At 41.5% G+C, this 72,089-nt stretch overlaps 5 protein-coding genes across 6 annotated transcripts; 2 read left to right on the top strand and 3 right to left on the bottom strand.

Moving 5' to 3' along the window:
• Positions 1 to 19,130: 19,130 nt before the first annotated feature.
• LOC147576709 (olfactory receptor 51I2-like) lies at positions 19,131 to 20,069 on the top strand. Its single transcript, XM_086679424.1, has one exon. It carries the CDS (start codon positions 19,131 to 19,133, stop codon positions 20,067 to 20,069), a length of 939 nt encoding a protein of 312 aa, XP_086535550.1.
• Positions 20,070 to 34,876: 14,807 nt separating this feature from the next.
• LOC112865692 (olfactory receptor 51I2) lies at positions 34,877 to 44,474 on the top strand. Of its 2 annotated transcripts, XM_086679423.1 has the most exons (2): positions 34,877 to 35,789; positions 44,449 to 44,474. In XM_086679423.1, the coding sequence occupies exons 1-2, from the start codon at positions 34,877 to 34,879 to the stop codon at positions 44,472 to 44,474; spliced, it is 939 nt and encodes a 312-aa protein (XP_086535549.1). The 2 variants fall into 2 exon arrangements, with proteins under 2 accessions (XP_086535549.1, XP_086535548.1); XM_086679422.1 differs by lacking the exon at positions 44,449 to 44,474 and having other exon boundaries at positions 34,877 to 35,815.
• Positions 43,344 to 44,288, bottom strand: LOC112865062 (olfactory receptor 51I2-like). Its single transcript, XM_025928098.1, has one exon. It carries the CDS (start codon positions 44,286 to 44,288, stop codon positions 43,344 to 43,346), a length of 945 nt encoding a protein of 314 aa, XP_025783883.1.
• Positions 44,475 to 57,804: 13,330 nt separating the features above from the next.
• LOC112865280 (olfactory receptor 51I2-like) lies at positions 57,805 to 58,749 on the bottom strand. The gene has a single exon (XM_025928327.1). It carries the CDS (start codon positions 58,747 to 58,749, stop codon positions 57,805 to 57,807), a length of 945 nt encoding a protein of 314 aa, XP_025784112.1.
• Positions 58,750 to 68,122: 9,373 nt separating this feature from the next.
• LOC112865281 (olfactory receptor 51I2-like) lies at positions 68,123 to 69,070 on the bottom strand. Its single transcript, XM_025928328.1, is given in 1 exon segment — positions 68,123 to 69,070. A coding segment is annotated over 1 exon segment (948 nt).
• Positions 69,071 to 72,089: the final 3,019 nt, after the last annotated feature.

Here is a 72,089-nt window from a genome sequence, read left to right as displayed (position 1 = left end):
AGGGATGGGGTGGTGAGGGAAATAGGGTGATGTTAGTCAATAGGTATAAGCTTCCAGCTCTAAGATGAATAAATTCTGTGGATCTAATTGCAGCTTGGTGACTCTAACTCATACTGCTATAATATATACTTGAAACTTGTCAAAAGAGTGTGTCTTAAATGTTATCATCTCACACAAAAACAAAATGGAAATTACACAAGGGAACGGAGGTGTGAACAAATCTTATTGTAGTGATCATTTTGCAATATAGATGTGTAGCAAATCATCGCCTCATAGGTCCTAAACTGACACATGTTATATGTCAATATCACAATAAAACTGGAAAAATCTAGGCTGAAGCCAAAGGACTTTGAACCCGAGAGTCTGGGAGGAAAAGAGACTGAATCTACCAGGAAGAAAATGGGAAAACTGGAGAAAAGATAGGGCTACTCCAAGGAACAAATCAAAGCACACCTGGTAGAGGGTCCAAAATATCACTATGACTAATAAAATAACCAAAGTCACAACAACAGAGAACAAGTAACAATCTCCAAAAAAACACCTCCTGAGGGGCCAGGCCCTGGACAGTGTATGACCCCTCCCCCCTTTAATATAGCAGTGTTCACAGGTGCAGAGAACACAACAAATTTTAAAAGACATAAGGGACGGAAAACTAGCCACAATGATGAAACAGAAGAATTCTCCTCAAAAGATATTCCAGGAAGTAGCGACAGCTAACACATTGATCAAAACCGACTTAAGCAATACAACTGAACAAGAATTTAGAATAATTGTTATAAAATTAATGGCTGGGCTTGAAAAAAAGCATAGAGGACAGCATAGAATCTATTGCTACAGATATCAAAGGACTAAAAAATAGTCATGAGGAGCTACAAAATGCTATAAATGAGGTGCAAAATAAAATGGAGGTGGCCACAAGGAAGATTGGAGAGGCAGAGGGGAGATTAGGTGAATTAGAAGGTAAAATTATGGAAAAAAGGAAGCTTAGACAAAAAGAGATTTAAAAAAATCTAGGAGTCCGAGGGGAGAATTAAGGAACTAAGTGATGCAATGAAACAGAACAATATCTGTATCATAGGAATTCCAAAAGAAGAAGAGAGAGAAAGGGGCTGAAGGTGTACTTGAACAAATCATAACTGAGAACTTCCCGATCTGGGGAAAGAAACAGGCACTGAAATCCAAGAGGCACAGAGAACTCCCTTCAGACAAAACTTGAATCAATCTTCTGCATGACATATCAGTGAAACTGGCAAAATATAAGGATAAAGAGAAAATTCTGAAAGCCCCTAGAGACAAATGGCCCTTAACATACAAAGGTAGACACATAAGGGTCATAGCAGACCTATCTACTGAAACTTGGCAGGCGAGAAAGGAATGGCAGGAAATCTTCAATGTGATGAGCAGGAAAAATATGCAACCAAGAATCCTTTATCCAGCAAGTCTGTCATGCAGAAAAGGAGAGATAAAGGTTTTCCCAAACAAACAAAAACTGAAGGAATTCATCACCACTAAGCCAGCCCCTAAGGGGGATTCTGTGAGTGAAATGTTGCAAGGACCACAAAGTACCAGAAACAGCACTGCAAACATGAAACCTACAGATAACACAATGACTCTAAACCCGTATCTTTCAATAATAACATTGAATGTAAATGGACTAAATGCTCCAATCAAAAGACACAGGATATCAGAATGGATACAAAAACAAGACCCATCTATTTGCTACCTACAAGAGACTCATTTTAGACCTGAGGACACCTTCATATTGAAAGTGAGGGGATGGAGAACTATCTATCAAGCTACTGGAAGTCAAAAGAAAGCTGGAGTAGCCATACTCAGATCAGACAAACTAGACTTTAAATTAAAGGCTGTAACAAGAGATGAAGAAGGGGATTAGGGGCGCCTGGGTGGCGCAGTCGGTTAAGCGTCCGACTTCAGCCAGGTCACGCTCTCGCGGTCCGTGAGTTCGAGCCCCGCGTCGGGCTCTGGGCTGATGGCTCAGAGCCTGGAGCCTGTTTCCGATTCTGTGTCTCCCTCTCTCTCTCTGCCCCTCTCCCGTTCATGCTCTGTCTCTCTCTGTCCCAAAAATAAATAAACATTGAAAAAAAAATTAAGAAGGGGATTATATAATAATTACAGGGTCTATCCATCAGGAAGAGCTAACAGTTATAAACGTCTATGCACCGATATCAGAAGCCTGCAAATATATAAAACAATTAACCACAAACATAAGCAACCTTATTGATAAGAATGTGGTAATTTCAGGGGACATTAATACCCCACTAACAATGCATAGATCATCTAGACACAGGATCAATAAAGAAACAAGGGCCCTGAAGGATACACTGGAACAGATGGACTTGACATATATATTTAGAACTCTACATCCTAAAGCAGCAGAATATACTTTCTTCTCGAGTGCACATGGAACATTTTCCAGATAGATCACATACTGGGTCACAAAACAGCCCTTAATAAATATAAAAGAGTTGAGATTATACCATGCACACTTTTAGATCACAATGCTATGAAACTTGAAATCAACAACAGGAAAAAGTCTGGAAAACCTCCAAAAGCATGGAGGTTAAAGAACACCCTACTAAAGAATGAATGGGTCAACCAGACAATTAGAGAAGAAATTTAAAAATATATGGAAACAAATGAAAATGAAAATACAACAATCCAAATGCTTTGCAATGCAGTAAAGGCAGTCCTGAGAGGAAAATACATTGCAATCCAAGCCTATATCAAGAAACAAGAAAAATCCCAAATACAAAATCTAACAACACACTTAAAGAAACTAGAAGCAGAATAGCAAAGACACCCCAAACCCAGCAGCAGAAGAGAAATAATAAAATCAGAGCAGAAATAAACAATATAGAATCCAAAAAAAACTGTAGAGCAGATCAATGAAACCAAGAGTTGGTTTTTTGAAAAAGTACACAAAATTGATAAACCTCTAGCCAGGCTTCTGAAAAAGAAAAGAGAGTACCCAAATAGATAAAATCATGAATGAAAATGGAATTATTACAACCAATCCCTCAGAAATACAAGCAATTATCAGGGAATACCATGAAACATTATATGCCAACAAACTGGACAACCTGGAAGAAATGGGACAAATTCCTAAGCACCCACACACTTCCCAAACTCAAACAGGAAGAAACAGAAAACTTGAACAGACCCATAACCAGTGAAAACATTAAATCAGTTATCAAAATTCTCCCAACAAATAAGAGTCCTGGACCAGATGGCTTCCCTGGGGAATTCTACCAGACATTTAAAGCAGAGATAATACCTATCCTTCTCAAGCTGTTCCAAAAAATAGAAAGGGAAGGAAAACTTCCAGACTCATTCTATGAAGCCACCATTACTTTGATTCCCAAACAAGACAGAGACCCAGCAAAAAAAGAGAACTACAGGCCAATATCCCTGATGAATATGGATGTAAAAATTCTCAACAAGGTACTAGCAAATAGAATTCAACAGCATATAGAAAGAAATACTCACCATGATCAAGTGGGATTCATTCCTGGACTGCAGGGCTGGTTCAACATTCGCAAATCAATCAATGTGATACATAACATTAATAAAAGATAAGAACCATACGATCCTGTCAATTGATGCAGAAAAAGCATTTGACAAAATTCAACCTCCTTTCTTTTTTTTTTTTTTAAATTTTTTTTTTTAAATTTTTTTTTTTTTAACGTTTATTTATTTTTGAGACAGAGAGAGACAGAGCATGAACAGGGGAGGGGCAGAGAGAGAGGGAGACACAGAATCTGAAACAGGCTCCAGGCTCTGAGCTGTCAGCACAGAGCCCGACGCGGGGCTCGAACTCACGGACTGTGAGATCATGACCTGAGCCGAAGTCGGATGCTTAACCGACCGAGCCACCCAGGCACCCCTCAACCTCCTTTCTTAATAAAAACCCTCGATAAAGTCAGGAAATAAGGAACATACTTAAACATCACAGAAGCCATTTATAAAAAGCCCACAGCTAATATCATCCTCAATGGGGACAAACTGAGAGCTTTCCCCCTGAGATCAGGAACACAACAGGGATGTCCACTCTCGCTACTGTTGTTTAACATAGTGTTGGAAGTTCTAGCATCAAAAGGAAATGAAAAGCATCAAAATTGGCAAAGATGAAGTCAAGCTTTCACTTTTTGCAGATGACATGATACTACACATGGGAAACCCGACAGACTCCACCAAAAGTATACTAAAACTGATACATGAATTCAGCAAAGTCACAGGATACCAAATTAATGTTCAGAAATCAGTTGCATTCTTATACACTAATAATGAAGCAACAGAAAGACACATAAAGAAACTGATCCCACTCACAATTGCACCAAGAATCATAAAATACCTAGGAATCAACCTAACCAAAGATGTAAAAGATCTGTATGTTTGAAACTATACAAAGCTTATGAAGGAAATTGAAGAAGATACAAAGAAATAGAAAAACATTCCATGCTCATGGATTGGAAGAATAAATATTGTTAAAATGTCAATACCACCCAAAGCAATCAACACATTCAATGCAATCCCAATCAAAATTGCACCAGCATTCTTCTCGAAACTAGAACAAGCAATCCTAAGATTTTTATGGAACCACTAAAGACCCCGAATAACCAAAGTAAATTGAAGAAGAAGACCAAAGCAGGAGGCATCACAATGCCAGAGTTAGCCTCTACTACAAAGCTGTAATCATCAAGACAGCATGGTATTGGCACAAAAACAGACAAATAGACTAATGGAATAGAATAGAGAACCCAGAACTGTACCCACAAATGTATGGCCAACTAATCTTTGACAAAGCAGGAAAGAATATCCAATGGAAAAAAGACAGTCTCTTTAACAAATGGTGTTGGGAGAACTGGACAGCAACATGCAGAAGAATGAAACTAGACCACTTTCTCACACCATTCACAAAATAAACTCAAAATGGATAAAGGACCTGAATGTGAGACAGGGAACCATCAAAACCTTAGAGGAGAAAGCAGGAAAAAAACCTCTTTGACCTCAGCTGTAGCAATTTCTTACTCGACACATCTGCAAAGGCAAGGGAATTAAAAGCAAAAATGAACTATTGGGACTTCATCAAGATAAGAAATTTTCTGCACTGCAAATGAAATAATCAACAAAACTAAAAGGTAACCGATGGAATGGGGAAAGATATTTGCAAGTGACATATCAGATAAAGGGCTAGTATCCAAAATCTATAAAGAACTCACCAAACTCCACACCCAAAAAACAAATAATCCAGTGAAGAAATGGGCAGAAGACACGAATAGACACTTTTCTAAGGATGACCAAAAGACACATGAAAAGATGCTCAATGTCACTCCTCATCAGGGAAATACAAATCACAACCACACTGAGATACCATCTCACGCCGGTCAGAGTGGCTAAAATGAACAAACTAGGAGACTATAGATTCTGGAGAAGATGTGAACAAACTAGGAGACTATAGATTCTGGAGAAGATGTGGAGAAACAGGAACCCTCTTGCACTGTTTGTGCACACTGGTCTAGCCGCTCTGGAAAACAGTGTGGAGGTTCCTCAAAAAATTAAAAATATAACTACCCTATGACCCAGCAATAGCACTTCTAGGAATTACCCAAGGGATACAGGAGTGCTGGTGCATAGGGGTACCCGTACCCCAATGTTCACAGCAGCACTTTCAACAATAGCCAAATTATGGAGAGAGCCTAAACGTCCATCAACTGACGAATGGATAAAGAAGATGTGGTTTATATATACAATGAAATACTACTTGGCATTGAGAAAGAATGAAATCTGGCTATTTGTAGCAACATGGATGGAACTGGAGGGTATTATGCTAAGTGAAATAAGTCAGGCAGAGAAAGACAGATACCATATGCTTTCACTCATATGTGGATCCTGAGAAACTTAACAGAGAACCATGGGGGAAGGGAAGGGGGGAAAGTTACAGAGAGGGAGGGAGGCAAACCATAAGAGACTTAAATACTGAGAACAAACTTAGGGTTGATGGGGGGTGGGAGAGGGGAAAGTGGGTGATGGGCAATCAGGAGGGCACCTGTTGGGATGAGCACTGAGTGTTGTATGGGAAAACAATCTGACAATAAATTATATTTAATATAAAAACGTTTTAAAAACCTGGAAAAATCTATATTAACAATTTAAAAATAAAACAAGGTTCCACTTTTGAATTTAAGCTAATGACTCCCTCATTTCCTTCTAACAACTCCTTTTTCTTTTGAAATTCTAGATTTTCCATCTTTTTTTCTAGTCCTCTTAGTAAATATAGTGAAATTACATGGTGCCTAGAAACTGGACAACACCCAGGTATTAGCAAAAATCCTGAAAGTATGGGGGCCATGAGAAGGAATTTGTCTATTCATTTGTTTTCTATCCTCCAAATGAGAATCCAAAGGAACCCTTTCACTGGTAGGATTTCTTTTCCCTACTCCCCCTGCAAACCTCTCTCTTTCCCTTACCCAGGTTTAAAGGCCACGTCTGTCTCTAAGAAGTCTTCATAAATCCAGCCTATCCAGATTTTTTCTTTAGCATCTTCACTTCAAAATTACTTCCACATACTGAAGAAATGGAAAGACTCTTCAGAGCACCGGTAGATACTAAGGTGTCTCTCACAAGAGAGATATACCCCACTGTCCTTGAATCCAGGTATGCAAATTTAGGTAAACCAGAAGGGCATATTTCATCCATGCTCCAGACTTTCCTCAGTCTAGAAAGCAACTCTTAAAACGTGTACCCCAAAGAAAACATGCTCTGCCACCACATAACGAACATCGGTCATTGTTTGGGCCATAAAGGTGTCAGGTAAAGATTCCTAAAGGTGACTAATCTAGAAAGAAAAGCCAGGAAGATAGAGACAGACACAACAAGGTGGTACTCTTGCACAGGATGTGGATGAGCATGAACACACACATGGTCACACAAAAGTACCATTAAATATACATGCTTACACTCCTTCACACACTAAGGCACTCAGATATTCATAAGGACTGTCTCAGCCATCACACAGACAGAAACTATCATGCACTCTTTTAGTCATACATAACACAATCACAACCACAGACTTTAGGTAGATGCAGAGTTACTCACTGACATTATACAATATGTGTGAAATATTCTCTCATATTTATAACCCCTCAGAACACAGACTTGCAAACATGCACACACATGCACATACACACACGGTGCCACAAATAATACATCAGCAATAACAGACCCACAGTAATATCTCTACCAATTACATTCCCATGACATAGTCAATACTAAAATCCCAGCTAAGATTGAATACTACATGGTTGAATGACTTCAATTCATTTGGTTCTGTGATTTTTTTCTCCAGCTGCACACCGAAAAGGTAGGTATATGAGACAATAATTCAAATTTCAGGCCAATGAAAGTATGGACAAAATCTATATCTGATGCATCTAGAGCTCCTTAGCCTTAAAGGTATATGGTTTGGTATCAGGGTTTTGGTTCAGATGGGACCTGGCATCAGAAGCTGTGATCCTTGACTTTGCAGGCCAACAAATTTGGCTCAGGTCTGCAGGGGAAATATGAGGGTCAGAGTCTGTCTGAGGTTGCAGTAAGAGTGTTAAAGCTTGGGACAACTTCCAGATAAGGAGCCCACATAGGCAATCTAAAGGAAGGACACTCACTGGGTGGCAGATGATTCTTTTCCCTGTAGCTGGATGTGCTGGCCTATGAGTCCAGCTGGCAAAGCAGCATCAACTCACTCTCCTGTGACTCATAAATTTACGACTACCCTAGAATCCCAAAGCTTGTTTGTTTGTGGTAGGAGGAGGAGAAAGCGGAAACAATGGAGAAGGTGGTATCCATGAGTAGTGAGCCGGGCCATATGAGAATTGCTCCCAGGAGAATCTCATTCTTGGACTCATCATCCCTGATGTCATCATCCATATCCATTACTATAGTAATTAACCTTTCCTTGATCAGGGGATGCAAACACATGTATGCAGAACATACATAGTCATAGACATTCTGAGACTCCCACAGACACAACCCTAGACACATTTAGCCATTTCTTTACCAACATTCGTACTGCCTTGTTCTGATCCATACACAAACAGAAAAACACAAATACACTCAACTGCCCAATGCTCTAATCACCAGTCACATATTTTGACACATCAAACACACACGCAACCTCTGTTTTCTTACACTGATTGTACAGACTCATGTAGATTATAGACAAAATCTTAGAAATCGCTGAAGGCTCATATAAATGCTTGACAAAACAAGCAAATATATTCCCATGATCACATATCCAAAAGTATACACTTCAAACATATCCACATTCTCATTAAGAGACCAGCAAAAAAATAAAAAGAGAAAAAGAGAGAGAGAGAGAGAGAGATATCAGCAAAATATCCACTGACTTCAGACTATCACCACATCTATTCACAGATTCACATATGGAGTTTAAATGCACTGCATGTTTTTTGTACAAATGCATGTCAGCACTGACAAACATACTTGTGTAAGCATTCCTTTACTCCAACACCGTATGGAGCCTAAAAATTATGAATTTCATTCAGTTCAACTAAAACCAACATAAAAATTAAAAACCACATTTTTGAGCATTATTCTCCTCCAGGTATTATCTCAGAACTGATGTTATACAGAGCAACAGTGCCTATTCTTGCAAAGAAGCTAAATACTGGAAAAGTGGTCCATTCAATAGCGCAGACAAATATGCCTCAGAGACTCCCTAGAAATATGTCATAAACAGATTTTACAAGAAGATCAATGCATTTGTCAAAAATGTATCTAACGTAGGATCTGTGCGTTATGTGCTTGAACAAAATCAAAGAACTACATAAAATATTAAACTTCAATTAATGATCTGAACTCTGAAATATTTAGGGTGAAGTGAGATGCATCAATAAGACAAATGGACTGATGGATGATAGTGGGATGGATACGCCCGTAGATATATGATAAAGCAAGCAGAATAAAATAGCAGTGATCTGTGACAGGTAGACTGATGTTCACTGTAAAATTATTTCAAGTTGTCCGTGTTTGAAATTTTACATGATAAAATGTTGGGGATTTTTGTTAAGTACTTGGGCAGGAGCCCACTCCAACTTGAGATCTCCAGCACACCCATCCTCCTTAGAAATCATACGGCAGGGGGCACCGGGGTAGCCCCACACCTCAGCACCAGGCCTGACACACCCACCCAATTCCTGATCACTGGGAGGGACTGGAAGTTCAATCAGAGCCAAGAGTCAACCTAGCCCACCTCTGGCCCACCTGACCATTGCCCCCCACCCAGCTGGGGCCGAGAAAGTAATTGGAAGCCAGGCATCCTGCACTGGAGAACAAAGGTGCCCAAAGCGGAGGGTGTGATAAAATGAGGCCTCTTCAAGGGACTGATGGCTCAACACAGCTCTCCCTCCCCAGTCCCACCCACTAGCTTTGACTCTGTCCCTGCCCCCCAGGATGGAGAGAGGAGAGGAAGGTGGGAATGGGGGAAACTGAGGCAAAGGATGTTTGCCTGATGGTGATAATATAAATAATATAAATAATATAAATAATAAAATTAAAAAACAAGTGGAGCCAGACATAGACCATTCTCCTGAAAGCACACACCAGGTTTAAAACTGCAATGAAGGGGCGCCTGTGTGGCGCAGTCGGTTAAGCGTCCGACTTCAGCCAGGTCACGATCTCGCGGTCCGTGAGTTCGAGCCCCGCGTCGGGCTCTGTGCTGACAGCTCAGAGCCTGGAGCCTGTTTCAGATTCTGTGTCTCCCTCTCTCTCTCTCTGCCCCTCCCCTGTTCATGCTCTGTCTCTCTGTGTCTCAAAAATAAATAAACGTTAAAAAAAAAATTTTAAAACTGCAATGAAGATGCAACTTACTATGGAAACCAATTTGACAATAAATTTCATAATAAAAAAAAAAGAAAATGCAACTTACTGCAAAATGATTTCAAGTCCTCACTGAAACCAACCCTGGTCATCTTTTGTATAAACTTGGTACTCATATGTGTTACGGGATAAATTTATCTATTTGGATAACTGCTGTTTTTCGTACGGCTAAAGACACGAATCAAATTTTTCAGCCACGGCTTGTTTTGTCCCAAGGTCAGCCACTTATGTTTAATAAAGACACACTCCAGCCATCCTCCATCTCTGTGCCCCATCCTAGGGGCATCCGGTTCCTTCCCCAGACTGTTCTCTGCAGTGGAGGCTGCAGAACCAGGCAGAGCCAACCGTAACACAGTGGGATCGGTGCTTTCATGGTCGAAATAAATAATGCAGTAAAGAGAGAGTCGTGAGTTCTACTTGAACAGGGAAGGTTTTCAGAAGTTTGGCTGGTTTGATTGTGTGCCAATCTTGCAGTAGTTACCAGAGAAATCTGGCTATCTGGCTTTGAGAGAAAAGATCTTAATGTACAGAATTTCCACTCCTCAGAACGCTACAAATTCAACTACCTTCTTCTTCCAGGCATGACAAAGTGTTGCTGGCTATGACGCCGGAAGTCCATGAGAGATCACGGATCTTACGGTGCTAGTGGTACCATCACACCTCAGTGAATGAATCAATTATGCTTCTATACGGTACTGAGGATACGCATGTTTACCCTCAGATCCACCACTCACCCTTCTGCAGCTCTTCCCCCCATCACAGGGGACCAGTCATAACCTGAATATCCCAGACTTCGGAGGGAGATAGGCTCAGGCTAGGGAGCACCGGCAGACAGGGGGCACGTCACTCACTCTACTCTCCCGCCTTAACGCAGAGTCGCCCAGCTGGGTCTGCATCTCTGCTCCAGCTTCTACCTGGCAAGGTCACCTTGGCTGCAGCTTCAGAACCACCACCTCTGACTCCGCAGCCTGGGGATTGCTGTGGCCTCCTGCTGTTGCAAATCTCTAGGTTGTATTCTTCTGCTGGTCAGTTTCTCAGCTCTTTTGAAATGTGTGTAAACAATTCCCAGGGCTGGGCTCATTGTTATATTGTACTGGTTATTATGTTACTGTTTTTGTGTTTCAAGCCCACCTTTTATATAATTCTTTGTAATACTGTGTCTGGACCTCTGCAAATGACATTTCACCTTTTGAAAAGGGAAATGGTTATTATTAGGGAGAGATAAGGGAGCCTAGGGCAGGTGGGGGCTGGAGGGGCAGATTGCAGCTGCAAGTGGGAGGCTGAAAAAGCAGCAGGGTTGGGGGGTGGGGATGGAGGAGAAAGGTATTCCAGACCCGCCCAGGCTAGGTACCATGAATGAACCCTCACAAACTTTCTGATAAGGTCCCAATAAAAAGTCAGGGACAAAAATCCTTGGCGGCCATTCAGTCAATAGCTGCGTCACTTTGCCAGCCAGCTCCCAAATCTGCAAATGAGGATATGGGGACACTAGCTGGAAGCTGGAAGCTGGAAGCTGGAAGCTGGAAGCTGGAAGCTGGAAGCTGGAAGCTGGAAGCTGGAAGCTGGAAGCTGGAAGCTGAGGTAGGAAGATTTGCATTCTGTCCCTGCTGGAGGCAGCGCAGCCACACCCAGTGTGTTAATTGTAGGTTAACCCTGTCTGTTAAGCACTGCAGGTTAATTCCAAGGGATTATTTGTTCCATTTTGTAGTTTTCCACACTTTCAGAACCAGTCTTACTTCAGAACAAGCCAGAGAGACCCCCTGCCCTGGCCCACTGCATCATCTCAGAAGAGTAAGTCCCAGGCACACAGGCCTCTTCTCTGAACTCTTGAGACCCCAGCAATATCTAAACAACACCCAATGTTCAAAATCTGTTTCAGCTTGGGGGACTGGGGGGCCGGGGGGAGGGGGGAGCTCTCCTCCTCCAGTCTGGTCAGAATTCATACTCTCATTCTCTCTTTTTATTCCCCAGTACTAGGGTTAGAAAAGACTTCTGGAATTGACACCTTCACATTCTTTTTTTGTGTATAGGTTCTCTAATGTTTGATTAACAAATTTTTATGTGATGTGGTTATATTCTGGCTGTACTGTCCGTGGACGCTGGTTTTGTCTCCTGGGTTAGATTATGACTAATACATACATTTCAGTACTGACTACTGCATTGTGAGCCCAGGCCAGGATGTGGAGACACTGTGCTGCTCTGGAACACTGGGCTCCTTCTCTGGGAGGACTTGTGTTATATTTGGAAATACAAGTGAATCCCTTGCCATCAATGTGAAAGGACCCTTATAAGAAAGTAAGGCATAGTGTGGGAGTACTCAAGCACATATTATACAAATAATCAGAAACAACTGAACAGAACAGACACTAAAATTTCACAGATGCTCAAACAAGAAACACATTCACAATATCTTCATCAAATAGAGCAGGGATCATGAGTTCATTCATTCAGCAAATGCTTATTGTGTACCTACTGGTATGCTACAATATTTCAAATAATGTAAAAAAGTTAATTAATTAATTAATTAATTAATTAATTAATAATGTAGGCACAACTGTGAACAAACTAGTTAAGGATCATAATGCTGGTGTTTCTCTTTTAGTGGTGATGACAGACAACAAAGAGTAGTAAGATAATTTCAGAGCATGCAAAGTGAGAGAGAGAGAGTATGTGCATGCGCACAAGTGAGGGATAGACAGAGGGAGAGAGAGAATCCCAAGCAGGCTCTGTTCTGTCAGCATGGAGCCTGATGTGGGGCTCAATCTCATTAACCCTGAGATTATGACCTACACTGAAACACAGTCAGCCACTCAACTGACTGAGCCACACAGGTGCCCCACAGGCTATTTTAAATAATGTAGATAACGTAGGAATGCATGTAGCTTTAAAAATGAGTGTTTGGGTTTGTTTTGTTTTGTTTTTCGTAAACAGTAGTGGAATTACTGGATCATATGGTATTTCTATTTTAGATTTTTGGAAGAACTTCATGCTGTTTTCCACAGTGACTGTACTGATTTATATTTCCACCTACAGTGCACAAGGCTTCCTCTCTCTCCACATCATTACCAATACTTTCTATTTCTTGACGTTCTAATTCTAGGCATCTGGTAGGTGTAAAGTGATATTTTCGTGTGGTTTTAATTTGCAATAACCCAATGATTAGTGATGTTGAACATCTGTGTTGTGTTTCATTGCCACATTGAGTTCATAACTTAATGACATAGGGATTGTTTGTTATTTTAATACGCTGAGGGTATTTTGGTAATCTTTTATTTTTTTTTTTCAACTTTTTTTTTTTTTTTTTTTTTTTATTTTTGGGACAGAGAGAAACACAGAATGAACGGGGGAGGGGCAGAGAGAGAGGGAGACACAGCATGGGAAACAGGCTCCAGGCTCCGAGCCATCAGCCCAGAGCCCGACGCGGGGCTCGAACTCACGGACCGCGAGATCGTGACCTGGCTGAAGTCGGACGCTTAACCGACTGCGCCACCCAGGCGCCCCGGTAATCTTTTATATATCAATTGACACTGATATGGATGCAGAATTCCTATTCCAGACTGTGAAAGATGTATTCAAGTATAGGTATAGACTAAACACGTAACAGTGGTCTTCGGCTAATTGATTTATTGTTTCACATTTTATTGAACAAATATTATTGATCCCCCAAGATATAGTAGAGGGAAATGACAACCAGACTCCTTCCTTCTTCATAGACCCTAAAGAGAGTTTTGTGGTGACAGCCTGACAAAATTGTGAGTAAATCCCCTCATTGACAATACCAGAAACATTCCAGGTATAATAAAGGAAAAGGAAGTAATTGGCAAAAATCCACTTAGCCAGAGCAAGGTTTGAAATCTTTGGGTGAAAGATTCCAAATCCTGTGTATTATTCTGAAAACAGCTGGTTTCACTGCCTATATTATATTTCATCTCAGAAAATACTGCTCAATTTCTGAGTTTTAAAGAAAATTTGAAAATGAGTAAATGATGATAAATGGATATGATATCAACTGAGACTACATGTGACAACTGCTAATTTATGGAAACATCTATAGCTATGTCATGAATAGAGTTCCTCCGTGGGCACACTCCAACCCAAAAGCACTGCCAACTTGCTATAACACAGAGAGCCATGCCAGACCCTATAAGACATGCTTTCTGTGATTATGAAGTTGACAATAATGTTACTCATTCATTCATTCTAATGGACAACCAAGACCCAAACACTGGTCTATGTACTGGGGATAAAGCAATGATTACAGCTAGGAATGCAAATATGTTTAGGTTGTAAACATTTCAGCAGTATCTGATGATCTACTGAAGAAATGAAAAGAACCTAGGGTTCTTATGAAAAAGGTCAATACATTAGGAAAAGAATCACAGAGCAGCTAAAGCTTATAAGGAATCTTGGAGCTGTGGGATTCAGCAGGAAGGGTTTAGATGGTAGATTTCCATGCAGAGGAAATGATGTGGCCACAATGACAGAGGCACAAAGCATGAAAGAGAGTAGTTAGTGATTCACAATCTGCAGCAGGGTGCGGTAACAACTTTTTCTGAAAAATGTCATAAGTCTAGGAGTAGGCAGAGATGGCGGGAAAGAGGAACAATTAGGGCATTGGTCACACTCAGCTGCAATCCTTGCAGAGGGAGGGTTGTGATAAAGAAAATAGGCATCTCCCAAATTGCATAAATACAGCTCAGAAAATAGCCCTTTGAGGAAACAAACTCCAATCTGCCAGGAGTTTGAGATTGTACACTTACATGGGGCAGAAATTTAAAATGATTTCTCCATATCTCAGAATGGCTAATACATGAGCACAGTGGGTTCTATATCCTAAATGAAAGCGCATAGGGAAATTTTGAATTAATTATCAGGGAACCAGTTAGCCACATTTCAAACTCCTTCTCAGAATTCAGTGGTTCTCCACTGGGGTAATTTATTCCCTCAGGGGCATCATACCTCACGGTGAGGTATCATACCCTCAGGGGTGAAGCAGCTGGTGTGAGAAGATCAGGGATGCCACTAAATATCCCACAATGCAGAGGACATCACACTGAAACAAACGGTCATCCAGCTCAAGATGGTAATATGGGTGAGATGAAAAATCCTGCCCTAATTAAAGTGCTAAAAAACAGTTGTGAATTAGAGGATTTGAATAATGACTGCTGAAGAGATCTGGTGGAAATTAATGAGTCTTCAGCCCCACACCACACCCAAAGAAAAGGGATAGGGAAGTACATCCCATTTGAACTTGGGTCCATACAGAGATACCTCAAGGATTCTACTCAGGAGACATATGTTCCCCCAAAAGTTGGAGAAAGAAAAACATGGCCGACTGGTTCCTGACTCATGCCCCTACATCTACTCTTTTACATCCTTAGAGTTTGCATGACAGACTAATGATGTTCTGAGGAGACTATTTGTTGCAGTAGGGGCAGGTTGACCATTTCCTGGATGAGCTGTGTGCTAGAGACAGCTGTCAGGGCTTTGCCTTAGCTCCAGTCCACCAGAGCATAGGGCTCTATAGGGGTGATGAGTATTTGGATGAAGACACAAGCAGTCATACAGAGTAAAGAGTCACTAATTTAAACCAAGTGAAGAAGAAGTAAACTAGGGAAAGAGGTTCCACGATAATCTATGAAACACAATGAAAGGGTCAAGTCTAAACATTTCACACACCTACTAAACATGACAGCAGCTAAATGAAACACACATGAATAATGAACCATCCACTTTCCCTTCTCTCTCCTTTCAGAAGAACAAGTCAAAAGCCATGGTTAGCGAGTGAGGGTTGGGAGAAGGGAAATGGGGTGACTCTGAACCCTGGAAAGTTCGACTATTATGTGAGCCTGGGCATTGTCAATACACACAGGGCTCACCAGAGGCTGTGTTATCATCTGCAGGGCACCAGAAATCTTAGGAAACTCAGTTTTCATGCATGGTGGAGGAAAGAACTAGCCTGATTCAATGCAACTAAAGGGGTCAGAGAAGCAAAATTGGTTATGTTCTGCTCATACATTATTTGTTGGGCTTGGTCAACATTACAAAATCCTGGGATCCCTTAGAAGACAATGAACTCCTCTCTAACACACCTGCCCATCCTTCACAGACAGTGTCTTATTGGACTGGCTGAATAATTGCTGAGTTCTTTTTCAGATACAGGAGCCCATGCTTTATTCTCACTGGTCTTTAAGGCTCTCCAGAGACCAAATTCTTTCCGATGCATGTTCAGACACAAAGCCAGCCTCACTTGCTCTCTCCAGAGGCTTAGAATTAGATAAAAAAGAGCAGGCATGAATTCACTCTAGCAGATACAGAGGAGTGTGTGTGTTGTTCCCCTGGTGACGTTCCTCTGTTTGGCTTCTGGTGAGTTCTGCAACCCAGTAGTGGGTAGCTAGCTGACTCTTCTGAGGTTTCTTCTAAGAAAGGGTGAAACTGGGTAAGGGGTGGGGAGATAAAGAAGAATAGAGTGCAGGAAGCTACCAGAAGGGAGCTTTTTATTAGAGTGAGCAGAGCAGGGGTCCCTGGGTAGCTCAGTCAGTTAAGTGCCTGACTTCAGCTCAAGTCATGATCTCACGGCTTGCGAGTTCAAAACCCAAATCAGGCTCTGCACTGACATCTCAGAGCCTAGGGCCTCATTCGGATTCTGTCTCCCTGTCTCTCTGCCCCCACTTGTGCTCTCTTTCTCTCTCTCTCTCCCTCAGGAATAAATAATAAACATTAAAAAAAAAAAAAAAACTTAGAGTGAGCAGATCAGATGCAAAGTCCCTGGACTTGGGGTTCCCGTTCTGGCTTTGCCACTAACTTGTTAACTCTGGGTCATGCACTGTTTCTCCAGAGAGCTCACGTTGCTGATTCAGTGAACTTGGGATCCATGTTCCTATGATTCATTAACATCATAGCAGTTCAGGGTGGAGAATAGGATCAGGGCACAGGCAAATTTCAGAAATCCAGGAAGCAAGGTGATCACAAATTACAACACGGATCAAACCCACTGCTGAGCGTGCAGATGTTCAACGTTTGTATTTGTCATATGAATTCTGAGACAAAGTCTGTAAAAGTCACCTGGGAGATTAAAAGTGTAGACAAATCAGCTAGTTCTAAATTTTACAGCGGTTTGGCATAGCCAAGCATGTCTAATCTTTTTCTATTCCTGCCCTTGATTTCAAATGCTGGTCATCAGCAGAGCCTCTCTGTTCACCCCCAACTCCTTCTCAGCCTGTCTTTGCCTTCTTGAAGCTCTGTAGCAAACCTTCACAGGCATTCTCTTTTTGACTAGAAAGTAAAAAGTAAAAGGACTTCAGAGCCATAAAGGATAATATGTGGGAAAACAGTGATAAAGGGGAGGAGATTTGATCTAGACAGAACTTGAGCTTCCCAAGCCCACATGGCAAGGACAAGCCCCATCCAGGGGAAATGCCAGGGCTCCTCACCCCCTCCAGGGCCTGTTCCCCTAAACCACTCTGGCCCCTCTGTGGCTTCAGAGAAAGGAAAGTTCTGAGTTCCAGGACAAGGGAATTGGAGTCCCGCATTGGAGACAAGAACTTCTGCATCTTGTTGGCCACGTGAATCTGCCTTTAGCCTTCCTCTTTGTTCGATAGTGTCTTTGAAATCTCCATGCAGAAATGTAAGCTCTGTTTTCCTTCTCAGCATCTTCTCCAACACCTCAATGGGTCTCAAAGACTGAACTAGACATTAGAGAGTCTTACAGATCTTTACTCAGATGAGGTGTTATCACCTGCTTCCGTGCTCTAAGAGGCAGGCTCACTTGGGGGAGCCTCCACCTCTGTCATAGATTCACTGGTGACATAGATATAAGTTCCTGGCAGGGTATCTGGCACGTAATGTGCTCAGCAAGGATTGGTTATCTCTCACTGATTTCTTTTCTTCACATGCACCCAGACCCTCCCCACAAGGTGAGCCACTACTGGGAATGATAAAGGATGTGCTCCTGGAGTGTCCGGCAGCCTTTTTCCCACAAATGCTACAACTCAGATCCCTACACGCACGATGGCTTTCGCCCTGTCCTGCACAGAATCCTGCTCACTGAAGCCTGTTTTCTTCTGCCTTCTCTTTCTGTTCCTTTCACTTTTGCTCACTCCTCTTTTTTTTTTACCCCAAATTTCTTCAAGGAGAGTTGTATGAAAAATGGTAATTGTAGTCAGGTGGGAGAAAAAAGAGGTAATGGGGTGGTTCATTCATAGATCTGAAGCGTCACGTGTCTGGAATAAGATAGGTGTGCACAGACTCGGCTCTAGGACACAAAGGGATCCAACAGTCACACAGAGAAGTGGCCACTGACTTCTTGAGAATCACAAGGCAATCTGAGCCATATACTACTCCCAAAATTCCAGGAATATTCTGAGTGATAATGTGGCATAGTCCTCATTGGAGCATTTCTGTGGCCTTCAGATACCTGGGTCTCCAAGCTCCGCCACCCTAATCAGCCAGGAATCTAAGATGCTGTGGCCTTGCTTTGTTAGGTTTGGCAGAGGAAAGAGGAAGGGAAAATATTTCTGGAGTTCTTCTCCCAAAGATGGGTGCCTGAACCTGAAACAGTTTTGTCAGACGAAAAACCTTTTGGCCGTCACTGTCTTCATCCATCGTGAGGGAATGAACATGACAGGGTTTCCAAAATATCAGAATGACAGGAGAATTCAATATGTAAACACTCTCACAAAGAAATCATTGTGGCTTAACCTGTAGAACGCAGTTAGTCATGTGTCATTTTACAAAAGCTGAGCAATGCAGTACATGAGGCTTTCTATGTGGTGAGGGGTTAATAGCGTGAGTTATTGATAACTCAAAGTGCCAGTGTCCTTTATAATAACTACCTATGAATTGCACTTAACATATTTCTAGTCAAAGTTACTTCAGGGACACCTTAAAATGGTAGATAATATTGCTTAACATAACATGACTCAAATGTTTACTTTGTACCTAGTTGATATTTGTGAAGCTTTACCAATGTCTTCATTCATTTATAAAACAGAAGGTTATTAGCCAAGCCTATAGCCTGATGATCCTACAATATGAAGAAAAGAAGAATGCCTGTGTTTTCCCCTAACCAATGATTTCAGGAAGGCATCAGTTTCCACCTGTGTAGACTTCACCCCCTGTGTGTCTTACTCCCTGGCTTCTTGCCCTCTAGTAGGGGCAACTCTCAGAAGTCCCCAAGTTCCAATCCTGAAAAGTGCCCTGGCCTCCCCCCGACCATGGGACTGTTCAATGTCACTCATCCTGCTTCCTTCCTCCTGACCGGCATCCCTGGTCTGGAGAGCTCTCATGCCTGGCTAGCAGGGCCCCTCTGTGTCATGTATGCTGTGGCCCTCGGAGGCAACACTGTGATCCTGCAGGCCGTGCGAGTGGAGCCCAGCCTCCATGAGCCCATGTACTACTTCCTGTCCATGCTGTCCTTCAGTGACGTGGCCATGTCCATGGCCACACTGCCCACCGTGCTCAGAACCTTCTGCCTCAATGCCCGCAACATTGCCTTCGATGCCTGCCTGATTCAGATGTTTCTCATTCATTCCTTCTCCATGATGGAGTCGGGCATTCTGCTGGCCATGAGCTTTGATCGCTATGTGGCCATTTGTGATCCCTTGCGCTATGCCGCCGTGCTCACCAATGAAGTCATTGCCGGAATAGGCATAGCTGTGGCTGCTCGGAGCTTCATCATCCTCTTTCCCCTTCTCTTCCTCTTCAAGAGGCTGCCTATCTGCAGATCCAATGTTCTTTCCCACTCCTACTGCCTTCACCCAGACATGATGAAGCTGGCCTGTGCTGATATCACTATCAACAGCATCTATGGATTCTTTGTTCTTGTATCTACCTTTGGCATGGACATGTTTCTTATCTTCCTCTCCTATGTGCTCATTCTGCACTCGGTCATGGCCATCGCTTCCCGAGAGGAACGCCTGAAAGTTCTCAACACATGCGTGTCACATATCTTGGCTGTACTTGTGTTTTACGTACCTATGATTGGGGTCTCCACAGTGCACCGCTTTGGGAAGCATGCCCCACGCTATGTACATGTCCTCATGTCCAATGTTTACCTCTTTGTACCTCCTGTGCTCAACCCTCTCATTTACAGCGCCAAGACAAAGGAGATCCGCCGAGCCATTGTCCGTATGTTTCGGCGCATGAAAACATGACTTTCACGCTTGCCTTTAATATCTGATGTTGACTGTAGCCATAAGTCTTCATCTGTCATGTCATTGTCGTCATCATCATCACCATTGCCATATTCATCATCTTCATATCACGAACAATGAGACAGATTGTGTGGTGGGGGAAAAGTAAAAGATCAGGACATGGAGCTACACAATTTGTACATAAAACATATGAAAGTATATTCACAATATACTCAATGGCATTCACAGAAAGGTGAAAATCGGGGACACTTGAATGATATGACACAACTTGAAAGGAAGATCCATCTAAACTATTCATTTCCCACACAAAAAATCTCTTATTGATGTAGTAATAATTAATACATTAAGACTTTAAAAATGCCAGTATCTGTTAGAAATTACTAATGTTCATTAATTCATGTTACCTTCCCAACAATCTCATGAGGTGTAAAGAATTAAGTTTGTTTTTCAGAGTAACACAGATGATAGGTGACCCAGATGAGATTCAGTCCTTGTCTGTCTCCACTCTGAGTATTCTAACCCCTACCAATACTGTCTCTCTGTCGAGTTGGTCTGACTGCTAACATTACCAGTGTTGTCCTTCCCTTCACCTCCACTGTTTCAAATTCACAAAGTGAAATTTGATGAACGGTCAGAACCTGCCATAAGATATATGAACAAATGGGACTCAGGGGAACTGCTCAAAGCTGAGTCTAGAAGAAACTCCGTATCTTCTCTGTTTCCTTCATCTGCTCACCAATCTGTTCTCCCACAGGGAAAACAATATTCAATATCTGAACCATAGATCCTTGTACTTTTGGACATTGGACTAAGTAAGTGCATGATTTCTCTTCATTTTCTTTCCTGAGATTGTAATTGTTTCCCACACTATGAGCTAAGACATGTCAAAAATATGCCTTTCTAGGATTTCTAGCTACCAGGGCTTAGGAAAGGCAGAATAGAGAATTTATGGTTTAGATCTTATAAAATAATTATTTTCAACCTTCTATTAAAATGGTTTTCTTCACAGTCTTTCCTTGATAGCAGGGAAACTCCTTGGCCATACTTGATTGCTCTCAGATGACGTATGTGTTTACATCTAGACTAAATTAAAGGAGGTGCCCTGTGGAGACTGACCTACTCATCAGAAATATTGGGTTAGAGACCTCAGCGCAGCTGAGCATAAAGTTATCCAGAGTTTTCTCTCTGTGAAGCTCTCCTGAAGGAATATGAAGGAGGAGTATCAGGTGCCAGAGGGAGGGACCCATTTCTGAATGGAAACATTTTAAGTATTTGGGATCCCGGTTTCCATATATGCCCATAAGTGAAACACAGGACTCCTAATGTAAGTGCTCTTATCCACTAAATAAGCTAATTTACAAGCGTGACTGACCACCAATGCTCAGCATGTTTTCAAATGGAAAATAATGAGTCAGACTGTGGTCTTCAGTCAGTTTAAATAGTGACCTTATTGATTCTTGCAAAAAGCTCTAATTGCCAAATCAAATAATAATAGTAACAATTTGTAATGCCCTGAGTGCAGTGTTGAGAGAATTTACAAATAAAAAACAAGACTTGGGGAAATTGTCATTGATTCCCATCCTGGGGAGAGAGGGGAAGACAGTCCCTATGACCACAGACCTGACATTGACAGCCCAGGGTATAAAGGAGAAAGGACAGGGAGCACTGGGTTAGGAGTCTCCTCTAAGCGCTGCTGGCTCCTCTCCACTTAATTTCCTCCCTTCTTTCTCCATCATCAATTAGAAAAGCGGCTTGTCTGAGGGGATAGAGAAAAGGTACTTTTAGGTTTCTCTTCCTCGTATGAAGCAGGTGCCATAACATAGAGGCACTCCTGAGTCTTTTATCCTAAGAAGGCCAAAAACAAGCCCAGTTTTCTGCTTTACATAGAAACTCTCTTTGCCTCTTTCTTCATAACAAGCTTTTTTTTTTTAACTCAACATTTTTCCCTATTGAAATGGGGAAATACCTGGATTTTGGCCAAGTAATAAGGAACAGAGAGCATTTTATATTTATTTTGGTTTAGGCCCTTAAAGTCCACCTCAAAAATTAAGTCACCTTAGAAATAAACACTAATCATGGTTCAGCTAAGTTTGGGTGGGGACAATATTGAACTGTGTGTGTGTGTGTGTGTGTGTGTGTGTGTGTGTGTGTGTGGCGGGCTAATCTCTGAGTAACAAAGGTCATGCCGATCAGGGAAAGGGTTAGCAGTAAGCAGGGGTAGATATGGGAGTCTCAGGGAGGCTGACTGTAGCAGTGGCAGGGTTTGGGGGCAAAAAAGGATCAACGCATTCCAGACCTGCCTATGTGAAGCACCATGGATGGACTCTCACAAACAGTTCCCGATAAGGTCCCAATAAAGAGTCAAGGATAAAAATCCCTGGTGACAGCCCAGTCAGGACCCCTCTCACTCTTGAGAACTTTGTTACTTTCACTCAATAAACTACCGCTTTGCTCAGTCGTGGCTGTCCGGGAGATTCATTCCTGGACTCAGTGAGACAAGGACCCTAGTGTCTCCCACCTTGTGGTATAAATTGGCATTGCCTGTCAGCGGCTCGTATCTCATCCTCCAGGGCCTGTGTGGGGTAGGTCAGATGAGGAGAACAAAGGCAAGAGAAATGTAGCTGAAATTAAACCTCTTTACAGCTTGCAGCCCACTGATACGTACCTGAAACATGCAGACCATGACCTTCCTCAAGGAACTCATGGCTGCCTGAGTGCCTTAATGTTTATGTTTTATTAAAGACTGAAGGTAACATTATCCTTTTTTAAAATATTTATTTATTTTGGGGGAGAACACAAGGAGGGGAGGGGCAGAGAGAGAGGGGGACAGAGAATCCAAAGCAGGCTTTGTGCTGACAGCAGGGAGCCTGATGCGGAGCTTGAACTCATGAGCCGAAGTCAGATGTTCAACTGACTGAGACACCCAGGTGCCCCTAAAGGTAACCATATCTAAACAGCATCTAGCCCTGCAAGGTCCTCAAAGTCTTGCTTTAAAATTCTTTAGATGGGGCGCCTGGGTGGCGCAGTCGGTTAAGCGTCCGACTTCAGCCAGGTCACGATCTCGCGGTCCGTGAGTTCGAGCCCCGCATCGGGCTCTGGGCTGATGGCTCAGAGCCTGGAGCCTGTTTCCGGTTCTGTGTCTCCCTCTCTCTCTGCCCCTCGCCCGTTCATGCTCTGTCTCTCTCTGTCCCAAAAATAAATAAACGTTGAAAAAAAAAATTAAAAAAAAAAATAAATAAAATTCTTTAGAAACTTACTTTATCTCTATCCACCCTCCTTCCACCAACTTAGAAGTATACAATCAGTCACTCCTCACATTCCCAGTGCAGCTCTTTCTGCTCACAGGTCCTGTCCCCATGCTTTAATAAAAATCACCTTTTTGCACCCAAAATGTCTCAAGAATCCTTTCTTGGCCATTAACTCTCAAGCACAAACCTTCAAATCATATCAGGTCAGTGAAGAGATAGAGAGAATAAATTAGAACGAACTTTATGATAGGATAGGATTCCTGACCCCCATGCCTCATAGTAAGACTCACAGTAAACTCAATACAACTAGAATGTGATGCAGAATTGAGAAAACACACCTCCACGTTGTGTGACCTTCCATGCAATTAATTTCTGTGTGAGCCCAGGAAGTGGGAGAACCTTCAGAAATGAGAGCAGGGTAGCAGAGGGCTATGACCAGGCCCCTGGGCATGGCTGACCATCAGCCCCACTTTCTCAGTCCCACTGAGGTTCACCCCACCTCCAGGAAGCCATCTCCACACTTGATCAGTTCTGCTAGGATGGGACAGCTTTGCTGCTGCTGTTGTGATTCAGTAGGATGAGAAGCGCTCTTCCCCAGAATCAGGGGTACAGACGATATTTCTTCTGGGTTACAGTTCTCCCCAGCAAGGGCATTGCCTCGTCAGGAGAATATCCGACCCTCTTTGGTCAGCTGCACGTATTTTCCCACCATGCTGATGCAGGGTGGACTCAGGACCCTGCACCACTCTGTTTCATGTTCAGGAAAGAGGGGATCCACGTGTTGGTGGCTGTGCACTGAGCACAGGAATGCCCTCCAGACAGCTCAGTGGGGTGTGTGCCCTGAAGAGGGCTCAAGTTTCATAGAAACAAAGAACAACTCATGAAGTCAGCAGTCACTTTGTGAATTACTATCTTCCCAACTTCAAACAAGTAATTGGGTCCTTGCTGAGCAATTACCCCATGCAGGGGAAGAGGAGGACCTCTTATCAAGCAGCACCTGAACACGAATGTCTGTTGGGAAGGTCATGGAGAAGTCGTGGCTGCTGGTTGACCCAAGAGCTGGACCCCACCAATGGGAGCTCCTCACCCCTGATGCTGTCCTTGGAATGTGCATAATCTGCCTTCCTTCTCGCTGAAACAGCCCCAAGGACATGACCTTGAGATAGTCATGTCTTGCTGAGACCAGCAGGAGGGTATGCAACGGAGCCCAGTTATGTCCTCTATATAAACCGAGTTCTGGTGCCCGGTGCAGACATCTACTAGCTTGCCACCACCCAAGACAAACCTCCTATCTTTGTTCCCTTGCTCAGGAGTTCTGCTACCTATCATCTGGGGTGGCTGCCTCTTTCCTGGTCTCTCCTTGCCCTCCAATTAAGGCAGCTGGTTTCAGATGACACCTGGGACACTTCCCAGGAGCTTGAGAAGCAACAGCTCAAGTGTAGGGAGCACTGGCAGGCAGGAGTCACATCACTCTCACTGCACTCTCCCGCCTGAAGCAGAGTTGCTGGCCTGGGTCTACATCTCCGCCGGGCTCCAGCTAGTGCTGGGCAGGATCACTTTGCTGCAGCTCTGGTAACACCACCTTTGACTCCCCCACCCAGAGGTGGCAATGGCTTCCTACTGTTGCAAATCTCTAGGTTGTATTCCCTTCTGCTGGTCAGTTTCTCAGCTCTTGAAACCTGTATAAACAATTCCCAGGATTCAGCTCATTGTGTTTTGTTTTGGGTTTTTTTGTTTTTGTTTTTTTTTTTGTACTGGTTATTATGTTACTGTCCCTCCTTCTCGATCTCACCCTTTAAGCTATTCTTTGTGATTATGAGGCTGGGCCTCTGTAAATGGCATTTCTCCTTCTCCAACCCGTTTCCCAAATCTGTAAATGAGGGTGAGGGGGGCTGCGGTAGGAAGGAATGCCAGTGGCATTATTGGTTCTATTTTGCAACTTTCCACGTTGCCAGAACCTGTCTTACCAAGACCTATAAAAGACCTCGGAACAAGCCTGAGAGACCCCCGGCCAACCTCACCCCCATCTCAAAAGAGTGAGCCTCAGGCACACGGGCTTCTTTGAACTTTTGACACTCCAGAACCACCTAAACAGCACCCACTCTTCAAAATCTGAGTTTCAGCTCTGAGGGGCTCCTCCTCCAATCTCGTCAGATTTAATACTGTCATCCCCTCCTTCTGTTCCCCAGACCCAGAGTTAGAAGTGACTTCTGGAATTGACACCTTCACATTCCCTTTTGGTCTCCTTGGTCCTCTAATACTTGGCCAACAATTTTTTACATTATTTTTTTCTCATTCTAAGGAACTGATGTAGTTATATTCTGACTGTACTATCTCTGGACCCTGGCTTTTGTCTCCTGGGTTAGAGTATGACTAATACATACAAATTCAGTACTGAATACTGCATTCTGAGACCCAGGCTAGGGTGTGGAGACACAGTGCTGATCAGGAGCACTGGGATCCTTCTCTGGGAGGACTTGCGGTGTATTTGGAAATACAAGTGAATCCATTATTGATGTCTGTGTGGAAAGATTATTATCAAGAAAGTAAGGCATACTGTGGGAATAACAGATGTTATATTACACAAATAGAAACACTTGAACAAAATAGAAACTAAAATCTCACAGATGTTTATTCAAGAAACACATTCACAATATTTTCATCAAATAGAGCAAGGATCATGAGTTCATCCATTCAACAAATGCTTATGGAGCATCTACCAGGAATAAATAAGGTGGACACAACTGTGAACAAAGTAATCAAGGTTCATTCTGATCATGCCTGTGTTTCACTATAGATGACAGGCAACAAACAAGTAATAAGAAAACTTCAAAGCATGAAAGCGGGATGAAGAAAACAAAGTCCAAACTAGGAAGGTACGATTGATATGCTCAGGCTTGCCACAATGCTTCACACAGTGGCGGGCACTTCATAAAAGCTTCACAGGTATTGATTGAGTAAACAGAGGAAGTTTCAGGAGAATCAGGCATTGTCAGATTGGCAGTTTGTTTCACTATTTTTTGTTGTCCTTTACAATGGGAACAACTGATGTGGTTACAAGGAGGTAAGGGGAAGCTTTAGCATAGGGTTTGCTCATGTCAAGAAGAAGGAACTGCTTCTGTCACAGCTGTTGCTGAGGAAGAAAGTCAAGATGGAGAAGTAGGAGACAATATGGAGGGAAAAGGGGAGCAGCAGACAGGTCGGGAGGAGATGAAAAGGTGAGACATCAAGGAGAAGCATGGAAAGGTCTGGAAGAAAGAAGAGTATAAGCAAGAGGAAGGAGAGTAACGGGAAGAGGGGAAGGAGATTGAGGGGCAAAAAGAGAAAACCCAAGAGGAGGTGAGTAGCAGTGTGATCACCAAGTGCTATAGAACCACTTAATCCATGGAACTTTCCTCCTTTCTTTTCCTCTCAGCTTTCAGGGATCATACTTTCTTTAAATTCCTGGAAATTACTCTGATAATCAGCAATCAATCCATGCTTCAACCTTTATTCCTCCACCACCCCCAAAGTTCCCCTGCTACAGGTGTCCATGCCCCTGGGCACTATCCTCCCATTGCAGGAGCGAGGGGTCAGTGACGCTTCTACATAATAGAATGAGGAGTAAATGACCACGTCTAAGGCAAAGATTAAATTGAAAACAGTAGAAAATAAAAGAAAGAAAGCAGTGTGGCATTATACTGACTGATGTTCAAATCATTCATTCTGGAGAAATCTATGTGGTGAACATTCCTATGGACAGGGCTGTCCAGCCAGGAACTCAAAGAAACCTCCTGCCAACAGCCATGCGAGCTTGGTAGTGCATCTTCTAAACCTAATCAAGTCCTCAGAGACCGCAGCCCCAGCAGGGCCAAATGCATTCTCGTGAGAGAATTTCAGCCTGACCACTCATTCAGGCAACCCCTAGATCCCTGGAGCTTAATGAATATGACAGAGTTCATTTTTTATTTGAATATAGCTAACACACAATATTGCATTGGTTTCAGGTGTACGACATAGGGATTCAACAAATCTATATGTTATGCTATGCTCACCATAAATAGAGCTCCCATATTTCACCATACAATGCTATTACAACATAATTGACTATATTCCCTATGCTGTGCCTTTTATTTGCATGACATAAATAAGTGGAAACCTGTATCTCTCACTCCCTTTCACCTATTTTTGCCTTTCCTTTAGTGCCTCACCTCTGGCAACTTTCAGATTTTTCTCTGTGTTTATGGGTCTGTTTCTGCTCTTGTTTCTTTTTTTTCATTGCACATATAAGGATCATATGGGATTTGTCTTTCTCTGTCTGATTTATTTCACTTAGCATAATACCCTTTGAGTCCATCCATGTTGTTGCAAATGGCAAGGTCTCCTTTTTTTTTTTGCGGCTGAGTAACATTCCATTGTATGTGTATACCACATCTTCTTCATCCACTCAATTATAATGGATATTTGGATTGCTTCCATATCTTGGCTGTTGAAAATACTGCTGCAATAAACATATGGTTGCATATATCTTTAAGAATTAGTGTTTTCAGGTTTTCTGGAGTGGGTAAATACTCAGTAGTGGGATTACAGGATCATATGGGATTTCTATTTTAAATATTGGAGGAATCTTCATGCTGTTTTCCACAGTGGCTGTACCAATATGCTTTCCCACAAACAGTGCACAAAGGTTCCTTTTTCTCCAAGTCCTTTCAACACTTGCTATTTCTTTACTATGTAGTTCCAGCCACTCTGACTGGTGGGAGGTGATACCTCCTTGTGCTTTTTATTTGCATTTACCAGGTGATGAGTGATATTGAGCATCTTTTGATGTGTCTGAAAGCTTTAATCAAGTCTAGGCACAGCCTATACACATAACAAAGGTGTTTGATTAATTCACTTATTCATTCACTTTTATTCAACAGATATTATTAGGCCTCCAGGATATATTAGGGGTAGGTGAGGGAAGCCAGACCTCTTCCATCTTCACAGTTCCCAAAGTGGGTTTTGTGACCATAGCCTTAGGAAATTGTGAATATATCCCTGATTGACAATACCAGCAACATTCCAGGTAAAATAAAGGAGGAAGTATTGGGGAAGAATTGACTGAGGCCAAAATTATGTTCAAATTCATTGGGTGACATTTTCTAAATAGCATGTAATATTCTGAAAATGGCTGGTTGTACTGCTCATCTCATAAAATATTTGTCAACTTCTAAGTTTTAAAGAAGCTTTGAAAATCAGTGGATGCCAATGTATGTAAATGATACGGTCATAGCTTATAGGTGATAACTGCCATTTTACAGAAACATCTCTAGCTATGTCATGAATAGAGTTGCTCCATGGGCACACGCCAACCCAAAAGCAGCTGCCAATTTCCTATATCACACAGAGCCGTGCCAGACTCTGTAAGACATGGTTTCTGCGATTATGAAGTTGACAATAATGTTACTCAATTCATTCATTCTAAAGGACAACCAAGACCCAGACTCTGGGCTATGTACTGGGGATAAAGCAATGAATATGACTGGTAGTCCAATTATATTTAATGTTGTACACATTTCAGCAGTGTCTGATAAACACTCTAATGAAGAAATGAAAAGAACATAGGGTTCTAATGAAAAAGGTCAATACATTAGGAAAAGAATCACAGAGCAGCTAAAGCTTATAAGTAATCTTGGAGCCGTGGGATTCAGCAGGAAGGGTTTAGGTGATAGAATTCCATGTAGAGGAAATGATGTGAACACAATGAGGAAGCACAAAGCATGAAAGAGAGTAGTTAGTGATTCAGAATCTGCAACAGCTGCAGTGAGACGTCTTTTTCAAGAATGTCATAAGTCTAGGATTAGGCAGAGATAGTGGGAAAGAGGAAAAACTGAGCATTGGCCACACTCAGCTGCAATCCTTGCAGAGGGAGGGTTGTGATAAAGAAAATAGGCATCTCCCAAATTGCATAAATACAGCTCAGAAAATAGCCCTTTGAGGAAAGAAACTCCAATCTGCCAGGAGTTTGAGATTATACACTTACATGGGACAGAAATTTAAAATGATTTCTCCATATCTCAAAATGGCTAATACATGAGCACAGTGGTTTCTATATCCTAAATGAAAGCACATGGGGAAATTTTGAATTAATTATCAGGGAACCAGTTAGCCACATTTCAAACTCCTTCTCAGAATTCAGTGGTTCTCCACTGGAGTAATTTATTCCCTCAGGGGCATCATACCTCACGGTGAGGTATCATACCCTCAGGGGTGAAGCAGCTGCTGTGTGAAGATCAGGGATGCCACTAAATATGCCACAATGCAGAGGACATCACACTGAAACAAATGGTCATCCAGCTCAAGATGGTAATATGGGTGAGATGAAAAATCCTGCCCTAATTAAAGTGCTAAAAACCAGTTGTGAATTAGAGGATTTGAATAATGACTGCTGAAGAGATCTGGTGGAAATTAATGAGTCTTCAGCCCCACACCACACCCAAGGAAAAGGGATAGGGAAGTACATCCCATTTGAACTTGGGTCCATACAGAGATACCTCAAGGATTCTACTCAGGAGACATATGTTCCCCCAAAAGTTGGAGAAAGAAAAACATGGCCGACTGGTTCCTGACTCATGCCCCTACATCTACTCTTTTACATCCTTAGAGTTTGCATGACAGACTAATGATGTTCTGAGGAGACTATTTGTTGCAGTAGGGGCAGGTTGACCATTTCCTGGATGAGCTGTGTGCTAGAGACAGCTGTCAGGGCTTTGCCTTAGCTCCAGTCCACCAGAGCATAGGGCTCTATAGGGGTGATGAGTATTTGGATGAAGACACAAGCAGTCATACAGAGTAAAGAGTCACTAATTTAAACCAAGTGAAGAAGAAGTAAACTATGGAAAGAGGTTCCACGATAATCTATGAAACACAATGAAAGGGTCAAGTCTAAACATTTCACACACCTACTAAACATGACAGCAGCTAAATGAAACACACATGAATAATGAACCATCCACTTTCCCTTCTCTCTCCTTTCAGAAGAACAAGTCAAAATCCATGGTTAGCGAGTGAGGGATGGGAGAAGAGAAATGGGGTGACTCTGAACCCTGGAAAGTTCGACTATTATGTGAGCCTGGGCATTGTCAATACACACAGGGCTCACCAGAGGCTGTGTTATCATCTGCAGGGGACCAGAAATCTTAGGAAACTCAGTTTTCATGCACAGTGGAGGAAAGAACTAGCCTGATTCAATGCAACTAAAGGGGTCTGAGAAGCAAAATTGGTTATGTTCTGCTCATACATTATTTGTTGGGCTTGGTCAACATTACAAAATCCTGGGATCCCTTAGAAGACAATGAACTCCCCTCTACCACACCTGCCCATCCTTCACAGACAGTGTCTTATTGGACTGGCTGAATAATTGCTGAGTTCTTTTTCAGATACAGGAGCCCATGCTTTATTCTCACTGGTCTTTAAGGCTCTCCAGAGACTAAATTCTTTCCGATGCATGTTCAGACACAAAGCCAGCCTCACTTGCTCTCTCCAGAGGCTTAGAATTAGATAAAAAAGAGCAGGCATGAATTCACTCTAGCAGATACAGAGGAGTGTGTGTGTTGTTCCCCTGGTGACGTTCCTCTGTTTGGCTTCTGGTGAGTTCTGCAACCCAGTAGTGGGTAGCTAGCTGACTCTTCTGAGGTTTCTTCTAAGAAAGGGTGAAACTGGGTAAGGGGTGGGGAGATAAAGAAGAATAGAGTGCAGGAAGCTACCAGAAGGGAGCTTTTTATTAGAGTGAGCAGAGCAGGGGTCCCTGGGTAGCTCAGTCAGTTAAGTGCCTGACTTCAGCTCAAGTCAGGATCTCACAGTTTGCGAGTCCAAGCCCCAAATCGGGCTCTGCACTGACAGCTCAGAGCCTGGGGCCTCATTCGGATTCTGTCTCCCTGTCTCTCTGCCCTGTCTTGAGCGCTCTCTCTCTCTCTCTCTCTCTCAGTAATAAATAATAAACATTAAAAAAAACTTAGGGGGGCGCCTGGGTGGCGCAGTCGGTTGAGCGTCCGACTTCAGCCAGGTCACGATCTCGCGGTCCATGAGTTCGAGCCCCGCGACGGGCTCTGGGCTGATGGCTCAGAGCCTGGAGCCTGCTTCCGATTCTGTCTCCCTGTCTCTCTGCCCCTCCCCCGTTCATGCTCTGTCTCTCTCTGTCCCAAAAATAAATAAAAAACGTTGAAAAAAAAAAAAAAAAAACTTAGAATGAGCAGATCAGATGCAAAGTCCCTGGACCTGGGGTTCCTATTCCGGCTTTGCCACTAACTTGTTAACCCTGGGTCATGCACTGTTTCTCCAGAGAGCTCACGTTGCTGATTCAGTGAACTTGGGATCCATGTTCCTATGATTCATTAACATTATAGCAGTTCAGGGTGGAGAATAGGATCAGGGCACAGGCAAATTTCAGAAATCCAGGAAGCAAGGTGATCACAAATTACAACACGGATCAAACCCACTGCTGAGCGTGCAGATGTTCAACGTTTGTACTTGTCATATGAATTCTGAGACAAAGTCTGTAAAAGTAACCTGGGAGATTAAAAGTGTAGACAAATCAGCTAGTTCCAAATTTTACAGCGGTTTGGCATAGCCAAGCATGTCTAATCTTTTTCTATTCCTGCCCTTGATTTCAAATGCTGGTCATCAGCAGAGCCTCTCTGTTCACCCCCAACTCCTTCTCAGCCTGTCTTTGCCTTCTTGAAGCTCTGTTGCAAACCTTCACAGGCATTCTCTCTTTGACTAGAAAGTAAAAAGTAAAAGGACTTCAGAGCCATAAAGGATAATATGTGGGAAAACAGTGATAAAGGGGAGGAGACTCGATCTAGACAGAGAACTTGAGCTTCCCAAGCCCACATGGCAAGGACAAGCCCCATCCAGGGGAAATGCCAGGGCTCCTCACCCCCTCCAGGGCCTGTTCCCCTAAACCACTCTGGCCCCTCTGTGGCTTCAGAGAAAGGAAAGTTCTGAGTTCCAGGACAAGGGAACTGGAGTCCCGCATTGGAGACAAGAACTTCTGCATCTTGTTGGCCACGTGAATCTGCCTTTAGCCTTCCTCTTTGTTCGATAGTGTCTTTGAAATCTCCATGCAGAAATGTAAGCTCTGTTTTCCTTCTCAGCATCTTCTCCAACACCTCAATGGGTCTCAAAGACTGAACTAGACATTAGAGAGTCTTACAGATCTTTACTCAGATGAGGCGTTATCACCTGCTTCCATGCTCTAAGAGGCAGGCTCACTTGGGGGAGCCTCCACCTCTGTCATGGATGCACTGGTGACATAGATATAAGTTCCTGGCAGGGTATCTGGCACGTAATGTGCTCAGCAAGGATTGGTTTTCTCTCACTGATTTCTTTTCTTCACATGCACCCAGACCCCCCCCCCCCACAAGGTGAGCCACTACTGGGAATGATAAAGGATGTGCTCCTGGAGTGTCCAGCAGCCTTTTTCCCACAAATGCTACAACTCAGATCCCTACATGCACGATGGCTTTCGCCCTGTCCTGCACAGAATCCTGCTCACTGAAGCTTGTGTTCTTCTTTTTCTTCTCCCTTCTCTTTCTGTTCCTTTCACCTTTGCTCACTTCTCTTCTGGTTTTTTTTTTTCCTTCCATGAGTTTTTTATGAAGAATGATAATTGCAGTCAGGTGGGGGAAAATAGAGATGAATGGGGTTGTTCAGTCCTGGATCCCAAGCATCACATGTCTGGAGAGAGGCAGGTGTGCACAGACTGATTCTAGCACCAGAAGGGATGTAATCAGTAACACAGAGAATGGCCGCATACTTCCTGGGAACCATAAGACGATCCAAATTATAAATTTTCCCATAAACTCTGTAATGTTCCCCTTGTAATAATGCTGATTTAAGGGTCATCCAAGAATTTCTATGGCCTTTGTATACCTGGGGCTCTCAGGTCCTTTTTCTTCCATCCTGATCAACAAGTATTCTGAGATTGTGCTGTGACCATGCTTTGTTAGGTTTGAGAGAGGAAGGGGAAACAAATATTTACGGAGTTTTCTCCTATAGGAGGGTGCCTTAGCCTGATACTGTTTTGCCAGATGAAAAGTCTTCCAGCCCTCTCTGTCTTCATCCATCATGAGGGGCTGGAGGTGAAAGAATTCCCAGAACATCAGAATGCTGGAGGTTACAAAATGTAATCACTCTCACAGAGAAATGGCGGTGGGTTAGCCTCTGGGATTGGAGTCAGGAACACAAGTCATGGTAGAATAGCTGAGTAATAGAGTACATGAGGGTGCGTCTATGTTGTGAGGGGTTAATAATGTGGGCACAGGAGTCTACACACATGTAAGTGACATGCTGTTGATGGTCGAACTCTGCATGTACATTGTGTGTTGTGTGCATACAAAATCTGCATATATGTCAGTGTGGACTGAGTGTATGAGCACCACAGGGCGCATGTTCAAGACTGTGAATGTCAAGAATAAGAGTAGAGTATATCTGTGTAATAAAAGTGAGTGTGTGCGGGGCTCCTGGGTGGTTCAGTCAGTTAAGTGTCTGACTGTGGCTCAGGTCATGATCTCCTGGTTCATGAGTTCAAGTCCCGCGTTGGCCTCTGTGCTGACTCCTTCAGATTCTGTGTCTCCCATCCCCAGATCGTGCTCTCTCTCTCTCTCTCTCTCTCTCTCTCTCTCTCTCTCTCTCAAAAATAAGTAATCATTTAAAAAATTAAAAAAGAAAGTGTGTGAGAGACAGCAGTGCAAGTGCAAGGTGCTCTTTCTAAGAGCAGGAATGGGATCCTGGTGAGGCTGTTGTGAAGGTACATGAATGTGTCTCTGAGATAAAGGATATTTTGAAAGTATATATGACCATGTAAGGGGGTGAAAACCTGGTGTTTGGTGCAATGCCCTTCCACAAGCTGAATGGTAGCATAACCATAGAATATTTAAGAGAGAAGTAATAATGTTTCCAAAACGAGGAACACCTTTGTGCATTTCCACAACGTTTGCTTGTTCTTTTTGTTTTGTTCTTTTGGAGCACTTCTGCCAATAAAAGCCTGGTGTCCAGAGGTGGTCAATTTTCTCCATAGCCCATGGACCCTTCCCCTCTCTCACATAGCACATCATCATTCAAACTAGCTCTCAGAAATGCTGTGATTAGTCGAAGACACCTCTGGTTAACCGTTTTCAGGGAAATGTTTAATACTTCCAAGAGTTATTGTAACTCTAATTCCTGGTTGTCTTTACAATGACAACCTATGGATTATACTTCACATATTTGCATTCAATGATGCTCTTAAAACTAATTGAAATATAGAAAATTTTCTTTGTACCTAAGTAATATTTTTGAAGCATTCTCAATGTCTTAATTTTCTTCATAAAATAGAGGAAAATTAGCCCTTCCTGGGGCCTGCTGACCATAAAATGAAGAAAGAAAGTTTGCCTACATTTACCTCTAACCAGTGATTTCAGGAAGGCATCAGTTTCCAACTGTGTAGACTTCACCCCCTGTGTGTCTTACTCCCTGGCTTCTTGCCCTCTAGTAGGGGCAACTCTCACAAGTCCCCAAGTTCCAATCCTGAAGAGTGCCCTGGCCTCCCCGCCCACCATGGGACTGTTCAATGTCACTCATCCTGCTTCCTTCCTCCTGACCGGCATCCCTGGTCTGGAGAGCTCTCACGCCTGGCTAGCAGGGCCACTCTGTGTCATGTATGCTGTGGCCCTCGGAGGCAACACTGTGATCCTGCAGGCCGTGCGAGTGGAGCCCAGCCTCCATGAGCCCATGTACTACTTCCTGTCCATGCTGTCCTTCAGTGACGTGGCCATGTCCATGGCCACACTGCCCACCGTGCTCAGAACCTTCTGCCTCAATGCCCACAACATTGCCTTCGATGCCTGCCTGATTCAGATGTTTCTCATTCATTCCTTCTCCATGATGGAGTCGGGCATTCTGCTGGCCATGAGCTTTGACCGCTATGTGGCCATTTGTGATCCCTTGCGCTATGCCACCGTGCTCACCAATGAAGTCATTGCCGGAATAGGCATAGCTGTGGCTGCTCGGAGCTTCATCACCCTCTTTCCCCTTCTCTTCCTCTTCAAGAGGCTGCCTATCTGCAGATCCAATGTTCTTTCCCACTCCTACTGCCTTCACCCAGACATGATGAAGCTGGCCTGTGCTGATATCACTATCAACAGCATCTATGGACTCTTTGTTCTTGTATCCACCTTTGGCATGGACGTGTTTCTTATCTTCCTCTCCTATGTGCTCATTCTGCACTCGGTCATGGCCATCGCTTCCCGAGAGGAACGCCTGAAAGTTCTCAACACATGCGTGTCACATATCTTGGCTGTACTTGTGTTTTACGTACCGATGATTGGGGTCTCCACAGTGCACCGCTTTGGGAAGCATGCCCCACGCTATGTACACGTCCTCATGTCCAATGTTTACCTCTTTGTACCTCCTGTGCTCAACCCTCTCATTTACAGCGCCAAGACAAAGGAGATCCGCCGAGCCATTGTCCGTATGTTTCCGCGCATGAAAACATGACTTTCACGCTTGCCTTTAATATCTGATGTTGACTGTAGCCATAAGTCTTTATCCGTGGTGTTATTGTCATCATCACCGTCATCATCTTCAATCACAAATAATAAAATAGATGTGTGTGGCGTGGGAAAAGTAAAAGGTCAGAAAGTGGAGATAACACAAAAGAAATGGTAGTACAATCAGCAAACCTCAGTGGCATTCATAGAGAGGTGAATGTTGGTGATTAGATAACATTTTCCTGAGGAAGATTGATGTAAGCTAGGAATCATTTTTTATAACAGAGCTATTACCAATATTATAATAACTAATAAATTGAGTGTCATCACTAAAAGTGTCTGGTTCTATAAGAAATTGATGTGATTTAATGCATTTAACCTTCCTCACAATCTCATGAGGTGTAGAGAATTAAGTCAGTTTTTCAGAATAACATAGATGATAGGTGATTCAGATGAGACTCAGTTCTTGTCTATCTCCACTCTGTGTGTCTAACCCCAACAAGGACCACCCTCTGTCGAGTTGGCCTCACTATTAACATTACCACAGTTATCCTTCCCTTCATCATCACTGTCACCTTGAACATTCATGAGTGCTTCAAAACACTCAAAGCACAAAGTGAAATTTGATGTATTGTCAGAACTTGCTATACGATGTATGACCCCAGAAAGCTGAAAGAAGCTGACATCTAGAAGAAACTCCAGATTCTTCTCTGCTTCCTTCATCTTCTCACTAAACCATCCTCTCACAGGGAGGTTCAATATCTGAACCATAGACCTTTTTTCTTTTCGACATTGTACTAATAAAATGATTTTTCTTTGTCTTCCTTTCTTGGGATTTTAATTTTCTTCTACATAATGATGTGGTAACAGATGTCAAAAATCATGTCTTTCTAGAATTTCTAGCTAAAAAGCCCTGGGAGAGGCAATAGAGAATTTATGACTTAGACACTAGAAAATAATTATTTTGCACCTTCTATTAGATCGGCTTTCCTGCATTCTCTTTCCTTGAAACCAGGGAGGTAGGATACAATAAGAAATTCCTTGGCAGAATTAGAGTACTCTCAGATGAGGTTTGGGCTTACATCTAGACTAATTAAAGGAGATGCCCTATTGAGATTGACGTACACACAAGGGAAACTGGGCCAGATACCCCAGCACAGCTGAGCATAAAGTTATCTAGAGTTTTCTTTTTTTTTAATATGAAATTTATTGTCAAATTGGTTTCCATACAACACCCAGTGCTCATCCCAACAGGTGCCCTTCTCAATACCCATCACCCACCCCCCCCCAAGGGAATATGAAAGTGAAGTATCAAGTGCCAAAGGGAGGGAACTATTTCTGAATGGAAACAATATAAGCATTTGGGATTCCGGGTTCCATATATGCCCATAAGTGAAATAAGAGAATCATAATGTCAGTGCCCTTGTAACATAACTCAGCATGAGTTCAAATGGGAAATAATGAGTCAGACTATGGTCTTCAGTCAGTTTAAGTAATATATATGTACATTTTTTCTTAAGTAGGCTCCACACCCCATGGAGGGCTTTAACTCACGATGCTGAGATCAAGACCTGAGCTGAGAACAAAAGTCAGATGCTTAGCTGAGCCACCCAGGCACCCCAATAATGACCTTTTTGATTCATACAAGAAGCATTGCATCAGTTAATAATAAGAGTAGTAATTTATTATGCCTTGAGAGTCAGATTAAGTTATTATATAGGTGCAAAGGCAAGGGTTGGGGACCCTTCTATATATGAAAATGAGGAAAACGTTCTCTGATTCCAACCCCAGGGAGAAGAAGAAGATGACCTTTTCACTACAGGCCTAACATTGACAGCCAAGGGTAGAAAGAAGAAACGACAAGGAGCACTGGAATAGGAGCCTCCTATACGTGCCGCTGGCTCCTCTCCACTTTATTTCCTCCCTTCTTTCTTCATTTTCAGTTACCAATGTGGCTTGTTTACCGGGTATAAGAAGAAACATTCCTATGTTTCTCCTCCTCTTATGAAGTACTTCGGAAGAACTTAGGGCCACTACTGTGTCTTCCGTCCCCAGACGGTGGAGATTAAGCCCTGCTTTTTGCTAAAATGGAAACTCTCTCTTGTCTGTCTTTATTTAACAAGCTTTTCTTTAAACTTAACCTTTTTCCCTATTGACATGGGAAAATACCTGGATTTGGCCAACTAAAAAGAGAAAAGAATATTTTACACTTCTTTTATTATATGCCCCTTAGTTCTGCCTTAGAAAATTAGGTCACAGGGCGCCTGGATGGCTCAGTAGGTTAAGCGTCTGACTTCGGCTCAGGTGTCGTGACCTCGCAGTCCATGGATTCGAGCCTCACCTCGGGCTCTGTGCTGGCAGCTTGAAGCCTGGAGCCTGCTTCGATTCTGTGTCTCCCTCTCTTTCTGCTCCTCCCCCATTCACACTCTGTCTCTATCTTTCTCAAAAATGAATAAACATGAAAAAAGAAAACAAATGTGAGTTAAAAAAAAAGAAAAAGAAAAAAGAAAATTAGGTTACCTAAGAAAACTACATACTGAACTTGGCTCAGCTAAGTTTGCAGGGGAACAATACTGAGGTTTGTAGGGGAAAATGTCTGAGTAATAAAGGTCATGCTTTTGCATTGCCTGTCAGGGGTGCATAGTTCATCCTCCAGGGCCTGCATTGGGCGGGTCAATAAAGAGATGGAACTAGAACAAGACTTACAGTAGGGTAGGATTCCTGACCCCCGTGCCTCATAGTAAGACTCACAGTAAAATCAATACAACTAGAATGTGATGCAGAATTGAGAAAACACACCTCCACGTTGTGTGGCCTTCCATGCAACTAATTTCTGTGTGAGCCCAGGAAGTGGGAGAACCTTCAGAAATGAGAGCAGGGTAACAGAGGGCTATGACCAGGCCCCTGAGCATGGCTGATCATCAGCCCCACTTTCTCAGTCCCACTGAGGTTCACCCCACCTCCAGGAAGCCATCTCCACACTTGATCAGTTCTGCTAGGATGGGACAGCTTTGCTGCTGCTGTTGTAATTCAGCAGGATGAGAAGCGCTCTTCCCCAGAATCAGGGGTACAGACGATCTTTCTTCTGGGTTACAGTTCTCCCCAGCAAGGGCATTGCCTCGTCAGGAGAATATCCGACCCTCTTTGGTCAGCTGCACGTATTTTCCCACCATGCTGATGCAGGGTGGACTCAGGACCCTGCACCACTCTGTTTCATGTTCAGGAAAGAGGGGATCCACGTGTTGGTGGCTGTGCACTGAGCACAGGAATGCCCTCCAGACAGCTCAGTGGGGTGTGTGCCCTGAAGAGGGCTAAAGTTTCATAGAAACAAAGAACAACTCCTGAAGTCAGCAGTCACTTTGTGAATTACTATCTTCCCAACTTCAAACAAGTAATTGGGTCCCTGCTGAGCAATTACCCCATGCAGGGGAAGAGGAGGACCTCTTATCAAGCAGCACCTGAACACGAATGTCTGTTGGGAAGGTCATGGAGAAGTCGTGGCTGCTGGTTGACCCAAGAGCTGGACCCCAGCAGTGGGGGCTTCTCACCCCTGATGCTGTCCTTGGAATGTGCATAGAGTTTGTCTTCCCTCTCCCTAACGCAGCCCCAAGGAAATGGCCTTGAGATAGTCATGTCTTGCTGAAACCTTCTATAAAATATACATGATTGAGCCCAGGTAAAACCTCCATAGAAACTTAAATTTTTTTTTCTTAATGTTTATTTAGTTTTGAGAGAAAGAGAGACAGACACAGAGAGAGCACAAGTGGAGGAGGGGCAGAGAGAGAGGGAGACACAGAATCCACAAAATCCAAAGCAGGTTCCAGGCTCTGAGCTGTCAGCAGAGAGCCCAACACAGGGTTTGAACCCACGAACTGCGAAATCATGACCTGAGCTGAAGTCAGATGCTTAACTGACTGAGCCACCCAGGCGACCCCCTGTATACAAACTTTTAAGATTCTGGCAGCAGGTGTGAAGATGTACTGGCCTTGGGTCATCCAGGACAAACCTAGTATGTAAGTTTCCTTGTTAAATCTGCCACCTACAGATCTGGGGCAGCCTGCATCTTTCTCCGGGTTCTTCCTGTCCTCAGAATACGGGGGTCAGTTTCAAATAATACTTGGGAACCTCTAGAGGATCTTTCAAGCCAAAGTCAGAGGCCAACAGCTTGTTCAATGGATTTGTCAGATTAGGTGTAGGTGTATGTGGTTTGTATTCATATTTCTCATATGAAGTGTTTTTATTCTTTTTTCTTTTCTGCTATTACCTGTGGAAAACTTCTTTATCAAATATATGTAAGAAAATAAATAGAGGAGATACTTTATCTGTTTTTTTTTTCAACATTTTTTATTTATTTTTGGGACAGAGAGAGACAGAGCATGAACGGGGGAGGGGCAGAGAGAGAGGGAGACACAGAATCGGAAACAGGCTCCAGGCTCTGAGCCATCAGCCCAGAGCCCGATGCGGGGCTCGAACTCACGGACTGCGAGATCGTGACCTGGCTGAAGTCGGGCGCTTAACCGACTGCGCCACCCAGGCGCCCCTTTCCTGGTTTATTTTCAATACACTTTCTTAACTGTGTTAGCCTTCAAACCACACGAAATATTATAAACAGGTTTATAAATGTATCATTTATTTAGATATCAGATTAAATACTAACCTTACCAGTTTGAACACATGCAATTTATGTCCAAAAGAAAAGTTTTCTTTTAACATACTGTTAATTAGTAACTTGATCAATATTTTTTAGGCAGCAGTAAAACATATACATATATACATGAATAAATGTAAAGGATTTTTTCTATATTAATGAATTAAGAACTTTTAATTTTCTGCCTCCTCAGTATATTTTTCTTTAATTCACAGTCAGTATGCATAGGTCATATTTACTGTGTGTGTGTGCGTGTGTGTGCATGTGTGTGCGTGTGTGTGTGTGTGTGTGTGTACACCCCAGTGGTCCTTGTCCAACTATGGATTGGCAGGTGAACAGTTCTAGAACAATGAAAGGGATTTCTCACTTTTTTTGTGCAGTGATCCCTTACTTATTCAGAGCTTAGCCCAGCACATTTATATTCAACTGGTGAGACACACACAAGAAAACATTCCCAGTGTCACATGCTCTTTGTTATCAGGAAGCAGTGCTTATCACTGCCCCCTCCCCAGTGCTCAGCACAGGTTAGTCATTCCATGCATGTTTGCTAAAGGAATAAATAAGGCATCACTGAACAAAATGATGACAGAAATACTTTGTGTTACACCTAGCACTCACTCTGCCCCTTATTCTGTGACTTTTCAATTCTGTGGTTGGAGAACCTATGAAATACTGAAGTCAGCCATATGGTTTCTGATATTCAGTTATAGATACCAAAGCATTAGGATATAAAAATAGTTTTAAAAGAAGAGGAAAGATTCCCATTGTAATTGTAAGCATGACTTTAAGGGCCGTGGGTTAATCTTTCTCGTTCCTTTCTTTTTCGCTCATATCTGTGTGGAGAGTTAGTTTATATCCGATTTTTGGACCCATACATAGAGAAGGATGGTTTTCCAGGTGACTGAGAGAGGGATTCTCTGGACTGGGAGGGGATGGCCAGTAGCTTTTCCAGCTTTGTGGCTCTCGGGCGCCGTCTATTGTGCAAACAGCGCAAAGGAACACCGATTTTTGAGGCCACTTGTGTGTCTCAGAGCTAAGACTGTTTCCAGAAGATGTCTAGCTCCCTCCCTCTGTTCCAACCCTAGAGCTCTCCAAACCTTCCTTCCAAGGGGTACACGCAGTTCAGAATTTTATTCTGTACTGTGGCGCTATCTTGCACCTGCTTCCTCTATAGCCTGCACCTGTCATCAGTACAGTCTTCCTTACTCAGTGATCTTTATCTGTTTATCTCTGGTTCCCTTCAGGCTGAGGTTAAAACCTCCTGGAAAAGCTTATTTGTTGAACACTTCTGAGATTCTCAAATGCTTAGGAGCACCACAGCATTGCTTGATCCTCTCAGGTGCATGAGGACTTGGACCTTGTAAGGCTTGTTCCCAGTTTCACCAGTCAATCTCAAGGTCACCTGCCCAGATTTCTGTTTAGGTTACCATCCTCTCCTGTTGGGGGTGAATGTTTGTGATGGGGGGGGGCATTTCTTGTTGAAATAAGTTTGGTTATTACCCTTCACTCCACTGCTCCCTACCAAATACTTTCTAACTTTGTGCTTTGGCTATAACTATCTTGTTCGAGGGTACTTGTCATTTCTCTGTCATCTAATACTGTCGAAGATGTTATCTCTATATTTTTATTCTGTTTCATTTTTTGTAATGGATGGTGAATTTTGCATTCAGGTGGTGTTCAGAGAAGATTCAGATATATATTGTTGCTATGTTTAGGGCAATATCATGTCACTCAGTCCTTATGGCTTTATTTTTTAAAAGTTATTTGATGATGATTTGAGAAACCAAATATGGAAAAGGATGTTTCTTTAAAAAGTGTTAAGTTTCTGCCTCAGTGTCTGCCTCCTCCAGTCATCCAATAGAGCTGACATATGCCATAGCCTGCCCTCTGTCCAGTGAAAGCTGCCATGCTTGTGTTTACTTCTGTCAAGTGTTGACGTGCCCTATGTGGGTTGTGCTCTATGTGTTTTGCATGAATTTTCAGATGATTACTCTCTCCTCCTGGCTGTTACTCTACAGGGATTATGCTCTCTGAATGTCCTGATATTCTTCAGCTTCTCTACTTTACTCTACAGCTCTGCTGTAGCATGTGCTGAAGTCTCTGGGCTTGGGTGCTCACTAAAGCCATGAAAGTCCATATTCCAGCAAATTGTGGGCCCAACTGCCATTGCCTCTGAAGCAGACTCGCCCCACCATCAATCACTGGTATCTGTTAACCTTCCATTTAGAGTGCTAACTAGCTCTCTAGAAGAAAGTTAGTCATCCCCCAAGTCAAGTCCAAGGAATAGAAATATATGATTTTTTCCACAAATTTTTTCTCCTTGTTTTAACTTGTAAAGTTCAGGTGTAAACATTTGTATTGCATAGTCAGAATGTCAAGCATATAGGTTCCATTTTATAAGACTCATAAATAGTCTTATTTATTTCAAAAGTCAAAAGTTGGTCACAGCTATTGTGTGTCTTTAATTTTTAAAGTTTAAAGATACTCAAAGTATTATTCCTTTAAAATGTATTAGGTGATACCTTTGATCTCAAGTAACAATCTTCAGTTATAGCATGGTTTACATAGGTGTTTGTCTGTTTTGAGATTTACTTGAAAGCATAGATGTAACTAGTTCATTGGGACAAATAAAAGAGCCTAATTGAAGACCCTCTTCCTTGTTAGATCTGAGAGAAGTCATCTGTGGCAACTTGTGACATAGTTAATTACAGCGTAAGGCAGTCCGATGTATTGAGTTAATGGGTTATACCCAGGATATCCCATACAACTAATAGCAGATACCGAGCAGAGGTACATTTACAGGAGGAGATTGAAACGCTCCAGGGCCAAAATCAGCAAGAACAACAAACTCCTAGGGTACTTAGGTTCCCAGAAGATCTCTCCCTGATCAAAGCTTAGGCTTAAAAAACATTTTGTGTAGCCTCTTACGAATTTCTTTAGTCTTAATGGAATAGATAATTGGGTTGAGCATTGGAGGCACAAAGAGATATACCAGGGACATTAACTTGTGCACATACTCAGGGGCATGCTTCCCAAATCGATGAACCATGGACACACTAACCATGGGTACATAGAAGATGAGCACAGCACAGATGTGTGACACACATGTATTGAGTGTCTTAAGCCTCTCCTCCTGGGAGGCAATAGCCAGTACAGAGCGCAGTATGAGCACGTAGGAGAGGAGGATGAGCACTGAGTCTACACCAAAGGCGGAGATAACAATGAACAAGCCATACATGCTATTGATGGTGGTATCTCCACAGGGCAGGTGGATCAGGTCTGGGTGCAAACAGTAGGAATGGGTTAACACATTGGCCTTACAGAAAGGCAGCCTCTTCAGAAGGAATGGCAATGGAAAGACCATGCAGAAGCTGCGGATGATGATGGATATGCCCATGTGAGCCACACGGATATCAGTGAGCACTGAAGAATAACGCAAGGGGTTACAGATGGCCACATAGCGATCAAAACTCATGGCCAGCAGGATCCCAGATTCTGTCCAGGAGAAAAGGTGGATGAAGAACATCTGGGTCAAGCAGGCATCGAAGGCAGTCTCCGGGGCATGAAAGCACAAGGCAGCCAGTACGGTGGGCAATGTAGAAAAGGACACGCCCAGGTCATTGACAGACAACAGAGACAGGAAGTAGTACATAGGCTGGTGCAAGCTCTGCTCCTCCTTTATGATGAAGAGAATTAGGATGTTACCCAGGATGGAGACAGCATAAAGCAGCAAGAGGAGGGCCGCTAACCAGTGCTGTAGGTCCTCCATCTCTGGGAAGCCTGTTAGTGTGAAGCTGGTGGTGCTAGAGGTATTAGTCCCAAAACTTCCCATGAGGATCCCTGAGTGGCTTTTGGGGAAAGAGAACCAGAGCAAAGTGAGGTCAGAAAGTGGAAGATCAGGAGTGGTCACTGTCCTCAGGATGGAAGGGGCAATGATACTTAGAGTCCATGACAGTTAGATCATGAAAGGGTCAGGAAGGAACAGGTAAGAGGCTGTTTTATTTCGGAACTTCTATAGTCTTACCATATCCACAGATGGGTCATGGGCTCCAAATCCGTCTCCACAGATACCCTTTGACTCTTTTTTGAGGGTCAGATATTATCCCTTATTCTTGTTGTCTCTGTGTGTTCTTTACAGAAAGAATCAAATCTTTCTCCATTAGTGGAAAGTGATTTTACCCTTTATTCCTACCAGTTCTTAGCTACCACCTTCTTCAAGAAGTGAGGTACGGGATGTCTTCCTTAACCCTCCTGGTTTACTGATTCATTCATTCTTGTGAACGGGATGACATCTCCATCTATGCTCTGCACCGTTTCTCCTCTCTTACCTGCACTCAGCCATCACTCCAGCTCCTTTCTCACCCTCTCTTTGTTGCTTGAGCCCCTCACTTATTTGTCAAGGGTCCAGAATCTCTGATTCCTCCACAGCTGCCTGCTTTAGATTGCCCTCTCCTGCATGTTCACATTTTTTCTTCTCTGTTTAGATGAAGAATTCTCAAACTGTACTGCATGTTAGATTCATGTGAGGAGGTTTAAAAAGCTCCTTTGTCTGGGTCACACTCTTATCAATTAAATCAGAATCTCTGTCAGTGGGTCTCAAAAATACTTTTTTTTATTTCCCAGGTAAATGTGATAGGCAGCCAAGTGTGAAAATCAGGGGCTTAGATCACTCCCATAAGCTTCAGCTATGTCCTACCTTACACCAACTTCTTTGTTGAGGAACAATTTCATGATCTACTGTCATGAGAAATAAACAAACAATAATCTTCTATAACCATTCACTTCTTTTTTCTCATTCATAATTAAAATTTTCAAAATTATTTTCTATTTATAATGTGCTTCTTTGTCTCTTCTCTGTACATCAATGATCCCAAATTTATGTAGCTCAGATTTCTTTTCCAGTTGTAGACACAAACATTCAATTCCCTGTTGGACCATCAATTGTAAGAGCTTATCTGCATCTCAAAAATAACATCCAAAGTTGAACTTGTTGTTAATCACCGTATTTGATCCTCTCCAATATTTATCATCTCATGAAAGCCCATCTCCATCTACCAATGCACTCAAGCCAGAAAAACCTAGGAGGCATCTCTCACCCTTTCCCGTACCAAGATCTAATTAACCTATTACCATCTTTCCAGACTATAACACTGGCTTCTCTCCTTCATCGCACTTCCAACTGTCATCCATCCATCTCCCTCAGCATCTGCAACCAGGATGTCTGTAGAACCTTCCTTAATGATTACCCAGCTTCGTGTCATGCCCCTCTCCCATCCATTCTCCACAACAGAACCAAATTATTTCTTTATAAGTAAAATGGTGTTACACTCCCACTGAAAATCTTCTAATGGGTTCCTTTACCTTTAGAAATAAGAATTCATGCATCCTTACTTTGAAGCATCATCAGCACTACCTGGGAAGGTGTTACCTTCCAGTTATTCAAATCACTCATTACTTCTCTGTTCATGGTTGTGTGCCACTGTTACACAATCCCATACATATTTTTCTTCATGACTCATCACACTTTAAAATCATAGAATTATTATGTATCTGTTTGGATATTGGATTAGTATCTTTCTCCGCCCATAAATTGTAAGTTCCCATAATTGTCTGGTTTACTTCTCCTCTTATTCTCAGTGCCTAGCTGAGTCACTGGCATAGAGCCCTGGACTAGGACTCAAAGATGACCAATTCTAGTTCTAATCAGTAAGTATCGATTAAGTAGATAAATACATTATGTGAGGAAGAAGCTATACATTCTCAAGGGTAAAATGAATTTGATAAACTAAATAACTCATCTGACATCTAACAACTAAGTTTTTATCTCAGCTTTGCCATATGGCAGCTGTGCATTTAGTTTACGTCTTCACACCTTATTTTTACATCTATAGTATAGAAAAAAAATAACAGAATAAAACATTTAAAATTCATATTCAGGACACTGGTGCAAGTTATGCACTGAATAAATGGCAACCACAGAGCAGGAATAAAAACGGTTATTCAGGGGGTGGGATCCCCTGGTCCTCTTTCCACACTGTCTGCCCACTTTCAAGATCCCAAAATCTTTGTCTCAGCCTTTATCCACGACCCAGTGAGAATACTGGAGTGTGAGTTAATTACATTGTAACATCTGCACTAAATAAAAAGCTTCAGAGGCCGCCTGGCTGGGTCTATACGTGCTTGGAGGTGTAGAGTAAATCTGTAAGAATGAGGCCAGGACACTGGGATTTCAGGCATCAAGGGCTGCAGATGGGAAGTGTGGGTTAGGGGAAGAGGAATGTAGGCAAAATCTCTAAATTTGGATCACAGACAGCCTCTCCGTCTTCTTCAACTGTTTGTACCCTGATTGCCTTAGGATTTCAAAGCTCATAATGAGGTTCTTACAGACCTTTGAGTGGGAAGAGTTGAATTCCCGACTTACCTCCCTAGGGCAGCTGTACTGGAAGGGAGGAGAGTGGTGGGTGAAGTATTTACCAGGGTGCATACTGGGCACACAACCTCCCTGCCTTGATCTCTATAAAGCTGTCTCTTAAGAGCCCCCTGGGCCCAGTTAGCCCTGGGGCTCAAGGGGGCTGGGGCAGCAGGCACTGCACAAAATCTTAAGTGGTTGGCTCCCCTGTGCTCTGGAATCTCTCTTCTTTAGAGGCTTCAAAGAAATTAAGAATTCTAACTGTGTTGCTCTTTATTTTATAGAAGAGGAAGTGAAGCCCAGAAGGAACCATTCAGGAAGCCAACAAAGAGTTGAATTCAACCCCAGACCCTCTGACTCTCACCAATTCCCAAATTAGAGCTTTTTGCACTAAGTATCCTACAACATAAATAGATTTCAAAAAACAAAATAGCATAACCACTAAAAGCCTAATAATTTACAGTCAGCAAATAGAGGGGTGCCCAGCTGCCTCAGTGGGTTGAGCTTGTGACTCTGAATCTCAGGGTTGTGAGTTCAAGCCCGACATAGAGCCTTCTTATAGTCAGAAAATAGAGTGACCATCCTGGTTTGCCTGGAACTATACTGGTTTTAGCACAGAAAATCCTGCACGGAGGGAAACCCCTCAGTCCTGTGAACTGGGGCAGTTTGTCACCCAACATCCAGATCTAGATTCAAAACCAACTTCTTAAACATCCTTAAAAACATTTAATTGGCTCAAGTTCCTAATTCCTCATTTGTAAAATTACAGTACAGATTCTTATAAATCCATTTGACTATGAAACTTAATATCACATGTTAAGTGCTTCTGACACAAGAACTACTGAATAGAAAAATTTGAAAGAATTTGATAACCAGTGGGCTCTGGGGGCCCTGGGGGCTGTGAGGACAGGCAGATTCCCAAGACACTAAGGAGAGTCTTTTGGTCATCTCATATCGCACCCAAACTTCTGTAATGAAGAAATTGAGGCTCTAAGGAGGAAGAGACTTGCTGACAGAGAAATTGGCATAGAGACAGACGTGAACAGAATTGTCCTGATCCAGACTCCAATTCTATCCCCACTGCCCATGCTGTCTCTTATTACCAGGGTTAGGAGAGGGAGAAAAGAATAACTGGTATGTTTTGACCTTTTACCAAGTATCTGGGACCATGATAAGTTGCTTGATATAGATTAGCTTATTTAATCCTCAGAGAAAACATGATGAATGCATTTTATTATGACTAAAATCAGTACTGGATTTCTCAGTAGGCAGACTACACCTACAGAGTTACAGCAATGGGGAAGTAAAGCACTAAATATATATATCATACACTATATTTTAAATAAAACGTTATATTAATATTATATATTAAAACGCATAAATATATTTTAAATAATAAATAAATATATAGGCATTTGTATATATAAAACCATTCATGGCTCCAATGGAGATCCAGAAAATGAGATTAAATGTCTACTTCTTTTTTTTAATTTTATTTATTATTTTGAGAGAGAGAGAGAGGGAGAAAGCAGGGGAAGGGCAGAGAGAAAGCAAGAGAGAGAATCCCATGCAGGCTCTGCGCTGCCAGCACATAGCCCAACGTGGGCTGGATCTCATGAAGTGTGAGATCATGACCTGAGCCAAAGCCAAGAGTCAGACACTTAACTGACTGAGCTATCCAGGTGCCCCAGGCTAGTCTCTTTCTAATTTTCCCTTACTCCAAGGTATAAAATTTTGGAGTCCAGGAGCCCCCTAAATGTCTATTTCTTTTTTTTAATATGAAATTTATTGTCAAATTGGTTTCCATACAACAGCCAGTGCTCATCTCAACAGGTGCCCTCCTCAGTGCCCCTCACCCACCCTCCCCTCCCGCCCACCCCCATCAACCCTCAGTTTATTCTCAGTTTTTAAGAGTCTCTTATGGTTTGGCTCCCTCCCTCTCTAACCTTTTTTTTTTCCTCCCCCTCCCCCAGGGTCTTCTGTTAAGTTTCTCAGCATCCACATAAGAGTGAAAACATATGGTATCTGTCTTTTTCTGTATAATTTATTTCACTTAGCATAACACTCTCCAGTTCCATCCACATTGCTACAAAAGGCCATATTTCATTCTTTCTCATTGCTAAGTAGTATTCCATTGTGTATATAAACCACAATTTCCTTATCCATTCATCAGTTGATGGAAATTTAGTCTCCTTCCATAATTTGGCTATTGTTGAAAGTGCTGCTATAAACATTGGGGTACAAGTGCCCCTATGCATCAGCACTCCTGTATCCCTTGGGTAAATTCCTAGCAGTGCTATTGCTGGGTCATAGGGTAGATCTACTTTTAATTTTTTCAGGAAACTCCACACTGTTTTCCAGAGTGGCTGCACCAGTGTGCATTCCCATCAAGAGTGCAAGAGGGTTCCTGTTTCTCCACATCCTCTCCAGCATCCATAGTCTCCTGATTTGTTCATTTAGCCACTCTGACTGGCGTGAGGTGTTATCTCAGTGTGGTTTTGATTTGTATTTCCCTGATGAGCCGTGATGTTGAGCATCTTTTCATGTGCCTGTTGGCCATCTGGATGTCTTCTTTAGAGAAGTGTCTATTCATGTTTTCTGCCCATTTCTTCACTGGGTTATTTGTTGTTTGGGTGTGGAGTTTGGTGAGTTCTTTGTAGATTTTGGATACTGGCCCTTTGTCTGATATGTCGTTTGCAAATATCTTTTCCCATTCTGTTGGTTGCCTTTTAGTTTTGTTGATTGTTTCCTTTGCTGTGCAGAAGCTTTTTATCTTCATGAAGTCCCAATAGTTCATTTTTGCTTTTAATTCCCTTGCCTTTGGGGATGTGTCAAGTAAGAAATTGCTGCGGCTGAGGTCAGAGAGGTCTTTTCCTGCTTTCTCCTCTAGGGTTTTGATGGTTTCCTGTCTCACATTCAGGTCCTTTATCCATTTTGAGTTTATTTTTGTGAATGGTGTGAGAAAGTGGTCTAGTTTCATCCTTATGCATGTTGCTGTCCAGTTCTCCCAGCACCATTTGTTAAAGAGACTGTCTTTTTTCCATTGGACATTCTTTCCTGCTTTGTCAAAGATTAGTTGGCCATACGTTCGTGGGTCCAATTCTGGAGTCTCTATTCTGTTCCATCGGTCTATGTGTCTGTTTTTGTGCCAATACCATGCTGTCTTGATGATTACAGCTTTGTAGTAGAGGCTAAAGTCTGGGATTGTGATACCTCCCGTTTTGGTCTTCTTCTTCAATTTACTTTGGCTATTTGGGGTCTTTTGTGGTTCCATACAAATCTTAGGATTGCTTGCTCTACCTTCAAGAAGAATGCTGGTGCAATTTTGATTGGGATTGCATTGAATGTGTAGATAGCTTTGGGTAGTATTGACATTTTAACAATATTTATTCTTCCAATCCATGAGCATGGAATGTTTTTCCATTTCTTTGTATCTTCTTCTATTTCCTTCATAAGCTTTGTATAGTTTTCAGCATACAGATCTTTTACATCTTTGGTTAGGTTGATTCCTAGGTATTTTATGATTCTTGGTGCAATTGTGAGTGGGATCAGTTTCTTTATGTGTCTTTCTGTTGCTTCATTATTAGTGTATAAGAATGCAACTGATTTCTGTACATTATTTTTGTATACTGTGACTTTGCTGAATTCATTTATCAGTTCTAGGAGACTTTTGGTGGAGTCTGTCGGGTTTTCCATGTATAGTATCAAGTCATCTGCAAAAAGTGAAAGCTTGAGTTCATCTTTGCCAATTTTGATGCCTTTGATTTCCTTTTGTTGTCTGATTGCTGAGGCTAGAACTTCCAACACTATGTTAAACAACAGTAGTGAGAGTGGACATCCCTGTTGTGTTCCTGATGTCAGGGGGAAAGCTTTCAGTGTTTCCCAATTGAGGATGATATTAGCTGTGGGCTTTTCATAAATGGCTTCTATGGTGTTTAAGTATGTTCCTTATTTCCCAACTTTCTTGAGGGTTTTTATTAAGAAAGGAGGTTGAATTTTGTCAAATGCTTTTTCTGCATCGATTGACAGGATCATATGGTTCTTATCTTTTATTAATGTGATGTATCACATTGATGATTTGCGAATGTTGAATCAGCCCTGCAGTCCAGGAATGAATCCCACTTGATCATGGTGAATAATTCTTAATATATGCTGTTGAATTCTATTTGCTAGTACCTTGTTGAGACTTTTTGCATCCATAATTCATCAGGGATATTGGTCTGTAGTTCTCTTTTTTTGCTGGGTCTCTGTCTTCTTTGGGAATCAAAGTAATGCTGGATTCATAGAATGAGTCTGGAAGTTTTCCTTCCCTTTCTATTTTTTGAAACAGCTTGAGAAGGATAGGTATTATCTCTGTTTCAAATGTCTGGTAGAATTCCCCAGGGAAGCTATCTGGTCCAGGACTCTTATTTGTTGGGAGAGTTTTGATAACTGATTTAATGTTTTCACTGGTTATGGGTCTGTTCAAGTTTTCTGTTTCTTCCTGTTTGAGTTTGGGAAGTGTGTGGGTGCTTAGGAATTTGTCCCATTTCTTCCAGGTTGTCCAGTTTGTTGGCATATAATGTTTCATGGTATTCCATGATAATTGCTTGTATTTCTGAGGGATTGGTTGTAATAATTCCATTTCATTCATGATTTTATCTATTTGGGTCATCTCCCTTTTTTTTTCAGAAGCCTGGCTAGAGGTTTATCAATTTTGTGTACTTTTTCAAAAAACCAACTCTTGGTTTCACTGATCTGCTCTACAGTTTTTTTTTTTTTTTTTTAGATTCTATATTGTTTATTTCTGCTCTAACCTTTATTATTTCTCTTCTTCTGCTGGGTTTAGGGTGTCTTTCCTATTCTGCTTCTAGTTTCTTTAAGTGTGCTGTTAGATTTTAGTCTCTTTTTCTTTTTTTTTCCCTCTTGTTTTAACATTGGGGAGCTCTACCTCGTTCCTGTTCCATTTCCCAAATTTTTTTAACTTTAGAGAAAGTAATCTCCATTGTATAAGAATTCTAAATTAGCTTTAAGATCATGTTGTTGTATTCCCCCAAATATTCATAATTAAGTACATTGAATGGGGAAGAAATGACACCTTCAGTATTTGTTTAATCTTTCCACCTAGACACTTCTGTCCCCATCCATTCAAGTTTATTTCTAAACCTATTGATCATACTTGAACTTTCTTTCCATAAAACACCTCATTAAAATATTACTGAGGAATTATTTTTTTCTCTCCTTCTCTCTCTTTTCTTTTTTGAGAGAGAGAGTGTGAGTGGGAGAGAAGGCCAGAGGGAGACAGAGACTCTCAAGCAGACTCCATGCTCAATGTAGAACCCAACTTGAGGCTGGATCCCAGCCTGGTTCCATGGATCTTGGATCATGACCTGAGCTGAAATCAAGAGTCAGTTGCTCAATGGATTGAGCTATCCAGGCACACCCTGAGGAATCATTTTTTTAAGTTTGAGAGTTGAATTAAATATTTGTTGTTTTTGGAAATTTCTGGTTTTGTTATGTTATATTTGGAAATTTTTCTCAATTTTTAGTATTTTTTCTTTTTCTTTATTTTTTATTTACTTTTTAAATTTTAATTTATTTTTTAAATTTACACCCAAGTTAGTTAGCATATAATGCAACCATGATTTCAAGAGTAGATTCCTTAATGCCCCTTACCCATTTAGCCCATCTCCCCTCTCACAACCCCTCCGTAACCCTCTGTTTGTTTTCCATATTTAAGAGTCTCTTATGTTTTGTCACCTTCCCTGTTTTTATATTATTTTTACTTCCCCTCCCCTATGTTCATCTGTTTTGTATCTTAAAGTCCTCGTATGAGTGAAGTCATATGATATTTGTCTTTCTCTGACTGACTAATTTTGCTTGGCATAATACCCTTTAGTTCTATCCACGTATTTTTAAATCTTTGTGTTTTCTTGAACCACAAATTACATCACTTGGAAATAATTATAATATGGTTGTATTCATTCATTTATCCAATTCATAAGTATTTACTGAAATCTGTATAATCTGCGCAAGGTTAAGGTTATAATTTGGTTACTATAAATGTTAGAATTTTCCTTATTGAGTATTTTACTATATGCCAAGCAGTGTGTGAACCATTTTGCAAATTATCTGTAAACTTTATAAAAAATATATAATCTGGTTATTTTGTATCAATTTACAGTTGAGTAAATTGAGGCTCAGAGAGGTTGGGATTTTTCTTTCCTTTTTTAAAAAAAAATGCTTATTTTTGGGAAAGACAGAGAGGGGTAGGGCATGGGAGGAGCAGAGAGAGGGAGACACAGAATCTGAAGCAGGCTCCAGGCTCTGAACTGTCATCATGGAGTCCAACATGGGGCTTAAACCCACAAACTGCGAGATCATGACCTCAGCCAAAGTTTAACCCACTGAGCCACCAGGTGTCCCAGGTTGGGATTTTTCTAAAGCCATGATCTTCTGTGCACAAAGTTCATACCCTTTCTAATATTACACAATTAATTCTTTCAAAACGCTTATGATTCCAGTAGGAAGCTATATACAGAGTAGTACAGAGTGCTATCTAGCTGCTGCAGTGTAATTCCACACAAATAGATTTGAAGCATAAAAAGAATAAAATATCTGTTTTAACGCTATTGGAAGTGAGGGGACCAGACAGAGGGCAGGTAGTAAAGGAATTCCTTAAAATGCTGCACAGAGTAGAAACTTAAAACCTGAACCAATATTTAGCCCATGATATCTGTCTAATAAATATTTTTGATGAATAATTAGGATGATACACATTTTCCATGCAGATAAAGATGGACAAGATACCCCAAGTAAAGTCTCTCAGAGCAAGGATATAGATATAAAGCAGCTTGTTGGTTCAGGAATCACATGTAGTTCCATATGGCTAAGGCAAAATACAAGATAGAGTGGTACTATGATTAAGAGACGTGTTACAGCTTTTGGACTTTATCCATAGACAGTAAGAGACATTGAAATCTCTTGAAAGAGACATTGAAAGTATTTTATAATCAGATGGAGCCTTTGGGAAGATCATTCTGGTTGTGGTGTAGTAAAAGGAGAGAAAAGATCAGTAAATGATGAGATCATTTTGGAAGATATTGCCAAGTTGAAGTAAGGGATGATAATGAAGGCCCCAAATAAGGTAGCAACAGTGGTGAGGTAGAGGCAAAGTTGGGAAAAATCAAAATCTGGAATTTTCAGGATTTAGTATAGAGTTAAAGATACAGGTTAAATTAAAATAATCGTTTCTATCTCAAGTCTCACAACATTGAAAAAAGATTCCTCAAAAAAATGGTAAGTGATAGCCAAATATCTGTGTGTGTGTGTGTGTGTGTATGATACAGTATAAAAAATATATCTAGAAAATTTTTAAATATTTAACCAGAAAGTATATGATATAACACATTAATAAAATATGCATAAAGTTTTCATTAGTACTTTCTGGAAAGTACTATCGCTTGTATAGTTTTTTCATAATTTCACTCATTAGCATGATGAATTATATTGATGAATTTCTGAAAAATGAGTTATGCTTTGAAATCTAGAATATATGTTGATTATTCTTTGTCTATATTATTAATTGTATACACAACTTTGAGTATTTACACATATGTTCCCATTAGTGTGTTTTGTCTACAGGATTGTTTGCCAATATAAATTTTTTCTGTATTGTTTATCAAGATTATATTTGCTCTTTTGAATAGCTTTCCAGTTTTATTTATGACTTAAGATGTATAGGGGTGCCTGGGTGGCTCAGTCTGTTAAGTGGCTGATTTCGGCTCAGGTCATGATCTCGCGGTCCGTGGGTTTGAGCCCCGCGTCGAGCTCTGTGCTGATAGCTCGGAGCCTGGAGCCTGCTTCTGTTTCTGTGTCTCCCTCTCTCTCTGCCCCTCCCCCATTCGTGCTCTGTCTCTCTCCACCTTTCAAAAATGAATAAATGTTAAAAAAAAATTTTTTTTTAAAGATGTATGAAAAGAGGGCGCCTGGGTAGCTTACTCAGTTCAGCATATGACTTCGGCCCTAGTCATGATCTCACAGTTCATGAGTTTGAGTCCCACATCAGGTGAGATCGAGCCCCCTTTGGGTGAGACCTGCTTCTCTCTCTCTCTCCCCTGCCTCTCTCTGCCACTCACTCACTTGTGCCCTCTAAATAAATAAATAAATATTAAAGAAAAGATCTATTAAAAGAATAATCTGTTTCTTGAAATGTGGGGAGAAAAGCAAAGAAAAAGATCTTGTTCTATATACAACTGTAATATGTTGTAATATGTACAAATACATATTATAATATGTTGGAGATGATGTGAGTATAATTGTTAAGTTGTAATTTCTTCCGTAAGTATGAGTTAATTCTTCATGCATTTACATTTTTTTAAGTTTATTTATTTATTTTGAGAGAGAGGGCATGCACTCATGAGTTAGGGAAGGGCAGAGAGAGAGAGGGAGAGAGAGAATCCCAAGCAGGCTCCATGTTCAGTATGGAGCCTGACAGGGGACTCGATCTCACAACAGTGAGATCATGACTTGAGCCCAAATCAAGAGTCCATCACTCAACTGACTGAGCCACCCAGGCACACCCATGTATTTACATTTTGTTATTTTCCCTCGAATACCAATTTATTCCAGACTTTAGATTACTTATAGAACATGCTACTGTAATTTTAAAAACATCTCTAATCTAGTATTATATATGATTCCTGAGTGTATTTTCCATTTGATTAAGTTTTTAGAGGTTGGTCTACTTTGAGAGCTTAAAAGATTGGTTATTGGATTATTTTCAATCTTTCCCATTCATATCGTTCCATCATTTAAACAATTTTTAATGATTTTAAGTAGTATTTTATTCTTTTATAATGTCTTAAATTGACTGCTTAATTTTTTAACATTCTCTTTTTGTCATAAAAAATACCACCAACTTTCTTTTTAAGTTTATTTCTTTATTTATGAGAGACAGACCTAACCTGAGCAGGAGGGGTAGAGAAAGGGAGAGGGAGAGGAAGAAAAAGTATCCCAAGCAGGCTCTGCACTGTCAGCACACAGCACAATGCTGGACTCGATCTCACAAACTATGATATCATGATCTGAGCTGAAATGAAGAGTAGGACACTTAATTGGCTGAACCACCCAGGTGCCCACCACCAACTTTTTATAAGACTATGAATTTAGGCAGAATATATCATTGCATATATGTTGTATGTTTTGTTATGTAGTGTTTGCACTTTGATTCTTTCTTTATAATTTGCTAATATATGCATTTATATTGTTCATTAAAATATATATACATACATATATGTGAACATATACAATTTATGTTATACACCTTACCGAATTTTATTATTATTGAAACCTAAATCACACTACAATTTATATTGTAATTGCATTTATTTCATCTTTTAAAAGCTAGGTAGATAGTGTGTATTATATGAAATAAATACTGACATGCATAGCTATAGCTAATATATATATTTCATTTGAACTAACATTCTTTTTCATAATCTTAATTTTTTTTAGTTAAACACTTAACATGAGATCTCCTCTCTTAACAAAATTTTAAGTGCCATTGTATTATTGTTGACTATCTGTAAAATTCTGCACAGAAGATTTCTACAGCTTATTCATCTTGCTTAACTACAACTTTATGCCCATCAATTAGTAACTTGTCATTTCCCCTTCCCCCAAGCCCCTGGCAACCACCATTCCAATAATTGATTCTATGAATTTGACTATTTTCTGTACCTCATTTAAGTGGAATCATGCAGTATTTGTTTTTCTGCGACTGGCTTATTTCATTCAGCATAATGTCCTCAAGGTCATCCACATTGTCACATATTGAAGAATTTTCTTCTTTCTTAAGGCTGAATAGTATTCCATTGTATGGATATGCCCATTTTCTTTATCCATTCATTGGTTGATGGACATTTAAGTTGTTTGCACATCTTGGCTATTATAAACAGTGCTGTAACACAGGTGTGCTATCTCTTTGAGATCCTGATTTCAATTCTTTTGGATAAATACCAAAAAGTGAGATTGATGGATCACATGGTTATGACACAAAAAAGCACAGTCAACAAAACCAAAAATAAACAACTGGGACTACATCAAACTAAAAAGCTTCTGCATAACAAAGGAAACAATCAATTGTAAAGGCACCCTTGAAAATATTTGCAAACCATATATCTGATAAAGAGTTAATCTACAAAATGTATAAGGAACTCCTACAATTTAATAGCATAAAAACTAATAATCTAATTTTAAGATGGTATAAAGAGTAGAATAAGCATTTCTCCAAAAAAGACCTACAAACAGTCATCAGAACATACAATGGCATAATGGCATAACATCACTCATCATTAGGGAAATCCAGATTGAAATTACAATGAGATATCATCTCCTATCTTCCAAGATGGCTATTACTAAAAAAACAAAAGACAACAAATATTGACAAGGATATAAGGAAATATGGACCCATGCACACTATTGGGAATGTAAAATAGATCCACTATAGAAAACAGTATGGAGATTCCTCAAAAAAATTAAGAGTAGAGCTACCTTTGGCAAAATCTTGGGAAATGGCTTTCTTTACCCATTATGAAAGTGTTTCCATGGTACTAAGCAATTTCCTTTGTGATGATTCGCTTTCAAAAAAAACATGTTGTGATAAAATGAGGGACTGATTATGAGGATGTATATTTTTGGATTAAAAAAGGGGAAAATTGAGCAAGTTTTTTTTTTTTGTTTTTACTAAATTCTGACCCAGTTTAACTTGGCAAAACCTGTTGGTTTAAGTCTTAACTATTGTCAGGTAGTCATCAAACATCTGGTGGCAGAAATCCTAATATTGGTTAATGACTAAAAAGAAATGTAAAAAGCCTTGTCAAAGTAGTTTTTAAAAACTCGAATTTGTGGTCTAACAATAAATATCTTCTCGGTGTTGAAATTTCAACATGTCTCCTACTTAAAACTTTGTTCCCAGTAGTATTTTGCAAAGCCTCCGACGAATCTCTTTGGTTTTGATGGAATAAATGATGGGGTTGAGCATAGGAGGCACAAAGAGATAGATCAGGGACATGAGTGTATGTACATACTGTGGGGCATGCCTCCCATAGCGAGCAACCATGGACACACCAACCATGGGCACATAGAACATGAGCACAGCACACAAGTGAGACACACATGTATTCAGTGTCTTACGTCTTTCCTCCCAGGATGCAATGGCAAGTACAGAGCGCAGTATGAGCACGTAAGAGAGAAGAATGAGTGCAGAATCCAAACCAAAGTTACAGATGACAATGAATTGACCATAAATATTATTGACGGTGATGTCACCACAGGGCAAGCGGATCAGATCTGGATGCAGGCAGTAAGCATGGGAGAGTACATTGGCCTTGCAGAAAGGCAACCTCTTCAGAAGGAAAGGCAGTGGGAAAACCATACAGAAACTGCGGATGATAACAGCCATGCCCATACACACCACACAGGCACCAGTAAGAACTGTGGCATAACGCAGTGGGTTACAGATGGCCACATAGCGGTCAAAGCTCATAACCAACAGAATCCCCGACTCTATGAAGGAGAAGAGGTGGATAAAGAACATTTGAGCCATGCAAAAATCAAAGCTGATCTTCTGTAAGTGGAAGCAAAATGTGGCCAACACCGTGGGCAGTGTGGAAAAGGACACACCTAGGTCATTAACTGATAGCAGGGACAAGAAATAGTACATAGGCTGATGCAAACTCTGTTCCTCCTTGATAATGAAAAGGATAAGGGCATTTCCCACAATGGAGACAGTGTAGAGGGTACCAAGGAGCAGAAACACATAGTGTTGGGAGGTCCCCAGCCCTGAGAACCCTGTCAGGGTAAAGGGAGGCAACTCTGAGCTGTTGTGGGGGTTACCTCCCATATTGGCATTACTGCTTAGACTCTAGGACCACTGTCCTGTAAAGAAGATAAACATACAGTTTAAATCATGACCTAGACCTAATATCCTAAGACTCATATATCATCCAGCCCTTTATTTGTAGCACTAATCAATCTTGCTCCCCAAATCATTCATCCTTCTCTCTTATTGTCAACACTATCTCTGGAATTATCTGAGTGTTCTCTTTTATACAGCTGGCTAAACAGGTCACATTGCCTTCCTTTACACCTGTGCCTAACACCACAATGCTTCTCACATTCAAAGCTATGAACTCTTTTCATCAATCTCTGGGCATCTTTTTCCTCAAGACCTAAAATCAAACTGTCTTTATCACTACTTCCTTGACTATCCCACCTTCTTCCTGAACATTTCGCTTAGTCATTGAACCATAAACTTTTCCTCTTTCCACTCTCTCATGCTACTGAACCTTTATTACCTTATTATGATTCTCCAGCTTCCTCACTCCTGTATAGCCTGTCAGTTCTTCTATCCATCCATCCATCCATCCTGATAAAATATAAATGGGTAGAAAGAGGTGGTCAGTACTAAATCAGTAGTTCTGGTTTCAATCCTCAAAATTTCCTTCCTTGTACCTCAGGATACCCACATTGATCTCTTTGTTGCTATCCAAACATGAACTGCAGGTCCTCAGCTCCCTGAGGCAGCCCTGAATGTGATAACATAGCCATTAGATCCATCTTCTAGGGCCCAGGACCAGCGATGCCCGCTGCCATGGATATTTGTTGGCCATGGCCAGCAGAGGTAACTTGTCTTCCTGCTACCACCTTCATAGCTATAGGTTTGTGTCTCCTTTCATGCCCACTTCTCTGCCAGTCCTGCATTATAGCTTTGTGAATCCAGTCTTCCCTCCTGACTCAGTTCCAAGAACTCAGCCGTGACTCTCGCTCACTGTTGAGCCCCTTCTGTGCTTAGTGCAAGGTCTTGCACAGGAGATGTACTCACTAAGTCACTGATCCCTCCTGGGCTTTTGTTCTCTTTGTTGTAAACTGGAGATTTTAAGAAACCGAGCTAATGGGGTTGTAGAGATCCAAAAGTGGACAGTCGTGAAAACTTTAAGGACTTTGCAACTTGGGTTCTATAGCCTTCTGTCCGCCGTCACCTCCAGCTGCTCATCTGCCTTTGCCAAACCTCCATCTGACTCAGGACTGCTCTATCCTCTCTTCTCAGGATGCATTTCCCCCTGCATTCCATATTCTTAGTACCACTTTGTCTTCTCTACCTGAAAACTCTTCCTAAACATTTTTATTTGTCTCTGCATGAAATGTGCAGACACCCTTGATTTTAGTTTCTTAACACTAAGTAAGGTCCTGCCAAGTGGTATCCAAAGCAGTCAGTGTCTTCTTATATATGCGCCTCATACCAGCTATTCTGAGAAAAGTGAGGGGTGATTGTTCACACCAAAGCATCTATGTCCAAGTTTAGCCTGTTGGGGTATTCCTGCTGAGACAGTCATGTCTGAAACAGAAAGCATGGCAGGATTTTAGAGAACAAGAGCTACAGATAGAAAATACAGAACTGGGAAGGTGGTAAAGGTGAAAGTGTACAGGAAATCAAACAACCCGACTCAAATTATGGAGAGCCTTTCCTCCTTCTGACTGTCATACTATAGCACTCAGGATTTCTAAGTTAGGGGAAGAGTGCCTTAAGGCTTGAGATTTTGTGCATCTGACACTCCAGTTTACCCACCTGAGAGAGCTGTGCACATGGAAGGTGCAGAGGAAGGAAGAGCAGTAGTGGGGGCCCTGAACGCCTTACTCCAACCCCCAAACGGTTACTTGTGCCAACTCTCTGGCCTGACAATATAAGGTTGCATTCAGGAAGTCCCTTGAGCTTATCTCTGCTCAGGTACTCATGGACTGCTGGGAACACGGAACATCTACACATCTATTTTACAGCCGAAGAAATTGGGTTTAGCAAGAACCCCTCAGATACCTAATGTTTGCCTGCAACTCACCAGGCTGAAAAATGTATTATCTTTTCAAAACTCCCACTCATGTGTAAGTCAGACCAAAGGATTCAGTGTCTCACCTAATGCACTCCTAGACCTTGCAGTCACACTGATTGCCATGCAAAAAGGTCAGGAAATTACCCAAGCCCTGATCAATACTCATGGGTTTATCAGTATCCTGTGTCTACTGGCCCTTTGTCATAAGTCTCTTCAAATTTTCCCATATGGAAAGAAAAAAATACTGTCTTTTCATTTACAGCAAGGTAACAATTTTTACCCTAAAGTTCTATGGTATAAGGTGTATGTTAACAAAAGTAACTATAAATGGAGTCCTTCATTCAATAGTAGACATGATTTTAGTCTTCAGAAATGTGTAGATGAATAAGCATAACATTTCATAGTCTAGTTGGGGAGAATCCTAAGGAAACCTCTTCTATATTTCAGTGAATTCAATGATAAAAGATACAAGGCAGAGTTTAGGAAAGAATAAAGGAGGGGAATTTACAATATTCTAGGGCAGCCAGAGAAGATTTTCAGGTGTATCTCTTGCTTTTCAAATTATGAGCAAATATTATTTAAGTGAATATGGTAGGCAGAATGCCCCCCACAAATATGTCCAAGTTTGGTACCTATGAGTAGGTACATTTCATGGCAAAAAAGGACTTTGAAGATATAATTAAGATTATGGACCTTAAGGATTTGGTGGGGGGGGGGGGTGACTTAAGTATACCAAACTGATTCACATGAGTCCTTAGAAACAAAGAACTTTCTCAGGCTGGAATCAGAAAAATGTGGCAGAAAAAGTCAGAGAGATTCAAAGCATGAGAGGCACTTGGTCCACAATTACTGGAGGGAGTTGAATGAATAGCATGAGAGTAGTGTAGACAGCCTTTAGGAGCAAATGCCATCCCCTGGCTGGTAGCCAGCAAGGAAATTGAAACTTTAGTCCTACTTTTACGAGGAACGGAATTCAACCAACAACTTACATGAGCTTCAAAGCAGCTCCTTCTCCAGAGCCTTCAGTAAGGAACTCAGCCTTGCCATCACTGTGATTACCTTGAGAGATCTTAAACATTAAGGGTTTCTGGACTTCTGACCTACAGAATCTATGAGATAAGATATATATATATTTTTTTTAAGCTGCTAAGTTTGTGATAATTTCTGCCAGCAGCCAGAGAAAACTAACACAGTGAGTCTCAGGCAGAAGGGAGAAGATGAGGAAAGAACAAAAGAAGGGTCATTTCTGGCAGATGAGGAAACACAAACACACGTATGAAGTCTTGAAAAGCAACACTGGAGAGGAGAATGGGAGACAGAAAGGAAGGGTTTAGGAGGCTTAAAAAATAAGTTGGAAATGAGTGAGAAATTAATTCATCAAAGCCAGACAATATATCATCTCAATTGAGAGTCCAAGAAATTTGGAGAAGAGTGGTGTCTATGCCATTGCTCTACACGGGAGAAAGAAATGTTAAAAAACAAGACACTGCCCAACATCGAGTCACTTGTGTAAGCCCCACACCACCAAATAGAGACTTAGTTATAGATGTCTATTCCAGGAATGGAATCTTAAACCAGTCCATCAGGAACTCCCTGACTGGCACTTGGGAAGCAATCTGCCTGATGGACTTCAGTCATCCCCTCAAGGAAAGTAACCTTTCAATAACCAAACCACTTTATTGCGTACTATAACTTCCTTGTTCCCTCTCCTTTCTGCCTATACAAGTCTTTATTTTGTACAGCTCCTCAGAGCCCCTTTCTATTTGCTAGATTGGATGCTGCCTGATTTAAATTGATTTTTGCTCAAATGAAGTCTTAAAATTGTTGTTCGGTTTATCTTTTAACAGAAGATAAGTACAAACTTAGTGATAGGACTTTGAGCGTTCCTGTCTAATCCCACCAACATTCTTCTGAAATGAGAGTAAGATCATCAGCTGGGAGTAAGAGGTTGGGGGCAACAGATGTGAGCAATTTGTGAAGAGAGAAAGTATGAGATAGGAAACATGGAAGCGTGTATGACCAATAGTGAGTCTTATTACAGTTTGGGCTAATTCATGAAGCCATTGAGTATATCATTGCTTCTAATCTGTCCAACCTCTTCATCACACTACTCTTCTAGTAAATGCTTTTTAATCTTCTTGTTCTCCTTGAAGCTTCAAGTTCTCCTTGAAGCTCTCTGTTCTCTTGCTTCAGTCTATATCAGTTGCTTCTCAGGTCTCTCATGCAAATAGCAGCAAGGAATCTGTCCTCCTATTCTCCTGGGGTTGGAATTCCATTTCCTGGATCATGTATCTTCCTCTTTTGTCAGCATCCATATTTGTTTGCTGGAGGTCTTTCTTCTTCACACTTTAAGGACAACATTTTTTATTAAATTGCATACCGCTTTTTCATTTCTATGCAACCCTGTTTTTCTCTCCTTTCCCTGTTTGTAGAAAAACTTTCCTGTGCCATCCATGGTGCTAAGTACCCTAAATGTTTGGTAGCAATCCCACTGCATGCATGTGTGAGAGTGGAGGGTTTCCCTCAATATCCAAGCAATTCTCTGATATCAGCTTGGTGTCCTATATTTCAACTCGATTCTGACAACTGTCTACCCAGCCTCAAATCCCACAGGTTTAAATCTCAGTCCCACAAGTCTGCCCTTTGCTTCAGATGCCGTTAGCAAGCCAAGGTTGTTACCTGTGCTTCTGATTGACTGGCAACAGATTGGAGTTCCCATGACCTGCTCCTTGGACTTCAGATACCAGTCATAAGTCCAGATTGTTACTTGTACTTCTGAGAAATTGGCTACAAATCAGAAGTCCTCATGACCTGCTCCTTGGGTTCTTAATTTGTTGGAGCATCTCGCAGAACTCAGGAAACCCCATTTTCTCACTAGATTACTGGCTTAGATAGTGATGTTAAAACAATCACTATCTAGATGAAGAGATACATAGAGCAAGGTCTTAAACAAGGGATCTTCTATTCTCATGAAGTTTGGAACCTGGCACGGTAACACATAGAAATGTTCTTTCACCTAGTCTGGAAGATCTCCAAGCCTCCTCTTTCTTTTTTTTTTTTTTTAATTTTTTTTTCAACGTTTTTTATTTATCTTTGGGACAGAGAGAGACAGAGCATGAACGGGGGAGGGGCAGAGAGAGAGGGAGACACAGAATCGGAAACAGGCTCCAGGCTCCGAGCCATCAGCCCAGAGCCTGACGCGGGGCTCGAACTCACGGACCGCGAGATCGTGACCTGGCTGAAGTCGGACGCTTAACCGACTGCGCCACCCAGGCGCCCCTCCAAGCCTCCTCTTTTGGGGATTTTGTGAAGGCTTCATTACATAGGCATGATTGATTAAATTATTGGACATTGGTGATCAATTCAGCTTCCATCCTCCTCCCCTCCGCAGAAATTGCAGGGTGAGACAGAAATTTCCACCTCTCTATTTTTGGTTGTTTCCCCTGGCAACCAGCTCTTATCCTTACATGCCTTCCCCAAGTCACCTCATTAACACAAGCACAGTTGTTGGTGGAAAGAAGCTTGTTATTAATAAGACATCCATTTCACTTTTATGGCTCTGAAGTGTTTTCAGGAACTGAGGACAAGAGACCAAATGCTATAAAAAAAGATGTTCCCATTGCTCTTATCCTTTAAGAAATTCCAAGCGTTTGGGGAGCTGTGAGCCAAGAGCTGTGGATAAAGACAATATCTATGAGAAATCTATATTTGGCCATCTGAATGAGCAAATATGTATTTCTTCTAAATCACAATATTGCACACCCTCACAAAATTCATATCTTATTTTGGGACATATAACTATAAAATAATATGCAAGTCATGATCCTCTTCACCTTCCTGGGTAGAAACATAGTCACCTATTTTTCAAGGGGATAATTATGGACATTTCTTCATCTAGGAAACAGAAAATAGCAAGCAGATAAGACTATATATGACTGGGGTTTTTTCATTGCTCTGAAATCATTGAGTCAGATCTGATCTTTATTTTTCTATATCCACCCTAGATGTGTTACAAGTAGCGGGATAAGAGGGAGTTCCTTGCTATATGTTTGTGAGGGTCCACACTGGAAGCCCTTTATGAGATGGAGGTATAGCAACATATATCCTCAGATAGCAGTGTGAGGTGTGCTGAGTAGAACCTAAGGGAGGTGGGCACAGAAACAGACTCTTGGCCCCCAAATGAAGCTTCAAAATTGTGTAGAAGGGACCCAGATTCCATACAGTGATACTTCCTATGCCCTCTACTCCAATGTGTGCGTCCAGAAGGTTCTCATTGAACCAACACCAACATGGAGAATGCCTTAACTTTCTGTTCCATGAAATAAATATATTGGCATTTGCTTCCAACAAATGTGTCTGCTCAAGCAGACACACAGACTTGGATGGTCCTTGGAGGTACTTCCAGCTCATAACAAGTGGGTGAACTTGGTTTTGCTTGAAGATACCACATACAATTCATGTCACAAGAAGAGACTAAAGAAGCCAAGAGCTCAGATAAGATGTATCTGATGACCTGGACACCCAGAGACCTGTGAGCATGTTGGAGTAAACACAGTTCTCTTCAGTAAACCAGGTCACAGTCTGACACTTACCTCTGTATTGGCAAGTTACAGATCCAGGCAGAGTCATAAATGTTCTAATGGACTGAACAGAAGAAGACTTAAACAGCAAATATCTGCTGAATTTCTTTTAGACTAGGCCGATTTTTAAGGCCAAGAGAAAAGTACTGAGTGTTTTTATTTATAGAATGTGATGTGGAAAATAGGCCAGAGGCTCCCAGAAAGGTTTTCACAGGTATGGAAATGAGCCAAATAGTTGCTTCAAAATCCATCAGATTTAAAGGAGCAAGCAAAAGTACTGTCACCGAAAGCATATATTGTCCACTTATTAAGGCAATATCCTTATTATAAGTCATATTTGTGACAGAGCCAAGATCATTAAACAGCAATATTGTTTCAAAAAATATTTCTTTATGTACCTGCTAAAGGCCAGGCATAGTGCTGCCACTGTACTGAAATTGCTGTGGGTATACTTTATATAGCATATAAGGTCTGAGCAATATAAATATGCAAGGTACATTTGCAGCAGGTTTGAAGGTTGCAAGTACAATTTATTTTTTATTTCCTCTGGCCAGATCCATAATGCATATGGTATTTAGACTATGAACAACGTAAGTCTTCATATAGAATTGTTCTTTAATAAAATTATGATCTATGTTAGAGTAAAATATTTTAGGAATATGGTAATTCATTAAAGTATAAAGAGATGGTTGGTAAGTAAATATACGGAAAGATAATCACTTATTAATTCATTTCTTTACTTATTTGAACATGTCTGGTATATTTCAGGCCCTCTGTTAGAGACTGAAGAGTATAAACATACATAAGACACAGTCCTTGTGCATGAATTGTTTACAGTCTGGTGGAGGAGACAAACTACCCAAACTAATGAATATGATTAAACTAAATTCCAAGAACAGTGGGGATGGAAAGCAGGTATAGAACAGTGCTACTTAGGGTTCAAGAAAGTCTTAGACAAAATATTTATTCAGACTCTGGTTTATACCCATGATGTTTTGAAGCTAAACCCTGAATTTTGCATTTACTCTTGCTAAATAAAAATAATATAAGCAAATAAAATATGTGTATTATCATATAATTTTTAAAGCAGTTTATTTTATTCACTCTTCAAAACAAACATATGAAGTAGATAAATCAGAGATTAGTGTCTCATTTTACAGATGAGGAAATTAAGACTGAGAAGTTCAGCCCACTTACTCAAGAAGTCACCTCTTTGGCTGGGTTAAGTAACCTTATTGTGCTGATGTTTTCACAATATAACATGCAGTAAATCATCATATTGTTCATCTTGAACTTATACAACATCAATTTCAGTTATATCTCAATAAAGCTGGAAAAAAATAAAGATAAAAAAAGATGTCACCTGTGATTTACATTTCTCTCCATAATAATGGGGGACAGAGAGAGAGGAAATGCTTCTTGATATGAGATTCTGATCTTAAAAAATGTATTATTAGTCCATATGTTTATTCATTAATTTATTCACTTATGCTTTTCTTCTATTGTTCATCCATTATTATGTATTAATCTATTTTTTTCACGTACTCTTTCATTATTCCTGTAGCATCATCAGACATTATCTGAATGGAGGGACTATAATAAGTCTGATGGGGATGGACAGAGTGGTTGAAAAAGTTGCTGTTTTAGGGAGCTCAGATTCCATAAGGGGAAAGCAGATAGATATGAAAGAGTGAGGGAAAGGTCATAGGAGAGAAGCAAAGGGCTGTTGAATTCAATGGAGGTTGGCAGAGCCAAGTGCTTGCATATTTCAGCACCTCCCATGTGAAAAGAATATGCCAGGAATCCTTAAGTCTAATTCTGACTATTTAAATATTGTAGCTGTTGGATTAGTCAGGGCTCTCCAGAGAAACAGTACCAATAAGATGTGTATATAAAGAGATTTATTGTATTTACTATAAGGAATTGGCTGTCACGATTACGGAGATGCAGAAGTCTAGACCTAGGAGAATTGTTGGTACAGTTCCAGTCCAGATATGAAAACCTGAGAACCAGGAAAACCAATAGTATAAGTCCAAGCCTAAGACCAAAGGCAAGAAAAGACTAACCTTCCTGCTTTGAGACAATCAGACAGAGATGTCTTTCTTTTATTCTTGGACTTTTACTTTATTCAGTCATTGAGTGGATTGGATGAGGCCCACCTACACTGGGGAAGGCAATATGCATTACACAGTTTATCAATTCAAATCTCAACCAGAAACACCCTTACAGATACACACATAAATAATGTTTAACCAAATATCTAGACTCCTTGTGGCCCAGTCAAGTTCACATGTAATATTAACCATCACAACTTGACTTTTCAATCGGCATGATGGGAAGAGCTCTCTCTCCTGGAAACATCAGAAACTAATCACCCAAGCTAAGCTTGCATACTGGTAAAGATGTGATACCTAGCCCATAATTAGTCCCTCTTTGCCCTTGTCTTTTTCAGAATTGTGCAGGCCCATAACCAGAAGTCCTAACCATGTCACCAAGTATCTTAAAAATAGTTCCCTGCTTCTCCAGAAAATAATCTCACCCTGTAATGATAGTTGACATTCTTTGGGTTATTCTTGAAAAGAGACCATTTTTGTGTTTCTAAAGGACATTGAATTTTTGATTTATGGATAAGACCCAAGATAGTTCTGGCAGGTGTTGGCCCAATATACCAGACTAAATGATTGTGCATTGATCTTATACCTCAAAGTGTAACACTAACATTCTTTGGATTGATCCTCTCTTCCAATGGTGTCTGGATGGTTATACCTCCAAGACAAAATCCTTCACAGTTTTTAGCTCTACCAAAGACTCAGGATTTAACCCTAAAGAGCATCTTGAGGAGCCTGCGACGTATCTCCTTTGTCTTAATGGAGTAGATGATAGGATTGAGCATGGGAGGCACAAAGAGGTAGAGAATAGACATGAAGATATAGACAGCATGGGGCAGGCCAGCACCAAAACGATGCACAATGGACACACTTACCCTGGGCACATAGAAGATGAGCACAGCTAGGATGTGGGACACACATGTGTTCAGTGTCTTGATGCGCTTTTCTCCGGAGGCAATGACAAGCACTGATCGCAAGATTAGTACATAGGAGATGAGAATGAGTGTAGAGTCCAGGCCAAAGGTGAATAGCACAATGGACAGCCCATAGTGGCTATTGAGGGAGACATCAGTACATGCCAGCTTAATCATATCCACATGAAGGCAGTAGGCATGGGAGAGGATGTTCTGGGAGTGGCAGAAGGGGAGTCTGTGCAGCAGCAGTGGGAAGACAAGGATAAGGGCAAAGCTTCGGAGGACAGCACACAGTCCCATTGCCACAATTCAGGCATTAGTGAGCACTGTAGCATAGCGCAGTGGGTGGCAGATGGCAACATAGGGATCGAAGCTCATAGCCAGAAGGATGCCAGACTCTGTCCAAGAGAAGAGGTGGATGAAAAACATTTGGGCCAAGCAGGCATTAAAGGCAATCACCCTGGCATGGAAGCAGAGGGCAGCCAGCACGGTCAGCAATGTGGAAAAGGACACTCCCAAGTCATTGACTGAAAGTAGAGATAAAAAGTAGTACATGGGCTGGTGCAAGCTCTGCTCCTCCTTAACAATGAGGAGGATCAGGGTGTTTCCCACAATGGAGATGGTGTAGAGCAGCAGAAGAGGGAAGGATAGCCAGGATTCCATGGTTTCCATTCCTGTGAAGCCCGTCAAGATAAAGGTGGGAGCATCAGAGGCATTGATTTTGAAGTTACCCATGAGAAGCTGGCTACATGTGTTATCAGCCAGCACAACTGTGTCTAAGACTACTATTGTTCCTAGGGAGGAAAAACAACACAAAAGTTTATAAACTGTGATTGCACATAGATTTTATTCCTAAAATACACTGATATTGGGGCACCTGGGTGGCTCAGTCAGTTAAGCGTCCAACTCTTGATTTCAGCTCAGGTCATGATCTCATAGTTCATCAGATCGAGCCCCATATCAGGCTCTATGCTGACAGAATGAAGCCTGCTTTGGATTTTCTCTCTCCCTCTCTCTATCCCTCACCCATGTGCATGCATGCATTCTCTCTCTCAAAATAAATAAATAAAAGGATGGATTGGGAGGATGAGGAGGAGGTCATGAAATGCTAGCCATCAACAGAAAGACTTCTTTCTTAGACATCTTTCAGAAAGACTAGATTAAGACTCTTCTTCAGGGTGGTTGACTAGCTCATTAAGTGTCATTGGCAACCCTCTGGACACCTTCAATGTGGCCATCATAACAGCTGTCCTTCAAATGCCTCAACTTTCATAGCCATGATCTTAGCTAACCCCCAAGAGATGTTCACACTTACATCCAGTCTGACAGATGAGGAACCAAGTGATCAAGAAAGGAAAGAGAATTAGTCCAGATTTTCTTGGGAGGCAGTTACATGGCTGGAACTAAAATTCACTAATCCAATTTCTACCTGAGGAACTTACGTGGTCTACAGTCCCACATTTAATACTGGAAGAGTCCATTCAGGACCCCTGGAAAATCAAAATATCTCAAGAGGCATTGGAGAATACTAGTTAAGAATATGGTGCCAGAACATCCTGGGTTTGAGTCCAGTGACATTAGGTAAATTTCTTAAACTCTCTTCTCCTGTGTCTTTACTTTTAAGACAGGAATAAAAGAAAGTTGCCCTATGGATATGGATACATGCATATGTAAGACAGAAAGAGAGAAACAGACAGAGTAAGAGAGAGAGAGAACTTGGACTTGAAATAGGTCCTGCCCACAGTGAGCATTACATAAGTACTGCTATTATTGTTATTATTTAAAAGTTATTATTTTAATAGCATGTTTGGATGGAAAATAAATCGCACATCGTGCTTTCCAAAAACACAAAAGTCATTGAATGTGTTTATATTAAACTTAAATTTGTATTTTTAAATCGCTTGTTATCACATAATAGATCATGGTACAGACAAGCAGAAGTAAATTGCAAAAGGTTGAAAATTAAGCAAAAAAAATTATAACACTGAAAACATTCTATCCATTACCTTATTTTTTCCTATGAGTTATTAAGGAATAGCATTCTTTCATTTCCATAACAGACCATTGTGTTTCATCTCAGAGACAGTCCAAGTTCAATAGGGAGTAGAAAATGCGAAACACTGCCTGACATCAGCCCAAGTGAGATTGTGAGGAGAGGTGATAAAGGAGTATTAATTTTACATCTTCCCTTTTGGTCTCCTGCATTGTGGAATTTCAAAAAAAAAAAAAAACATTTAGGGAGGGAGTTACATTTAAGAATATTTCATAATATTCTAAAGTATGTCCAGAGAACCTTGCATACCCTGTAATAAGTGGCTTTACCTGCTGTTTTTGGAATTTATTTTTTCTAATTAAAAAAAAATTGTTTATTTCTGAGAGAGAGACTGAGTGTGAGTGGGGGAGAGGCAGTGAAAGAGGGAGACACAGAATCCAAAGCGGGCTCCAAGCTCTGAGCTCTCAGCACAGAACCCAATGCAGGGCTCAAACCCATGAACTATGAGATCATGACCTGAGCCAAAATTGGCCGCTTAACCAACTGAGCCACCCAGGCACCCCTGGTTTTGGAATTTAGGTGTTAGATGCCTTCTACTTCTCATGGATGGTTCCTAACCCTTGAGTGGAATTATTCACCATTGAGTAATTTATTATTTATGTAAACTTTGGGGGGAAATTTGCTTTAGCCCTGCCATAGTGCACATATTATATCAATGAACAATCAAATTATAAATCAGAGAGAAATTCCCTGCTAGATGGATAAGGGTCTGAGACAAAGCTTCAGAGAACTACTGCTGAGGACGGGGATGCTGAGCAGCAGCACTGGACTTGAAGAGGGAGGAGGATGGAGCAGATAAGCCCTGGGAAACCTGTACAGTGCAATGAGCTCCCATTAGTACCACACAAAGAAACTGACTGAGGATTTTAGAGGAGATAGTCTTAAGGAGATGCATGGGTCACTCTCTTCTTGAGCACCCACCCCTGGATTTCATCCCATCAAGCACATGTTCCACTATAAGGAAGTCTAAATTGTCCCAAGTAAAAGACTACTCCTGGATAGGGTCAGTTTTAGTACCTCCTTCCTGTCCTAATTAGAGATGATAGAGTTCAGCTGAATGTTCTATTCTGTTCTTTATCTTCTCAGTGTTCAGACAAAGCAAAAAGTGAGGCAGAAGATGAAGACAGAAATGATAACTTGACAAAGAGAGAAGAATTGAAGAACAGAAAGAGACAGAAAGGAGGGGATAAAAAATACAGAGGAAATAATATGGAAATGGGAGAGTCAAGTGAAGGAAAGAGGTTGTCAAACATAGGGAGACAGTGACTAGAACATTAAAGATGGAGAGGAAGAAAGAAACAAATAAGGCCAAGAACACCTCTTAAGAACACTGAGAACATTACAAGGTGATGCCTCAGCAGCTCCATGAGGGTGGGCTGGGTTTTCCCCAAGCTAGGCCAAGGATGTAGAAGGCCCTAGCCACACCACATTTCACGGGAGCTGCCTGCCAGGCTCTGGGAAGTGGAGGGGCTATGGGAAGCCATTCATATCCCCCAGTCAAACCCAGCTGGGAATAGATTCCTCACAGGGGATCCCAGCAGACTCTGCTTGCTGTCTATTCCATGGATGATCCAGACCTGTTTGTGAAGATCAAGGCTCTCAGACTCTTCTCCTAGCTGAGCAGCGCTTACCTGCCCCCACACCATGTCTTCATGGCTCCTGAGATCCTCTTAAGGATGAGTTTTAAGGCACCTCTGGCAT

The sequence above is a fragment of the Puma concolor genome, chromosome D1 (genome assembly GCF_028749965.1).
Source record: "Puma concolor isolate L17-30 chromosome D1, mPumCon1.1.hap2, whole genome shotgun sequence".
In the NCBI taxonomy this organism is placed as follows: Eukaryota; Metazoa; Chordata; class Mammalia; order Carnivora; family Felidae; genus Puma; species Puma concolor.
This window is presented reverse-complemented; position numbering and strand designations above follow the sequence as displayed.

Bases quoted from the DNA above. Each gene is read 5' to 3' on its own strand.
- LOC147576709 (XM_086679424.1), top strand. From the start codon at position 19,131: ATGGGACTGTTCAATGTCACTCATCCTGCTTCCTTCCTCCTGACCGGC.
- LOC112865692 (XM_086679423.1), top strand. From the start codon at position 34,877: ATGGGACTGTTCAATGTCACTCATCCTGCTTCCTTCCTCCTGACCGGC. The intron at 35,790-44,448 runs GTATGTTTCCGC...AACAGGTAAGAG, and splicing joins GATCCGCCGAGCCATTGTCC to GCTGTTTTATTTCGGAACTT.
- LOC112865062 (XM_025928098.1), bottom strand. From the start codon at position 44,288: ATGGGAAGTTTTGGGACTAATACCTCTAGCACCACCAGCTTCACACTA.
- LOC112865280 (XM_025928327.1), bottom strand. From the start codon at position 58,749: ATGGGAGGTAACCCCCACAACAGCTCAGAGTTGCCTCCCTTTACCCTG.